The sequence below is a fragment of the Nicotiana tomentosiformis genome, chromosome 7, assembly GCF_000390325.3.
Source record: "Nicotiana tomentosiformis chromosome 7, ASM39032v3, whole genome shotgun sequence".
Lineage (NCBI taxonomy): Eukaryota > Viridiplantae > Streptophyta > Magnoliopsida > Solanales > Solanaceae > Nicotiana > Nicotiana tomentosiformis.
In genome coordinates this window covers 118,224,349-118,296,437 of record NC_090818.1, presented here as the reverse complement: position 1 = coordinate 118,296,437, position 72,089 = coordinate 118,224,349, and the positions used below count along the sequence as shown (strand labels likewise).

Genomic DNA, 72,089 nt, shown 5'->3' with positions numbered 1-72,089 from the left:
TCATGAATGATGTGTTGAGGTTCGGGAAGAAAGGCAAGTTGATCCCTCGGTATATTAGGCCTTTTGAAATACGTAAGAAGATTGGAGATGTGGCTTATGAACTTGCATTGCCGCTTAGTCTATCGGGTGTCCATCCGGTGTTTCATGTATCTATGCTCCGGAAGTATGTTGGGGATCCGTCTCATGTTTTGGATTTCAGCACAATGTAGTTGAATGGTAGTTTGATATATGACGTGGAGCCGGTGGCCATTTTAGACCGGCAGGTTCAAAAGTTGAGATTAAAGAACATAGCTTCAGTGAATGTACAGTGGAGAGACCAACCAGTCAGAGAAGCTACTTGGGAGACTGAGTGGGAGATGCAGAGTAAATATCCACACCTATTTGAGACTCCAAGTATAATTCTAAACTCGTTCGAGGACGAACGTTTGTTTAAGAGGGGGAGAATGTAATGACCCGGCCAATCATTTTGAGTATTACAACCTCGTTCCCCCATTTACTGCTCAACTTATACTTTATAATTATTATTTGACTCGCCGGGGTGATTAGTTCGGGTCCGGTGAGGTTTTGGAATGAATTGGAACACTTAGTTTCAAAATTTAAAGCTTAAGTTAAAATAGTGACCGGATGTCAACTTATGTGTAAACAACCCCGGAATAGAGTTTTGATGATTCCAATAGCTCCGTATGGTGATTTTGGACTTAGGAGTGTGTCCGAAAAATTATTTGAAAGCACGTAACTAAATTAGGATTGAAATGGCGAAAATAAAAATTTAAGTTTGGGAGTTTGACCGGGGAGTTGTCCGTGCAGCACGTGAGTTGTCCGCGCGGATTATAGCGCTTGGGCTGAAGGAGCCCCTCCGGAGTCTGTACACACCCCAGTGAGCGCATGTACCTACTGAGTGCGAGTGCTGAGTGAATGGAATGGCTGAGTGACTGTGGTCCTGAGAGGATGCATTTGATTTCATTATTGTTGCACTTCAACTGCCATATATCATTGTTTTGAAAATTTCTCAGAGATATTATGTTATGTTTCAGTTGAACTTGACATGAAATTACTGTTTTGGCCTTAAATGTTGAACTTGAAAGCATGCCTACCTTATTATGTTGGAAATTACTGTAATTGGACTCAGCTGTGAAGCTCGTCACTAAATTCAGTTATTTATTTAGTATTGTTACTTGCTGAGTTGGTTGTACTCATACTACACTATGCACTTCGTGTACAGATTCAGGTATTTCCGGACACAATGGGTGTTGATTTTTTCGCACAATTGATTATCCGAAGATTCTGAGATAGCTTCCGGTATTTCACAGACCTTGCTTCTCTTTCCTTATCTTCTTGATTACTGTATTTGGCTTTAGACTATTATAGACCGTGTTTTCCAGACTTATGAGGTATAGATACTCATGTACTCTGTGACACCCCGATATTTGAGAAATCCGCATTATGTTTTGAATTTTTATCTCGGTTATGAGAACTTTTACTATTAAAACTGCTTTAAATTCATTCTTGTTAAAAGTGTTAGAAATATTTGTGAGAAATCGGCTTGCCTAGTTCCACGTTAGGCACCATCACAACATGTTAGGATTTTGGGTTTTGACATTTATCCCTTGAGCTACACCGTCACCGAGCCCAAAAGCGTGCGTACAATGTGAACTTGTGATATGTCTTATAAAGTTTTTCACTTTCCTCTCCATTTTAATGTGGGATTCGCCAAAAGTGATGTGTACATCCTTTTTTAAAAGCTTGCCAGCCTAGAAACCTGCCAATCTTGCTTGATTCGCCATCGGCCCTCCCTCCCTCCATCACGGGCATCATATGGATTATCCATATTTTTTGTAATGACATGTTTGAATTTCTATAAGTTGAATAATATGTGTCAAGTTTTAGCTTAGGATTATAAGTAATCAGGATAATATAATAGCTCCCTAAAGCAAAGAAATATCCTTATTTCTATTTAATTTAGACATCACTTGTCTGTATTACTAATAGTCAATTTAATTCACATCAAAAGTATTCACCCCTAAAAGGGATAATGCATAAAATCCTCTCTGAACTATACCCGAAGTTACTACGACACACCTTATTTTTGCGGGGGTCCTATTACCTCCATAAATTTATTTTTTTTGTAATTCTTTGCAACTTTATTGCTGACGTGGAGCACTATGTAAGAACAACTCTTTCAAGCGCGTGAGAACTTAAACAAGGGCTCTAATCTATACGAAATGGCCACGTGTCAATTCCAAAGCTGCTTTTCAAGAGCTCTTCATCCCCATTTTATCACCTATTTTCAAGAGCTCCAAATCTAATTTTTGGTGTCAAAATTCAACAAAAACTCGGCTAAATTTGGACCAATCAAGCTCAAATTTCAACTACAACTTCACAACATCATCATCACACCTTAGTGATCAATTTGGTCAACAAACAAGAATTCTGACAAACTCATTTTTTTTTGTTCTTTAAGCTTTTTCAAGGTTCAACAATGGTGAATTCGAAATTCTTTTTTCATTTTCGAATTTCATCTACAACTATGGATTTAGAATGATATTAGCACTTGAATCTCAATTTTAAAACTTCAATGACGTCTGAATATGCTCAACACCTCTAATAATTTTTCAAGTTCATACAAAAATAATTGTCCTTTCCATTTTTCTAAATACAAAATAATATTTCCAGTACATTTCGAATTTTTTTTAAAAAAAAAAAAAAGGGGGAAGAAAATGAGATAGATTTAAAAAATAAAAATAAAATACGAAATTACATGTGGCAGCCAGCACTTAGGATGACATTTATTCCACTTTAAAAAAGTTTAGCCGGAGTGGGGGGGAGGGGGGGGGTAATAGGACCGCCCGCAAATATAAGGTATGTCGTAACAATTTCAGGTATAGTTCAGAGAGGATTTTATGCATTATCCCCTACTAAAAAGATATTCCTTTCCTAGTGAAAAATAACAGCCGAAAAATCGGTCGAAAATATCGACCTAATTGATCGGTGTTTGAAAATAACTTGCCAATTTTTTTGGTCTTAATTGTTCGAATCGGTTGGTTTTTTTGCGCCACAATACGAAAAATTATTTTTCCAACCAAATAGGCCGGTAATAAGTACCAATACTTTTTCAAAGCACTAATCGATTCAGTTAGTTTTCTTATTTATTTTTATTAAGAAAATTGATTGAATCGATTATTTTTTTGGTCAAAATTATATTCAGAAAACTAACTAATGCTATCGATAATTTGTTTTTAAAAAAAACGACTGAGTCGGTTGGTTACATTCGCTCATTGAAGAGTACAAATAAAAAAAAATCCTAAATCAACAAGTATCAGTGGTCTAGTTATAGAATAATACCTTGTCACACTACATACCTTAGTTCGATTCCCAAATGAAGCATTTTATATTTCCGTAATTTAAGAAAAAACGGCCATTTCTTTTATTTTTTCGCCAATTAACCATCGAAATCAGTCAATTTTACCAATTGAGGAGGCCGGTTTTTGATACCTATCAAAAAATTTCAACCGACCAAATTCGATCAATTTTTTGTCGGAATTTATACAAAATCGACCGAACGAAATCGACCACGTTCGGTCGATTTTGTATAGTGAAGAAAGCCCGATTTTTAGTAATGTTAATTTGTTTTTGTAAAAGAGAGTATATGCTCTCACTTTCCACAACTTCTATTATGAGTTATTGAAGATTTTGACATATTTCTTGAAAAGTCTCTTATCTTTATGACGAGACTTCAACATAGACCAATTAAGGTCAAGTCTCTTATCTTTGTGATGAGACTTCAACATAGACCAAGGTATAATATTTTATTTTATTTTGAAATGGTTAAAAGTACCTACATAAATTTGGACCAAAGTAATTAGCGTCTTACTCACCAAATAAAGAGATCTCTTCTCCATTATTATAGCAGTCAAATCATGTCTCACAAAATATTGTCATAATTATATTAAACAATGATACGCCTTTGACATCTTTTGCGTTTGATTTTGTACATTGCCAATTTCATTTGCACAAAAGAAGTTGAGTTTCTTAGTTTCAGTTTTAATTAACGTCAGCACAAAAACCCCAAGATGAATTATCAAATTCTTAAATAAAAAAAAATCTGCTATGACTTACCAGATATAAGTAAAAAGAAATCATGAATTTTGAATACATATTGAAGAGGTTGGATGAAGAAGACAAAGAACAACAAAATTCATCCAACCTCTTCAATATGTAATTCAAAATTCATGATTTCTTTGTCTTCAACACAAGTTTGGATACAAAGGGGCAAGACGCTAGCTTCTACTGTATTTTATTTTATTATTTTATTAGTATAGTCATATGTAATATCATTATAGAGTGTTATAAACTATATGATGATCATAGAATATTTTGTTCGTGCTAGTTCGTATTTTTTACATGCTTTCTAGTAGATGAGGTTTTTTTTATGCCTCAATAGGATTTGTAAGGTAAGGTCTATCCCAGTATGTGTGTGCTATATTCCTATGCCTTTGGGAATGTATCCAAACGGCTATGAAATTATATGCACTCGTTAGACTTTGTCGACAGCTACACCATGATCCTATGCACGAGGCTGCCATCGTAAGGCATTGGAGGCGCATATGAGCGATTATATAGCTAAGGCATAGAAGCAACACTACTGTAACTTTTGCTCCCCTTACTTGTACTCTTCCTTTGTGTTTTTTCTTTTATTATTAATAAAATAGCTAGTAGGCAATAATTTGCTAAAAAAAAGAAGAAGATATAAGTAGCTTTAATCTTAAAGAGGTTCTCTCATGACCTCTTAAATATAGACGTGTTTTCAACTCAAGAAGTTTTTCGAAAAGTTTTAAGTATTATTAATGAGATTTTATTACTAATCGTATTATTGAGAAAATATATTCTTTTTTAATATTCAATTGTGTAATCCAATTAGGTTTAAAATACAATAAAAAGTTTGAACAAAAATACACCGTACTGTCCCATGCATGCATGGGACAGTGGCGGAGCCACCTTATCCGAAAGGTCCGTCCGAAAAATCACACTGTATAACTAGGTAATATATCTGATGGGTTATTTTCATCGCTAATTAAACCGACGTTCGCAAGGATTTTGCACTTTAAATTTGTATCTTTATAGTTAAATGCGTACTTAATTTCTCAACATGTTCAAACTTCAAAGTTAAAACGAAAAATGCTCTCAATTGGGTAGATTTTTATCTTTTATATTTTCCAAGAAATCTTTTTTCTTTCGAATTTTAAAACTTTCTCAAACCAGTTTCTTATTCTTTACTATAAGACTATCAACGTTGACAATTACGTTTGATGTCTTTCTATTTTTTCTTTGTTCCGCGGGCAGATTTAAAATTTGAATATTATGAATTAGAGCTCGAAATTTATTATTTTTAAGATTACTCCAAATATTTCCTTTCAGTTCATCATGAATGCTATAAAAAAGAAATATTGGTAAAAACGCACCCTTTGCTATACACTCAAAAAGTGAAAAATAAAGGACAAACAATAGAAAAGAAGAAATAATCAAACTTAGAAAAAGTCTACAGTTTATATATACAAAAATGAAAAGGAAAAAAAAAAACAAAGCTTACAATGAGTCAAACCTAAAATATATAGACGGTGGTTAGAACAGTCGACGAGGCTTCAATATTAAACTACAATCTTGTTGAATATTTTGTTTGCTCAAGTCGAATTTGATCATTTATTTTTGTTAAATTTCATACCACAATTATTGTTTTTTCTACTGACAGGTGTATTCAATTCAACAAGTATTACAATAATACAAGTACAAATGGGAGAGACCAGAGAGAGAGAGATTTTAACTCCCAACTACCATCGCCCACACTTTCCTTCCACTTCGACCAAAAATGCAAAATGAAAAAAAAAATAACTTAAATAGTCATCACTCAATCGCTTAAATTAAAAATTATATGTAGATGTATAATATATGTATAATCAGTTGCATAACCTATGTATATCGACGAGAAAAAAACAAATAGTAAATCCCGCCACCTATTTGTGTAAAGATTTTAAAAAAAAGAACTCTCCAACTAATTAGGGTTTGTTGTGTTAGGGTTGGTAGATCGTTATGGTGTTTAGCACAAGTTCTATTGTTTACAAATGAAACGATCTCTTCCCGGGCATAAAAAGAAGATAGAATTTTTTTAAAAAAACGAAATGAAACGATAAATAGAAAAAAAAGAAAAGTAAATTTCTTTGGTCTACGGTAAGTCCTTAGACATATACTTCCACAATACTAGAACAAAAATAATCAATATGATTTGCAACTTTGCATGAAACTCTTATCACGTTTGCATTGATCGTTTAGTGGTGTATATATATCGATGATACACAAGCAGCAGTGACGAACCTAGGAATTTTCACAAGGGTATTTAAATTTGAAAGAAGTGAAAAAAAATTCCCGACAAAGGGTGTTCAATATGTGTTATATACCTCTAAAACGTAATATTTTACCTATATACACAGTGTAATTTTTCGACGAATGGTGGTCAGTTAACCACCCTTGTGACCATGTGGCTTCGCCACTGTACACGAGTTAAATGTAAAGTTATATAATTAAGATATTGCAATTACGAGTGATGTATAGGTTTAATCGTGGTGTAACCATAAATTTATACAAGGAAGATTCAAAGTAGCTAGTCATTTCAATGTCACCAACTAGAATTTGAAGCACCAAAATCAATTTTTGAAATCCCTTCGCCACTATATTAGAATCAATTTCTTGTATCAAAGGATTCAACAAGTTATAACCGAAAAACTCTTTTTTTCCCCCCTCTATTTGCTCTCTATAGTTTTTCGACGATGAAGATTCATTAAAAACCCCTTATTCCTATCTAGCTCCGCGCTTGAGGTACAATATTAGCAAGAGATAGAGTTGGTCTTATGTTAGTCTATCATGTCGTTTGGTTGGGAAATAAGTTATCTCATGATTAATTATCCCGAGATTAGTTATCCCATCCTCTCATAGGGATAAAAACAAACTACAATTCCGGGATAACTAATCACATAATTAGTTATACCACGATTTTATCTCAACCAAATATGGGATAAACTCGTCTCAAATTTAATCTCGGGATTAATTATCTCTTATCTCTTATACCAAACTAGCCATATGTGCATTCTGAACGTCTTTTTCAAAAGTAAATTTCAAACTTTAAATTAAAATAAATTTTACTACAACTTTTCCACTGAGTTCTAAAGCTTCTAAAATTCTCTTATAAAATAGTTTTTCATCTTGACGAGACTTCAATATGTAAGATATTTTTTAATCAAACTTTTACACTGAGTTCTATAACGATTACTTATAAGAATATTGTTGCAGAAGTAGTTTAGTTTTAAAGCCTTACTCACTTAATAAAGAAAATATCGTTTATTTCTTTATTTATATATCTCAACATTTGTAATTACTAGTAGTTATCTACGCGTTCAGAAATTCTTTAAAAATGAGTATTTTAGGAAAAAAATATAATGCCTTTAGTGTCTTTTTGTGCTTGATATATATTAAAAACTGAAAGAGTAAAATAGGAAAAACAAAGAGAGAAGGATCCAATTTAGGTTTGTTGTTTTAGATTTGATAGTATATACTTTATGGCTGAGCACACTCTCTTACAAATGAAAATTAAAAAAAACCCAGAAGTCAAACTAATTCTTTCCCGAAACATAGTCGTCTGACTCTATATAAAAAAGATAATGAAAAAAAATACATAAAGCATAGTCAAATTGTTTATTTTGTTATTTATTCAAACAACCGGAAATAAAAATGAGAGGTCAATATACATGTAAAATAAACAACAAAAAAACTCTTCATGTTTAAACAAACATTGACCTACCAAGGATGGAGTGGGAAGCACATTTCCAAATGCATTGGGGGGTTAACTAAACCCAAAAGAAAATAAATACAGAGAAAAAAGGAAAAAAGAAAAGACTCAATTAAGCAATTGGTTTTAATTTCAAAAGGTTTATTATTGAATCTCTAGTTCGAATACTTAAAAGGACAGCGCAGTGCACAAAGTATCTCTTGTTCATGCAGGATTCGAAAAAAGTGGTTGTATCTTAAGAAGTGTGATGTAGACAGTCTACCCTAATGGCTAATACAATCATTAATAGTTGCTTTCACGGCTCGAAACTGTCTAGTTCGAATATTTATTTTTTAAGGGTTTATTTGTTAGGCACATGCTAGTATCAACATATTGGCTTTTCATTACATCCAAACAACAATATAATTTGATATATACATAATATAATGTTTGATTAACATTATTAGCCCACAAATAGTATAAAATATTACGTCCAATCGACTAGTTAAGTGCACCAGCCAAATGAACAAGTATAAGCCATGTTCATTGAACCTTTTAGGGAACAAAAAATCCTACAAAATTCAGAAAACTCTCATATTTTAATAACTTAAATTAAATAAATGTGTCTTTTAAAAATATACATATAACTAAGTAGTAAAGTACTGTTAAATGTTAATCCATCCCTTTTGGGCAGTTAATAATACCGTTAACGAGACAAGTCGTATCTGACCAAACATGATAGCTCCAAGAATCTAGTTTTGTGTTTATATTTTTCTTACATTTTACTGGATTGTGATTTTTGGGGTTTCGAGCAGATTTTTCTTGTGAATATTGAATTGTTTGTTAAATTTTAAGATGGTTGATTCATTGCATCTCACCTATATATTCTCTTGTGTTTTCTGCCGGTTATTTAGTTAATTGTAAACATGTTTTAGTTTTGTAATTTAGAGGTGCACTCATAATCTACCCGAAATTGTAAAACATGCAGTGAAGGGGGTGGGGGAATGAGTAAATAATGAGAGAAAAATAGAGAGAGAGGGAGTTTGTGTGTCTAACACGTCTTATTTGTATTTCTTTTAACGAAATTGAACTAAGATGTTAACTGGGTACTAAACTTTTAACTAGTGTCACTACCTGTGAAAAACAAAATTAGGTTTTTCTTAATCTATATCTATATCTATATCTATATATATTATTAAAAGGAGAGGAAACAACCTCTCCTTAAGCCAAGTAGCAACCTTTAAACTAGCCACACGTAACATATTAAGTAATTAACTACATTAACTAATAACTAATTCAGCCATATGGCATAACTTGAAAAAGTCACATATAAATTATTTATTAATTAATTAATAATAAATAACTAAACAAAAATATTGAAAAATTTACTATATAATACGTAAAAATATTATTAATAAATTTAAATAATTTAATAATTTCGAGTATTAATTTAAAATAATATAAATATTTATATCAAGATTAAAAAAATCACACATTGATCTATATTATGTTAAAGGATATAAATGGATAATGTCGCCTTCGTCTCCCATTGTAGTCGCCTTCTTCATATGGCAAGGGCTACCCGTCGCTTGCACTACATTGTCTGACGTTAACCTTGCCTGACCGCTTCCGCTCTGACTGAGCTGACCATCGCACCTGACTTCTATATCCCATTATCCATAGATCTCATTCCTTATCGTTGACGGTCTAAGCAGAAGGTTGCTTAGTCAGATGTCTGGTGAACACAGTCGTAATGAGTATGGGTCTAGTAGGTGTACTAGTAAGGAAGCGAGGTACTGAGTTTAGCGTCGACAAGGCAAGTAGTGGATCTTTATTATCGAATGATATGGGAGACAGTCAAAGCATCAGTCTCAGCATCAACAGAAGAAAAGGACTGATCGACCGCCGTTCAAGAGAGATCCTGAAAGCTCGAACTTTTTGCTAGCTTTGAATAATGGGCCGAAGGAAAGAGGAAGACCAAACAAAGTCGCGGTCAAAGCAAAGAAAAAGATGCCAAAAAAGATTCACTTTAGCTTCTAACTCGCTTAGCTTAGTGTATGTTGCTTGCAAGACTTTTGATAGCTGGCTCGGCCGAACGGAATCACCGATCTAGATAGAAGGGTCATTCACTCCCTATTCTTTGAGAGGTTGCTTGCGACGGTAGCATTAGCTAGGCAATCAAGCTAGGTCGCAGAGTCAGTCCTAAGGTGAAGATCATCGAATGAAAAAATGGATTGAGCTAGCTAATCACTTGATGATACGGTGGAGAATGGGAACAGAGAGTCGCTCCATAAACGAATGAATTGGACTCCTGGTCCTGATCAAACCAGAGATTCCGACAACCCGAAAAATCGGCAAAAAGAGATGGGTCGGATACTGGAAGCTGCCCAAAAGTCCTGACTTTTTCTCTTTTCTATTCAATAAAGAGAAAATTTAATGAAGGCCACATGAAAACATGAAATCTTATATATTAGATAACGTAATAGCAATAATTTAAAAATCAAAAATATTTAATATTAGAAATAGAAGGGAAAGATGATTTGAACTTGAGATTAGATTAAAATTATGATAAAAACGCTCACATTATGGATAGGACCACAAAATTAAAGTTTACTAGATAAATAAAAATAATAATTGGATAACAAATTAAAATGTTAAGAATACAAAATAAATATCTGATGTATTTAATTTAGTAACGAAAATAAAAGTTAAATTTGTATCCTCAAACTAAAAGAGAAAGAAAATTTAATTGCACGTGATATAAAAATAATTATAAGAAAATAGAATAGATTTAAATTATAATAATTAAAAAAACTTATGTATTAATATTTTAGACTAATTCAAAGCTATAACTTAAAATAAAATGTGATACTATGTATTTGTATTGTATAATAAAATATTAATATAAACAACTAATTAAAATTTCATAATAGGGATAAAAATATATAAAGAGAAAAACAGAGATAGTGTGAATATTTATACTTTGAATTAATTTAAGGATAAGTATATTAAATAATTAAATAATATTCAAAAAATATTATTGATAGATTTGAATGACGAAAGATCTCCGAGTAAGAGGATAAAAGCATAAAAATACATTAAATTTTAGGAATAAAAAGTTTATATTTATATATGGTTATCAAAAGAGTAATAAGCAAGATATTAAATCAATTGGTAAGCTAATAAAAGATCACATGAAAATATAACAATATTAAGTAATGAATATGCAGCAACAATAAGCAAAGATTAAATAGAGATTTTGTTTTGGTAAAAATATAGAAGGATACGACTTATTCGACTTTGAGGCAAAACATAAAGTGGTAATAAGAATTTTGTTAAAACAATATGTTCAAACAAGACACATTACAATGTGATATGTTTAGTATTCTTTAATATTGACCACGGAATAAAATGCAAGTACTAAAATTAAGGGGTTGGGATGCTACAAATATAAATATAAAAAAAATATATTATCTAGTACGAAATATGAGAAACAGTTTCATGTCCTTCTTCTTAAGTGTTAACCGGACGCAATTTATCCGTGATAATGTGCAGCACACGGATCTTTCAAGGGGAAGTTGGGGGTTTGTATTTCTGTTTCTCATCTAATGGTCAAATTGATCATGTTTTGTAATATTGTCATAGCATTCTTTTTTTGGTTCCTAGTTCTTTATTCATTTTAAGATTTCGATTCATTTAAATTCACGTCACGTAAGGTCCATTAAAGGAAGGAAACACTATCTATCAGAATTTTTTTTCCTTAGAACTCGAATCCTGGACCTCTGATTAAGGATAAAAAAATATTATTCATCACACTACAACCATTGATGGTAGCTCCTCCCAACACATGAGGGGGAACTATAACTAATTAGGTGATGAACATTATGAGTTAACATCATAATTAAGGCCTAAACTCCTATCAGATCTTATCCTTTTAGAACTCCATGTAAATGGGAAAACACGAGAGCGAGACTCTGATTCTTGAATTAGGTCCTTGAGATTGAGCAAAATATCCGACTTCAATCTCAACTTCATTGAAGGAAGCAGATTGTATATTCGTTTTTCTTTTTTATGAATACGCTTTAAATGAAACTATGAAAGAATTTTTTATTTGACTGTGCATAAATAGTAACCAAAAAGAGACTTGCCGAGTAGAGAGATGTTCTCCCCTCTCCTTTATGTGTTGGGATTAGGGTGGATTTGGGCTTTGTGAGTTCAAGATCTCAATTTATTTTACGGAAAAGAGCTAAAAATACCTATAAAGTATTTAATTTGGCCTAAATTTATCCTCCTTCCACCTATTGGATAAAAGTTGTCCTCAACGTTATTATTTGGCTCAAATGTACCCCCCAAAAATTTAAAATGTCCAAATATGGTCCTCGCACTAACATGGAAGCCATGTTATGATATATTTGAACACATTTATTGTTTAAGGATATATTCAAAAAATATTCAATAGTTCATGTAAGGTCCATTAAAGAAAGGAAGCGTTATCTACCAGAATTCTTTTTCCCTTAGAACTCGAATCTTGCACCTCTAGTTAAGGATGAAGAAATCTTATTCATTACACCACAATAGTTGATGGTAGTTTCATAAGATTCTCAATATGGTGGAACTATAACCAATTAGGTTATGCACGTTGTGAGTTAACATCATAATTAAGGCCTAAATTCCTAGCGGATCTTCTCCTTTTAGAACTCCATGTAAGTGGAAAAATACGAGAGCGAGGCTCTGATTCTTGAATTAGGTCCTTGAGATTGAGCAAAATATCACAGACTTCAACCTCAACTTCATTGAAGGAAGCAGATTGTATATTCATTTTTTTTTGTGAATACGCTTTGGCTAAAACTAGATTTAATCATTATTTGTTTCTGTGAAGATAAATTAACAAAGAATATGAAGAGAAAAAAAAATCAAGTTTACTTGACATTGAGTTCTTTGGTGTTTTCACTATGTCAATTTTGAAATCTGAGCTTCATAGAATATTTTTAGGTTCTCTGTGTGATTTGAAGTTGATCTGATAGGAAACGAATCTGAGCAAGAAATTGAAACCACCATTATTGAGCATCTTTGAAGTTTCGAAGTGGGTTTGAAGAGGACTCAAATTTTTATGTTTGAAATCAGTCGTGTGTTGCTAAGTATACTTGGTATTGAGTAGCAAAACTTGTTTATGAATTTTGAGAGCATATGGACTGATTTAGTTAAGATTAAATCGAGTTCTGGAGCTGAAAATTGAGGAGAAGAAAAATATGGTGTGGCTGACTGAACTAGGTCAAAGAATATTTAGGTTAATAATTTGCCTAGTTGGTAGTTCAAGTGATGGGTCCCATTATCACGGTGGAGATTTGTTAGGGATAAGGACGATTATGTCTACTTTATTAACGGTAAGGATATTATTGGACAGAAAGTAAAACGAAGGATAAACATGGACAATTTATCAAAGTACAGGGATAAATATTTTTTTTTTATTTTTGATTTGATTGTACGTAAATAGTACAAAAAAAACAAAGAGACTTGCTGAGTAGAGAGATGTTCCTTCTCCTTTACGTGTTGGGATTGGGGTGAATTTGGGCTTTGTGAGTTCAAGATCTTAATTTATTTTACGGAAAAGAGCTAAAAATACCCATAAATTATTGAATTTGGCCTAAGTTTATCATCCTTCCACCTATCGGACAAAAGTTGTCCTCAACGTTATAGTTTGGCTCAATGTACCCTAGAAAAATTATAAAGGTCCAAATATGGTCCTCGCACTAATGTTGGAAGTCATGTTATGATATATTTGAACACATTTATTATTTAGGGATACATTCAAAACTTTTCAATTGTTCACGTAAGGTCTATTAAAGGAAGGAAGCGCTATCTACCAAAAAATTTTCTCCTTAGAACTCGAATCTTGGACCTCTGGTTAAGGATGAAAAAATCTTATTCATCACACCACAACCATTGATAGTAGTTTCATAACATTCTCAATATGGTTGAACTATAACTAATTCTATATTTTCGATAAAATGAATATATCAAGGTATACAAAGCTAAGGGAGAGTTTTGTTTAATTGAGGGGTGGGGGGAGATAGGGGTAGCAAATATACTGTATTCTCTATTGGATCTTTGGTGAAAAACATAATATTTCGAATTTTCTTGGAGAAATAATGTTTTCCTTTCCATTTTCGCGGGTAGACAACCCTCGGATCCTTTGTAGCCCAGGGGTTAAAAATAGAAAAACTATCAGCTATGTCCATTTAGCTTATTATAAAAATTGGTCAATTCATTAAATATTACTAATATTAGCCAAATGTTACCAATATTATCCAATTAATTATTTGTAGCAACAACAAAAAAAAGTCAAATCTTTGTTTTATTTTGAGTGTGTGTTATTAGAATAGATTGGGTACATCTTAAGGAGTTTGAATCTCAATTTTGGGATAATTTGGCAAAGTCTTGAGATGGTTTGAATTGAAAATTTGAAGTAGAAGATGAAACATGAAAAAAAATAATATGTGTATCACACCGTGTATAATTTGTATATCACATGTATATCCATGTATACATCTGTGTGTGATACATGCGTGATACATGCGTCGTAGAAGTATTTTTTGAACTCAATTTTAACTACGAATTTTGATACTAAATCAGTCCAAATCACCTCCAATCTTTCTCAAAATTTGTATGTTGACTCATCTATATATTTTTAATGAATTTCAACTATACCCGTTGAAAAAGGTCTCTGTTTGCTTATATTCTTGAAATCTTGTATATATATAATCTTGTTTGCTCCTCATCCATGAAATTTTCTTTTCGTTATCTGGTTTGCTCCTCATCCATGAATTTTTTTTTTGTCTTGTTGCATCTAATGTTGCTGATCGCGCTTAAAAATATGGAAGGAGATCTTTGCGTGTGATTTTTGGAGAGAAAGAATCTTATTTATTTGGGTTTTCAATTTTATATTTGCTCGGCTAGTTTTGGCAAATGTATATATAATGGCTAGATGTTAATAAGTTGAAACTTATTTGGGACATTTATGTAAGATTCCCTTAAAAATATCAAAATTATATTTGAATTTCAAATGATATTATTTTAAGTATTGTTTATAGTAAAATTCAATTTTCATGAGAAAGTCGTAGAGTAGAACTTAATAGATGGGACATTTTCCTTAAGGAAGTGTTAACATGAAACGTTAGACATATTTGATAACAGAAAAATTTAGACATATTTGACATGAAAAATGCCATAAACAGGTCATGGCGAATATACAACACAACGTAGAATTTTGTGTTTGATACAATCTTTTAGTAGCAAAGGTTTTATTTGGGGAAAATGATATAGCCGCTCTCAAAATAATAGTTTGATACAAGGTTTTTGTTTTGTTTTATATATTTTTTGTATGTATACACATTTTTATGTTATATACAAAGAATATATAAATTTTATACACTTTTGTGGCTATTAGATATAAATAGTTTCGACCGGGGGCTAAAAATGATCTTTGCCCTTTTATTCAATGGGAAATTTTCAGAAATGACTATTGTTTGGAGGCTTATTGCTACGCATAGCTATAGTTTAGCTAATTACATTCCGTAGCTACTAATTATTTGCCATGGGATGTATGGTATTGTATTCAATTCGGTTGTATACACTGTATTCAATTCGAATGCATTCGTTTTATATATTTTACATTGTATTCAATTTCACTGTATTGAATTATGTTGTATTAAAATAACAAAAAATCAAGAAATAAGGTGTATACCGATGTTTTCAATTAGGATGTATACACTATATTCAATTCGACTATATTCATTCTTAACTATTTTATATTGTATTCAATTTCACTGTATTCAATTCGACCATATTCAAACAACAAAAAATCACAAATACAATGATATTCGACGGTCTTCACTTCATTGTATTCATTCGTTGTTGCTTTTACACTATATTCAATTCGATGTATTTAATTCGGTTGTATTCAGACAACAAATATTCAAAAATTATAGGAATCTGCCATAAAAATAACCTTCAGAATACATAAATACAAGAAAAAATATAAAAAAAGGAACTGTATTTACATTAAAAAGTATGAAATACCCTCATATTTGAGTGTATTTGTACAAAATTCAATGTGTTTGTATCATTGTATGTGACTCAATCGCAAAAAAGAGAAGAAAGTTCGCGGGAGATGGCGTTTTCCGGCCAAACAAAACGTTGTATACATTGTATTAAAACTAAAAATAGAGACGAACAAAGAAGGAGAAAAAGCCATGGATTCTGGAGAGAAGCCATGGATTCTTAGAGTCTGAAAGTTCCCCTTCTAGAAGAAACCATAGCATCATAAATTTTGAAAGTTCCCCTTTTAGAAGAAGCCGTAGATTCTAACGAAGGAGAACCCAAATACTAAAAATCGATTTTGAGCGGTAAAATCAGATAAAAAAAGGCTCCATTTTGTGTAAATCAGAATCTAGGTCAACTGTATTAGTGGGCCTCCGCCAGCGAACCAAATCCTGGATTTCAGAAAGAGCGAGGAGAGAGAGAGAGAGAGAGAGAGAGAGAGAGAGAGAGAGAGAGAGTTGAGGAAAAAGAGAGAGAAGGGGTTGAGGGAGTACGTATATATTTGTACTTTGCTATAAAATATAAAAAGTAACTATAAAATTTAATATTTTTAAAGTGTTTTGGTTTATAATAAATAGGGTGCATTAATTAGCTATATCATGTAAAATTTCCTTTATATTCATCTTTGCACTTCTTAACCTTCTTAATACGTTTTCAAGGTGGAGGATGAAATGGGCCATCATTAGCTTAGATTGTAGGAGGCAGCCCAATAGCAAAATAAGCCTTGATTAATTCACAGCCCATATAAAATCTGTTTTGCTTCCCCGGTATGTGCCTAATATCATCTAAGGTTGTCCTACCCGTAAATACTTATCAACATTTGATGTTTATATTAAAATAAAATAATTTAACCTTAGCGTTTAATAATTAAAGTGAGAATACATAGCTAAGTGGATAAATATTTGTATACAAGTTAAACATCAATTCGATATAAATATCAAATGCGGATAAATTTATCCAAAAACCTAATGAACAAAAAGCCTCCTCCACCCTCGTTTCGAAAATCTAATCTGATGATGTGTATAACAAAAATGTGTCGTGCTTTAAGACTAGGGCTGGCAAGTGGGCCGGTCCCGGGCCTAAACGGGCCGGTCCAAACGATTCCGGTCCCGGTCTCGGGCCGATCCCAAATTAAACGGGCCAAACGGGCTTTTTGTAGAGATCGGCCCGGGACAGGGACCGTTTGGTCCCGGGCTAAGTGGGCCCAACATATATATTTTTTTTAAAAAAATTAAATATATATCAGAGACAAAAGGATGTTAAAAAAAATATCTAAGACAATGCTTTGTAAATTTTATTATAGAATTATGACCTAAATTTTAATATTCAATATTTAATATCGAATATATATAGTATATAAGATGTATATATAGTATATCGATATAAGATGTATATATATATATATATATATATATATATATATATAAAAGCTATATTCGATAAGTTATATATACATCTTATATATAGTATATAAGATGTATATATAGTATATAAGATGTATATATAGTATAGTATATATATTAAATATATATATATATATATATATATATATATATATATATATATATATATATATAAGCTATATTTGATAAGCTATATATACATCTTATATACTATATATATATAGTATAGTATATATATTAAATGTATAATATATATATATATATATATATATATATATATATATATATAAATCGATATAAGTAATAAGCTATATTCGATAAGCTATATATACTATATTCGATAAGCTATATATACATCTTATATATAGTATATAAGATGTATATATAGTATAGTATAGTATAGTATAGTATAGTATATATATATATATATATATATATATATATATATATATATATATATATATATATATATATATATAGAATAAAATTAGAGAGAGATTGTGATAGATTGATGATTTTGTAAGAAAAAATAAAAGAATGATGGGGTATTTATAGTTGAAAATAGGAAAAAACTGTAATTATAAAAAGTTTGGTATTAAAACAAAGTTGGGAGGTGGGGGGGAGTTAAATGGCTATTTTATAAATAGCCAACGGCTATTTTTGACAGCCCAACGGCTATATTGTTTTTTTTTAAAAAAAAAAAAATAGCCGTTGGGACCGTTTGGCCCGTTAAGGGACCGGGCCGGTCCCGGGCTCTGACAGGCTAAACGGTCTCGAGCTCTGGCGGGTTAAACGGTCCCGAGCCTGACGGGCCCAAATCATAGGACCGGCCCACGAAACCGGTCCAGGCCCACTAAAACCGGGACCGGACCTGGACCGGCCCACTTGTCACCCATATTTAAGACATTCCAATTTTGGAGAGAAAAGGAGTGTCCAATTATAATGACATTACGAATTTATAGTCAACAAAAATAAGCTTATGAAGTGTTCCAATAGTATGGCTAAGTGATTAACTTTGGAGATTTAAAATTCGAATCTCAACTACTATACTTAATATAAACCTATGATTTAGTTTATCTGACATATGTGCTTGTGGACTATAACAAGTTGTTCATCGAATTAGGCGAGCCTATTATAATTTTTTTTTTCAGAAAAACTAAGTATGAAATTCACAAGAAAATCTTTATAGTTATTGCAAAAAGAAAATAAAAAAATAAAAAATTTGAACCAAATGCTAAGATAGGCCAAGCACTTAGGCTTAAAAGTCAATTCAACAAACCGTCCTAATTCTCTTTGGTCATTTATGCAAGTAAACTAATAACCAGACTTTTCTTTTTGCAGGCATGAATCATTTTCCTAGACATGTTCTTTACTTTTAAATTTCAACTCTTTTAGCTACTCTGTTATTTAATTGCGATGTTAGTTTGCGTAAGAAATAGACACGTGGCACCGAGACTGACTTCAAGAAAAGAAATGATTGAATAATTTCACTAATTCTAGAGCTTACCTTATTATTTAAAGGTTGAATTTACTAGATATCGCCTTGAGATAAGAAAATCATTTATCTGGAGTTTTCTATTCTTGATTCAACAAAAGAACCGATTAATAATTTCGAAACAAGAATCACTTATTTAAAAACTACAAAAAGAAGTACACAAAAATCAAAGTCTTATTATTTAATTAATTATATTGTAAAACCCGTTTAACTATCTAAAAACAATACCGTAATATATTGGTATTTTTGACATAAGGATATAGTTTATGACAAATCGACCACTAATTTTCCTAGCAGTTGACAGTTATTATGAGGACAACTACATTTCGAATGATACCCAAATCTTTGGTCCCGTAGCCAAAATTCCTTTTTTGTGGTGGTTCTCATGTACAACAAGAAACTTAGTACTCAAGGGTGAAACTAGATGCACTAGTACGGATTTTGGCCGAATCCATTAATTTTGTTTAAACAATATATTTGTGTTAAAAGATTTATTAAATTTATACAAATATTATATTTAGAATCGAGTTATTAGTACTTGAAATTGTCATTCTAAAATCCAGAACCTATAAAGTTGAAATCCTAATTTCGCCTCGATTAGTTAGAATTTTTTTTAGAAATAGTTAGATTTACAACTGGTAATTAAAAAATAGCCACAATTTCAAAAGTAATTGGAATTCAGCCATTTTTTCATCTAAAGATAAACTCTAAATAAAAACTCCCTTAAAAATCCGGAAATATTCCAGCATAACATGCTGGAGTTCGAATTTTTTACATATGAGATTCCAGCATAATATGCTTGAATTTCATAATGTGCTGGAGTTCCAATATAATATGTTGGAAGTGTAACCGCAGAATCTTCATAATCCAACATATTATGTCGAAACTTTTCGTGTGCTAGTTTATACGGAGGAGCTCCATAATCCAACATATTATGCTCGAACTTTCCGTGTTTCAGCAAAACATATGTTATTTTTCAATAATTTTACAAACGCTGACTATTTTTTGATTACCAAAACTGACTAGCCCATGCTATTCTCGCACTAGTATTTAATAAAAGAGCCACGTCTGAATTTGTTAATTTTAATAAGTTGATAATTCCTACACGTTCTAGTGTTCAACGAATCAACGCTTTCAAATCTCAACATCAATATTAACTAAGCACCAGCTCTGCCAAAAAATCCCTTTCTGTGACATTATTATCTTTCTTTATTTTCAAGTTTGACACATAATACATTAAAGGAAAAAAAAATGGAATATACAAATAATCAAATATATATGTTATCACGCGTTTCTTGATTTGCGTTTGAATGTTCCTTTAACATGGGGTTCATTGAACTTTGAGAATGATCAAAGAAAATGGGTTTTCTTGGAAGTTTGTTAGGTATTTTTGGCTTTGGGATTGGAATTTCAATAGGTCTGGTTATTGGTTATTTCTTGTTCATATACTTTGAGCCCAGAGATGTTAAGGTAAATGCACCTGCTTTTATTTCAATGGAATGATAAAGTTGTTTACTGTATTCCTTTGATTATCTTATATAGGACAGTAATCATTTGATGGGATTTCAGCTATAATTACTTATGTTAATTATCCATTTCCTATGTTGGTTCTTGTTTCCATGTTTCACTAGAAATTGTTAGCATAATTCAGTTACAATAGATGAACCTTATGTTGAGCTCAAATGGTTCAAAGATACTCTTAATATTGTGTGATATTGTCAGCCAAGCCTGCATCGTTTTCCCAAAATGCCTCGTACCATTAAGATTATCCAAGACCTTATAAGTAGAATCTTTTCCTTTTCAATTTTCCATGTGAGACTTTGTTCACACACACCCAATTATCTCCCCCGAACTAAGTTCACATGATCCATTATCATTTATGAGCTAATTTGTAGATTAACTGTGTGCTGCCCACATGATTCCAGTATTTATGGTCACTGAAGCCCAATGAGAGTTTATGTATGCGTCTTTGAAGCTACGGGTAAAGGTAGTAAACCATCCCATAGACGGGCAAACACACTAAGCCAGACCCTACGCCATCACTGTGCCATCTCCATACCCGTCCCGCCAAACTATTGGTATGGGACTTTGTTCACACACACCCAACGCCTTCGACAAACAATTCGCTATGTCTTACACACGCCAAAGTTGTTGGTGCAAAATCATTCATCCTTCTGCATAGGCAGAGGCAAATTAATTCAGGGTTTAGAGTCAGTATTCAGAACGAGTGTTATCTTATTACTACATATGTTTTCTTTTTTATTTCGTTTCATATGTATACATAAGTTCGAACCCACACTCAATCCGCTTCAGTCATTCATTATCATGTAAAGATGAAGATAGACATGTTGATATGTTACATATGTTAGTATAAAATTGAAGAGATACATTTTGAACCAATTTCTGCTCCCTTAAAAGGTTTAACAAATTCAAACCAACTTATTGGAAAGTGAACTGAACTTCTTGAACACAAATCTCCAGGATTTACCAGAGAGTACACCGTTCGATGAAATTGAGCCAAGCTCATTAGTTGATCTTCTACCTGAACTCCCATTATGGGTGATGAATCCGGACTACGAGCGGGTAAGCACTTGCCTTCTTTTGAAATTAACATCTTTATCCTATTATCCCAAGTGAAGGGAACCTTGGCGTAACCAGTAAAGTTGCTGTCATGTGATCAGGAGGTCACGAGTTCGAGCCGTGAAAACAGCCTCTTGTAGATATACAGATTAAGACTGCGTACAAAAGACCCTTGTGGTCCGGCCCATCCCCGGACCTTGCGCATAGCGGGAGCTTAGTGCACCGGGCTGCCATTTATCCCATTATCCCAAGTCAAATCTTATCTAGGTTATGATCTTATTCCTATTGTTGTGTAGGTTGACTGGTTTAATGAGTTTATAGCGAACATGTGGCCCTATCTTGACAAGGTAATCAAAATTCGCCGCTTGTTATTTCCAACATATCATTCATATCATGTTTGGGATTCTTATTCTTGTTTATGCCATGGAAATGGTCAGAAATATAGCAGCATGCCTGAATAGTGCAGTCTGATTTTATTTCCTCTACAGGCAATTTGTGGAATTATTAAAAGCACATCAAAACCTATTTTTGCAGAGTATATTGGACAGTATCAAATAAAATCTATTGAGTTTGAGCAACTTACTCTTGGAACAATTCCTCCTCGATTCCATGGTGAGCACAAACTTTATCAAGCACATGAAATGTTGCGATAAACGGCCATCTATAAGATTAGAAGTTACCCATGTTTCATTTGATCTCGATCAATTTGGCAGGTATTAAAGTATATGATTCCAATGAAAAGGAGCTAGTACTTGAGTTTGCGGTCAGATGGGCTGGAAATCCAAATATAGTTGTGGCATTGAAGTTATTATCTCTACAAATCTCGGTACAGGTAAGACTTAGTTTCCCTTTCTGTTCTTCTTATGAAGGATAGATTGACATAATCTTCAAATGAAAGTGCTATGCAATTTGCTTTTTTGTGTTAGTTATCTGATTTACATCATTTCTTTTGATTGCTTTAGTAGAGCTTAGAAGGGAGCCTTGGCGTAACTGGTTGCTGCCATGTGACCAGAAGTTCACGGGTTCGAGCCGTGGAAACAACTCTTGCAGAAATGCAGGGTAAGACGGTGTACAATATACCCTTGTGGTCCGGCCCTTCCCGGACCCCGTGCATGGCGGGAGCTTAATGCACCGGGCTGCCCTTTTGCTTTAGTAGAGCTTAATGTTTATGGATGATACTCAGATATATATGTTGTATAAAGATTGTGACAGATTGTTGTTTTCAGTAATGTTTTTCAGGAACAACAAAATAGAAACGGAGAGAATGAATTTTTATTGAACTTTATTAGGTGATATTAATAATGTAACTCTCAATGAGAAATTTTACTGAGGTTCGCTATATTTATCTTCAGTTGATAGATTTTCAAATGGCTGCTACAGCAAGGGCAACACTAAAACCTTTGGTCCCAACCTTCCCATGCTTTTCGAGCATAATAGTATCACTGACGAAGAAGGTACGTAAGCATGCAAAATATCTGTGCCTTTCAAAGACTTTAACACTGCTGATGATCTAGAAATAGACTCGGCATAATCTGTCTAACTAAATACTATCGATCATATATGTAGCCAGAGGTAGACTTTGGGCTAAAAGTAATTGGAGGAGATTTAATGACAATCCCTGGTTTACACCATTTTGTTCAGGTAAGCTTCCTCTTTTTACCTAGTGTGCTTCTTAAGTACTAAACTCCATAGGCTAAGCTCGCATTGGATATATAGATAAAAGGTCATATCATAATTTAAGTCAAATGTTCTTTCACTTGTTGCATTTTGGGGTAAAGTGAACTTTCACCAATTTGATCTGCAAATTCAAGGATGGAATCACAAGATTATTTCTTTTACCTATGAAGAAAACTATGTGTGGTATGCAGAATTGTGCTCATTATAATATCACAAGGAATATGCAGAATAAATCTTCAACTTGGCGCCGACACAAAAGCAATCTATGTTTCGAGTTGATTACGTTTACCCCAACAGCCTAAACCAATACAGTTCCTAAAGAAATTAAATAAGCTGGAAGATATTTGTTCACAAAGAGATGTAAAATGTACTTTATGTCTCTAATAAGCAGGCAGGAATACTCAGTACCGCACGCACATTATAGAAAGGCCTTGAGTGCTTTCCTAGCTGCAGACTAATAGTTGTAGAAAATGCACCTTGAAATCTTACTCATTGGTTTGGCTATGACTTAAACAGTAGATAGAACTACTGAAGTAGGAAACTTACAAAATGTAGTAGCATAACATGATTCATCTGCGTAAGAGATATTGCTCTCAAATGAGTCTGTTAAACCTATATTTCCGTTCTGAAAATTTAAATATCCTGATACCATTGTATCTGAGTTTGGCTATTGTGGTTACATACACTCAAAAGTACATAGATTTGAATAAAGTTTTCGCTCTCCCTCCCGTTCCATGTGTTTCTAGATTCAAACTCACTATATAGTAGAGAGGAGTATTTTATACATTACCCTCCTCAGCTAGTTCTAATGGAAGTATTCGTTGGCTGACAGGAAACTATAAGCAAGCAAGTTGCCAGGCTTTACCTCTGGCCACAAACACTTGATATACCAATTCTTGACAGTTCAATGTAAGTTTTAAACAAACAATAATTTACTTGAAATCTCGACAATGGACTAATTCCTGACAGTCACTTGCACTTGTTGTGTCGTGATACTTGAGCGTTACCGTTGTAGTTTCAGCGAATATAAGGGTAGCCAAACACAATTTCTTAAGCTTTGGTTTTCTCAAAATGAAATCATCTTCCTTCTTCTCTTCCTCTTTATTTCTTTTGTCCATGTGTTTTGAACAAAGACTAGAAACTTTTCATGTATTTTACCATTCCTTTTGTACTATAAAATTTAAAATTTCTACTGTTAAAATATGCAACATAAATGCAAGTGCATCCAAAGGGATTTATAAAGGTTTTAGTCTACTCTAATCATTACAAAATTTTGATGGTGTTTAGATTCTTTTAAATGGTATTAGAATCTATTTTGGGTAATACTGATTTCAACAATTGATTTCTCACTATTCCAGCCAAATTTTCTATTGTCTCTACCTATTCTAAAGCTCTAGATTTCATGTATGAACTCTCCCTATCGAGCCATAGACGTTTCTCTCATAGTCCTCATCGAGTCACTAGCACTATTATCGACACACTCTTTAGTCTCCTGAACTTACTTTCTTTACTTCACATACACTTTTCAACTTGTTGAACCTACTCTTATTCCGGTCCACTCTTCGTCTTTTACGCAAGTTGAACCACATAGATTATGCCCGTCAAAAAGCAAATAAGCTTCTAGATTTGAAGTAAATATGATGTCTCCAATATCAGATATCTAAATGCATCCAAAGTGGTTTAACCTTGAGTTATCGGGTTGGATGCTCAAATTCTTTTCATATTTACTAACATTAGCTTTTGTGATTTTAATAGAGGAGCTGTGAAGAAGCCAGTTGGAATTCTACATGTGAAGGTTCTGAGAGCACAGAAACTTCTGAACACGGATTTTTTGAGTAAGTCAGATCCTTATGTTAAACTCAGCTTAGGTGGGGACAGGCTTCCAGCCAAGAAGACTACTGTAAAAATGAACACTCTGAATCCAGTATGGAATGAGGATTTCAAATTGACCGTAAAAGATCCCGAGTCTCAAGTTCTGCAGCTGCATCTATATGACTGGGAAAAGGTCAGAATCTTGATATCTCATGGTATTGTGGCATCATCTCAAAGTTTAATGCTATTTATTTTATTTTTCTGTAAAAAATTTCTGATGGCTAGAATTCTGGTTTCTGATTTTCTGTGAGAAGGAATTTTATTATGTACACCATCCATCTCAAATTTCCAGACCGTCTTTTACTTGCTTGGAGTTTAAGGGTAAAATGTTTGAATATATGGAAATTGGTAGAGAAGCCTTACGATTTTGAAAACAAGAAAAGTTAGTTAAAAAGATGTAATATCAAATTTTGTGTACTACGAAGAAGTATAAGTTAACATCAGTTTGAATTGTTAGAGGGAGTAAAATTTGATATTTATGGAAAGAGGTTAAGTTTTATGTTCAGAGTATTTCGGTGTCTCTTTTCATCGTCTTGAACCGAGGGTCTATCGGAAATAATCTTCTACCCCGGGTAGGGGTAAGGTTTGCGTACACACTACCCTCCCCAGACCCCACTTGTGAGATTATACTGGGTGGTGGTTGTTGTTGTTGTAGAGTATTTCGGTGGTCGTCTCCAAGTCTGCAGATGAATGTCTCATGATCCACAGCAAATGCAAAAGACTAAGAATTTTCACTTTGTTTCACAGATTGGGGCACATGACAAGTTGGGAATGCAAGTCGTGCCACTGAAATTGCTCAATCCATATGAGAAGAAAGAACTAACACTCGATTTGGTCCACAGCACAAACCCAAATGACCCTCAGAACAAGAAGGCGCGAGGCCAGATTATGTTGGAGATGTCCTTCATTCCTTTCCAAGAAGATAGTAAAAAGTTCAGCGGACCTCTTAATATTCATGAACGGAAGGAGAGTATTTCAAGCCTTTCAGATGATAATTATTCCTTGCGTGGAGCAGGTTTGCTGTTGGTTACAGTTATTGGCGCTGAAGATGTAGAGGGGAAACACCATACCAATCCTTACGCAGTGGTAGTTCTTAGAGGAGAAAAAAAGAAAACAAAGGTGACTTTTACACTCTCATATATTGTTAACCACATAGGCGGATTTATAATTTAAACTTGATGTTTCAACCTTTAAGGTTCTAATAGCAGAACCTATTGCACTTTTTGAATAATAAATTCAGAACTAATAAAGGGGCACTAAGGTCCTGCTATGCGCGGGGTCCGGGGAAGGGCTAGACCATAGGGGTCTATTGTACGCAGTCTTACCCTGCATTTCTGCCAGAGGCTGTTTCCACGGCTCGAACCCGTGACCTCCTCGTCATATGACAGTAACTTTACCAGTTACGCCAAGGCTCCCCTACAAATTCAGAACTAATATTTGTTGAAATTTTAGTTATTTTTCACATATAAATCTATGTTCCACAAAAAATAGTAGGTTCAGAACCCATGCTCGATTCACTTCTAGTTAACCATCTTATTGCTACTGTTGCCTTACCTTTAAACAACAACAACAACATATCCAGTGTAATCCACCAGTGGGGACCGGGGAGGATACCGTGTACGCAGACCTTACTCCTACCTTGAGAAGGTAAAGAGGTTGTTTTCAATAGACCCTCGACTCAAGGACAAATGAAGAAAAAAAGTAGTAGCAACAAGTATGTTGCCTTACCTTTGTTTACCAAATATTTGTAGGCAAGGAACAAAACCTGGAATCCAAAATGGGAAGAAGAATTCCAGTTTGTGTTGGAAGAAGCTCCATTGAAGGACCTAATCCATATTGAAGTCAAGAGCAAGAAAAGAAGATTTGGTTTTCGGTCTAAGGTAAAAGAACCATCATCACAAAACTCCTTAACTTTTCATTACTACACTCTTTGAATACAAAAACTGATTTTTGTTGCATGTAATTTCTGTAGGAGTTACTTGGGTATGTAGATATCCAACTGATGGATGTGATATACAACGGACGTATCAACGAGAAGTACCATCTCATCAATTCCAAAGATGGAATTCTACATGTTGACATCAGATGGAAGGTGATCTAGCAACTGCAACGCGATGCCTCTGCACTGTAAATTATCCGTTTAGATATTAAGTTCATCGATCCTATCTCTGAACAATTTGCAAGAGTTCTCATAGCAGTTGTTGTATGTCTTGCCTTTAATTATATAGTATAAAGCCTTAATCATCAAAATCATAGCACAATGTCCGTTCTTTTTTAAAGCCATGAAAGAAATGCATACAAACATCTGCGCGCGCACGCATGTTCGTTCGTGCCTTTTGTCTTATTCTATCAGGGGTAAGTATACTTATCTGTGTATTATATTATATCAATCAATCAACTACACCTCAAGTTCAATGAGTTAATCTGCTCTTGTTAGGTTTATTTAATTCTAATACTAAATAGTTTGTTCTTTTAAGATAGATCGGAGATTCTTTATGACTTTATCCCTACACTGGCATATAAGGTTCTAACCAAAATAAAGAAATTTTGACAAGCTGTCAAAAACTAATGCCATTTTCACTTGATTTGTTTCATACTTTTTTTCGAAATTTTACAATTCTTATGTCCAAATGCCCGCTTAGTATCAATTAGTTAACATCGTATATATGGATTCTTTACTTTCTTTGTGCTATGTTCTTAACTAAATCCATATTGATTCTATTGTGTCTGCATATATTTTATACTTGTGATCTAGGACCTTTTTGTCTTCTCCGGTAGTGGCAGAGCATAATATAGTGAGGGGTGGTCAGTTGAATACCCTTTGTCAAAAACTTATATAGATCAAAAAATATCTTTTGTACATACATATTAAATTTTGAATACCGCGATATTTTTGGCTTCGCCACTACCTGTCAGTGTAAGAACCTTAGATGTATATATCATATCGATCAGTAACAACAACATACTCAGTGTGATCTCAGAAGTGGGTTCTGGGGAGGGCGAGGTGTATGCGGACCTTACCCCTATATTGTGTGAGGTAGAGAGAGTATTTCCGATAGATCCTCGGCTCGCAATTTGGCTTATGAAATTAGTGTGAAATTAGTATGTAGCTGAAATCAGAAGGAGGCGTACGTGTGACTGTGTATATGTGGAGCAGCATTAACCATAGGTTATGTTTGCCTTGGCATTATAGGAGACACTAAAATGCAGGATATCCTATATATATATATATATATATATTTGAATCAAATAAGACGTGGCCCCTTCGGGGATATATATCCGATAAATAAAAAATCAAGAAAACGTTGGTGGTCCAATTGATGCACAAACTGTTGTTTGTTAGGTTGTGTAAAGGCAAATGGGTGTAGGAGATGACAGATTACAGCAGCAGTGGTTTTGCAAGTTGCTTTTGCTATCCCTATCAATTAATGTGAAAAACTATAAGATGTATAATCAACAACTAGAACTGTTTTCTTATCAAAATATATCTACAACTAACAACTTGAGCCGTTTTATTAAAAAAATTAAATAAAAGAGGCAAGTGTATTATCACAAATTTAATACAAACAACTCTAAAGGGAGGTGTCTTAGGCCTCATTTTTTAGACTTAAATATTATCTGAAGTTTTATCATTAAGTTCTTAATTATAAGTGCTTTATTTTTTTAGCTTTAATTTTAATTATTCAAATCTAAACATTAATTGCATCTTTTTTACAATCACTTAATGTGTCTAAATATATCTAAATGATTAAGGCTATAACAAAATTTTAATATCATTAAGATGCTACATATTAAAAGATTTCTGCAAAGATGACTGTTTCACAACTATTCCGTCCGCTTTCACTGCAAATTGTCGTCGCCACTGCCCCGATTACTAACTACCACCGTCGCTAATCACCACAGTAAACCGTCACCATCACTAGACACCATTTATAATCACCACCACCAACCACCATTGTCACAACAATCACTAATCAGGACCATTATGTTTAAGTGAGTTTAACCAAAAATATATCTTTCGATCAAAATCTAAGTTTAGAAGAAAACGAGTTTCTGATAACCAAGTTTTGCTTCACTTTCTCAATGATATCAAAGGAAAATAACAAGAACAACTAAGAAAATAATTGATTGCCAAGTCAAGTTAGAGAATTTCGAGAAAACCGAAAAGTAAAGTATATATTTCAATATTGCATCATATGTCCTTACAAATAGAATTCTATGCCCTTATATAGGAATACACAATAGTAACGATTTTCTCCCATAATTTGGGCTAATTATGGGCATTAATAATATTGATTGCCCATTATTTTGGATTCTCATAACCGATGCATTTATTGCTATAAATGCCTTACATCTGTTACGATTCCCCTTCCTTATTTCTTTCCGGTCCATGTATCTTTCCCTATTTCTACTATTTATTTATTCTCTGCCAGCCGTTAGGCCCGGTGCCATCTCGTGGGTATTTCTCCTCGTGCCTTCTCTTTTCCTATCAAATAAGATTTCCACGTGTCGCTATATTATTGTTCCACGCGTTATGCCATGTCAGCGGTCTAATATTCCACGTGTAGTTCTTTTTTACCACAAATACAGATAGTCCCCCCACTTTCTTGAATATTCTCTACTGAATATTCGAGGAAGTGGAAAGGTTTTTATGGCGGGAATTCTCTGCCGCCGATTTTTCGAATATAATCATATCCTTTTCTGAACCGATGTGACGTTCATCACTTTCATTTAATGATCATGCCACGTGGCTTTTATCAACTGGTCCTTCAGTTCTTCAGCGTCTTTTAGGGTTTTCCTGCAACCGCATCAGTCACGAAGTGACGGTTCCATTATGACGCTTTATAATGACCTTAATAATCGTGTCTTCTTATAAATACTTCACCCATTTTTTCCGATTTTCTAAAACCTTTCCTTCTTCGTCTTCTTGTCTTACTTTTTTCTACATCTTTTCCTTGCGTTTCTTTGATTAATCATGTCTTCCCCTGATCCTTACAAAGTTATCATTGTTGATGAGTTTGCTTCTTCCAATGTACCTATTAGAAGTAGAAGAGGTAGTAGATTGCGTAGCCTCGGTTCTATTTCTAACCGTGGTTCCTCATCTCAAAATAGTGCTGCCAATACATCTTCTTCCAGACCCAGAGCTTCTGCAACCCCAAGATCTTCTTCTAAAGATAAATATACAACTGAGGCTCTACGTGAACCCAATGTTGATGAAATTATTCCTTAAGAACTATCCTTTGTGACTGATAATGAATCCATGAAGAGTCAGGTTTCTTCCATAGCTGCTTCCCTTGATCGTGTTGATCGTTACCCAACTTTGATTACTGCTGGTCTTCTCGCTCTAGTTCGAAGAGAATGTAATTGGAAACATGATTTCCCAATTTTAGTTCCTGGCACCAACCAAAGAATAACTTCATACCAAACTGGCTATTCCTTCGTTTATACATATCCTTTTACCCTAGGCTTTAAACCTCCTATTGACCCGGTAATCATTGAGTTCTATCGTTACTTCAATGTGTGTTTAGGATAAATTGGTCCCATTGTTTGGAGAGATGTTGCATGCCTCCGTTATTTGTCAAACTTGGCTTCTATGCCCTTTACTTTTCGTCATCTACTCCATTTTTACTCCCCTAAACTATTTCGTGAAGGAGTTTTTTCCCTTGTGGCCAAAAGCAAGAGAGTATTAGTTATCCCTGAGGATGATAGAGATCGAGGCTGGTATGCTCTCTTCGTTGCTGCTCCCACTAGTGCTTTGGCGGGTGAAGAAAATATGCCTTTTCCAGAAAAGTAAAATTTTGCACGTAAGTATTTGCATCTTACCTTATTCCTTTCTCAAAATTGATTCTCAGGTATTTTCATCCCTACTTTTTCAACAACTATGGAAGTTTTTGAGCAAATCCCCAACTTTCGTGCTTGGGTAGGAAAAAGTTGCTATATGTTGCCCCTATGGAGAGAAGATCTTGGAAGTATCTCTCTTAGAGATTTGGGTGGAAAGTTAAAACACACGGTACTCTTTCCCGCTTAGTCTTCTTCTTTTTCCCTTTTGCTAACTTAAGAGTTTTTCACCGTGACTCTTTTCTTTGGTTAGGATTTCCCATTCATGGTGTTAGTCCCGCTTCTGTTTCATCTGCAAAACTTACGATGAGTCTTGCTCAAGAAAGGATTCTGAGCTCTTCTTTAAAGAGAAAAGTAGACGGAGCCCGTAGCTCTGAAGGTGAAGAGGAACAAGAAGAGGGTTCCTTAGTGCGCAGGTCTCGGGCTAGGAGGCGCGTTATTTCAGATGATGAAGCCACCCCTCCTCCAAGTTCAGTTCTTTTGAATGAGTCTGAAAGTGCTACTTTAGTGAGTTCTGATGAAGAGATAGATGCTCCCCCTCGTGACTCCACTGATCAACTATTTTCCCGTGGTTTTGATAGTGAAGATTTTGGTCCCGTTTCTGAAAAAGTATCCCTTGCTTCTTTTCCAGCGTCAGTCCCCATTCGTTCTCAATCTAACGTTCATGTTGTTGTTGCTACTGCTCCCCCCGTGGTTGCTTTCACTTCCTTAACTGTCCCTGTTACTACTACTTCTCATGTTAAAGTTGGTACTTCTGGTAGCAATAAGGTGATGAAAAAGTTTACCATAGAAATCCCTGAAGGTGGTAATCTGTTGAAAAAATCTAGTCAAGCCGACATATGGTTGAAACCTCTACTTGGCCCAGTTGAGAAGTCAAAGTTGGAAAGCAACAGTTCCTTGACATGGATGAATGACATTGTTCATTCATCTTTGAAGGTTCAAGTCTTAACTTTTTTCCTTTCTTTCCCTCGTGGTTATTTACTTTTGTTTGACAAACGCTTCTTTTTTTCTTTTGTTGATCAACTTGATAAGCATGGAGCTTATGAAGGGAATTGTTCATACTGAGCAGCTAGTCAATGATTTTTGTATTGAAGCGGATAACTGGAAGGAACAATACGAGGGTCTTCAATTAGAGAAAGAAGTTTTAGCTGAAGAGAAGTGTGCTTTGGAACATCAAGCAAGGATGATGGCGGCGGAATTGGCAGTTGAAAAAGCTTCTTAAAGTCAAGTTGGCAAAGACAAAGACATCCTCGAGTCTTCATTTGCAGAGCAACTTTCTAAAGCTACCAAGGAGATAAGGGGTTTGAAAGAACTCCTTAATCAGAAGGAGACTTATGCCGGGGAGCTAGTTCAAACACTCACTCAGGTTCAAGAGGAGCTTCGTGCCTCCTCTGATAAGATCCAGTTCTTGGAGAGTTCCTTCGCCCCTTTGAAGGCTTTTTATGATTCTTCTTTGATTGATAAAGAAGAGTTGAAGGCTGAAATTGACCAGTGGGAGAGATTACGAAGCCCTTGAAGATAAATTGACACTTGATGTAAGTTGGGCTTTTCTGAATACCCGCCTCGAGACTTTGATGGAGGCTAGCCAGGAAGGCTTTGACTTGAATGCTGAGATCGCTAAGGCTAAGGAAACAATTGAAAAAACTCAACAAAGTCAGAGCTTTTCCTCACCTGAGGTCGGCGTTCATGAAGGTGATGAGCTTACTCCTGGTGAAGTTGGTGTTCAAGCTTCTTCTGCTTAAGTAGAATCTCCTCCCGCTGCTGATGATGCCATATTGGATTCTGCCTTTCTCGCTGCTGATAATGCCACATTGGATTCTGCCCCTTAGTGTTCTTTCAGAACTTAGTTTGTTTTTTAACTTTTGATGGGAAGTTTTTGTTTACTTTTTTGGAATGGATGATTAGTTTTTACCCCTGGTTCGTTTTGGGGTTTGTTGGTCAAAAAATATTTTGGTTTTAAATAAGTATATACTTAGCTTTAGCCAAGTTTAATATATGATCTTTCGTTTAATTTGAGTTTTTGTTTAAACTCTTTGACTTGCATTTAAAAATACTTTAATATTTCGTAATTTTGGCATAGACACGAATTTTATAAAAGAGGGCCCTTTTATAATCGACACTAATGAAGAAGACGTCTCAACTTCATATTGGTGTAAGTATATGAGAGAAGTAGGAAAATACATATTTTGAAGAAATTTCATAAATAATTTGAGGAAGTTTCATGTTTTGAACTTTAAAATTACATAACACTTTACAAATATTCAATTAACTTTTTGTGCGACATCTACAACTCTTTCATAACTGTTTTTCTTATAACAGATTTCAAAACATTCTAGGGTATATCTTGCAACCCATGACTAATCATTGCTCTTAACCTAAGTACTCGCAGGATCTTGTAATTTGTGTCCGCGAGTTTATACTTTATCAAAACTTATTACAAAGGTTTTTAAATCGGGCTTGTTTTTTGGCTCTTGATTGGCTCTTGACTTTTAATTTTTGGATTGATCGAGGCTTGAATTCTGACTTTTAGTATTCTTTGCCTTCATATCTGTAGTCCCCCAAGTGTTAGAGCTTTGAAGTATGAAATCTCAAGCACTTGATTATTTCTTCCATTTGGTCCATTTCCTAAAAAGGAAAATACATACGGGACTCGGAGGTATATTTTTAGATGATGACTGCTTAACCCTTTTTATTTCCATCAGAAAGGTTGTAACCCATACCAGGAATAATTTTGTATCCCGCGTGTCTTTCAGGTCTAATATCATCATTTGGTGTGGGCTAGCTTTGTGCCTATCATCTAAAATGGTTAGTATAATTTTAAAAAAAAAAAAACTAAACCATACACGAATGATACTTGATCGGGGGATCTTCCTTTGCTTAGAAGTAATACTTCTTTAAATGAACAACATTCCAATTTGATGGGAATACTTTGCCTTCCATTTTTTCTAACTCATACGCACCCTTTCCGGCAATGCCTCGAATCATGTAGGGTCCTTCCCAATTTGGACTCAACTTTCCTGCATTGGCCATTTTTGTCGATTGAAAAACCTTTTTGAGGACGAAGCCCCCAATCTTGAAGTATCTAAGATGAGCTTTCCGATTGTAGTATCGCCCAATAATTTGTTTCTGCGCTGCCATCCTTATTAGAGTCACTTCTCTCATTTCTGCAAGCAAATCTAGATTTATTCGCATCTCTTCCTCATTTGATTCTTCAGTTGCTTGGGTATATCTTGTACTCGATTCACCTATTTCAACTGGGATTAAAGCTTCAGCACCATACATAAGTGAGAATGGAGTCTCCCCCGCACCTGTTTTTGCTGTCATTCGATAAGCCCATAAGACTTCTAGAAACACTTCTGACCACTTACCTTTTGACTCCTCTAATCTTTTCTTTAAGCTATTAATAATAATTTGTTTGTCGATTCGGCTTGTCCATTAGCCACATGATGGTAAGGTGTTGAATTTATCCTTTTAATCTGCCAACTCTGAAAGAATTCTGTGATTTTACCTATGAATTGCGGGCCATTATCATATACGATTTCTTTTGGAACTCCGAACCGGCATATGATATTTTGCCAAATAAAGTCTCTGACTTCTTTTTCTCGCACTTGTTTGAAGGCACATGCTTCTACCCATTTGGTAAAATAATCTGTTAATACTAATAAAAATCGTACCTTTCCTTTGGCTTGTGGTAGTGTACCCACGATATCCATCCCCCATTTCATAAAAGGCCATGGTGAAATAACCGAATGTAATAGCTCCCCTGGGCGATGCATGTTGTTGCCATATCATTGGCATTTGTCACATTTGGCCACAAAACTTTTCGCATCTTCTTCAATTTTTGGCCAATAATATCCTTCTCTAATTAAAGTTCTTACCAAAGATCTTCCTCCTGCATGATTTCCATAGTGTCCCTCATGTACCTCTCTCATCACATATTCTGTTTAAGAAGGCCCGAGACATCTTGCTAGAGGCCCTCCGAACATCTTTCGATACAAGTTGCCACGAACCAAAAAATAACGAGCAGCTTTTTATCGAAGTGATTGAGCCTTTATCTTTTCTTTAGGTAAAATCCTATGCTGCAGGAAATTAATGAATCCGTTCCTCCAATCCCAAGTTAAATTATTGAAATTTACCTCTTGTTTATCTTGATCAAGTGCCGAATGAAACAAATGTATTACGGTAGAATTTTCTTCGTTCGTTACTTCTGCAACATATGCGAGATTAGCCAACGCGTCTGCTTCCGCATTTTCCTCCCTGAGTATTTGCACAATTTTTCACGATTGGAATTGTCTGATTAATTCTCGTGCCTTTTCCAAATATTGCTGCATCCGCGCCTCTCTAGCTATATAAGTCCCCTGCACTTGATTAACTACAAGTTGCGAGTCACTTTTGATTATGATCTTCTTTATTCCGAGCTCTTGTGCTAATTCCAGACCTGCAATTACAGGTTCGTATTCTGCTTCATTGTTAGTAATGGGATGACACTTTATTGCTTGCATTATGGTTTCTCCTGAAGGTGGGTTTAGAAAAATGCCTAAACCCGCTCCTTTAACATTCGAGGAGTCATCAGTAAATAGGATCCAAGTACCCGGATTAGATCCGGAGAATACCTGTAGTTCCTTTTCTGCTCCAAGAACTATCCCTGGGCTGAAGTCTGCCACAAAATCCGCTAAAAGCTGTGATTTTATCGCAGTTCTAGGTTGGTACATGATATCATATTCACTGAGTTCTATAGCCCATTTGTCTAACCTACCTGATAGTTCTTGCTTATGCATTATATTCCTTAAGGGATAAGCGATCATTACAGAGATAGGGTGACATTGAAAATAAGGCCTCAACTTTCTAGATGCCATAATTAGTGCTAAAACAAGTTTTTCTAAGTGAGGATATCGAGTTTCAACATCCAATAAAGATTTACTAATATAATAGATTGGAGATTGTTTACCTTTGTCTTCACATACTAATACTGTACATACCGCCATTTCTGATACAACGAGATAGATAAGTAGCCTTTCTCCATCCTTTGGTTTAGCCAGTAACGGTGGATTTGACAAGTATGTTTTTAGATTTTTGAGCGCTTGTTGACATTCATCAGTCCACTCGAATTGTTTTTGCTTTTTCAACACTGAAAAGAACTTAAAACTTTTCTCCAAAGACTTAGAAATATACCTTCCCAAAGCTGCTATGCTACCTGTCAGCCTCTGTACTTCCTTTTTGCTCGTAAATATGTCTGGTATTTCTTCAATGGCTTTGATCTGTGCAGGGTTTGCTTCAATACCTCGGTTAGAAACAAGGAAACCTAAAAACTTACCTGAAACTACACCAAAGTCACATTTTTCAGGATTTAACTTCATATTGAACTTGCGGAGAATCTGAAAAGTATCTGACAAATGTTGGATATGATCCCCCGCCTGTGCTGACTTGACCAGCATGTCATCGATGTAGACTTCCATAATTTTTCCCAGGTGTTCTTGGAACATTTTTGTTACCAATCTTTGGTATGTGGCTCCATCATTCTTTAATCCGAAAGGCATAATTTTATAACAGTAAGTCACCCTGTCTATGATAAAGGAAGTTTTTTCATCGTCTAAAAGATCCATCTTTATCTGGTTATATCCTGAATAAGCATCTAAAAAACTCAACAACTCATGTCCTGCAGTAGAATCAATTAGTTGATCTATATGCGGTAAAGGAAACGAGTCTTTAGGACAAGCTTTATTTAAATCAGTATAATCTACACAAACTCGTCATTTCCCATTCTTTTTTGGTACTACTACAGTATTAGCTAGCCAGTTAGGATATTTTACCTCTCGTATGGACCCAATTTTTAAAAGTTTTGTACCTCATCCTGGATCACCTGATTTTTGAAGGATCCTTGCTTCCTTTTCTTCTGTTTGATAGGTGGATAAGATGGATCTTCATTTAGCTTGTGAGTCATCACCTCTGGTGGTATTCCTGTCATATCTGAATGCGACTAAGCAAAGAAATATGCGTTAGCTTGTAAAAATTTGGCAAGTTTACCTTTCATTTCTGGGCTTAGCTTCATTCCAACATAAACTTTTCTATCTGGCCACTGCTTGTAAAGTGTGATAGCCTCGAGTTCTTCTATTGTTGTTTTGATGTTTTCATTTTCTTCTGGCTCTTGAATGATATCAGGCCTTGAGTCTACGTCCGTTTGTCCACCTTCAGTTGAGGTTTGTGCTATTGTGTCCTCAACTGAGTTCTGTAATTGTTATCTTTTATCTGCACCATCGTTTGTTGTGCCTGAATCTGCCACTGAATTGATACTTCTAGAAGCCTGCTAATCTCTACGAATTTGTCTAATCCCCAACTGAGAGGGGAACTTAATAACTTGATGTAAAGTAGATGAAACAACATCCATATCATGAATCCAAGGCCTGCCAAGAATCATATTATACGCCATGTCCGTATCTATCACTTGGAATTTCGTATCTTTGACAACTCCTTCTGCAAATGTGGTAAGCATTATTTCTCTTTTTGTAACAACACTTGAATTGTCGAATCCAGATAAGGTGCGTGCTTTGAGCACCATTTTGTCATCATCTTGCATCTCGTTTACCACCTTCAGAAGGATGATATTTACGGAGCTACCTGGGTCAATCAAAACTCGTTTCACATTAGTATCATGTACAAGTAAAGATATTACCAATGCATCGTTGTGAGGGGTCATCACGCCATCTGCATCTACATCATCAAATGTTATACTGTCTTCTTCCAAAACTTGGCGAACTCGTTTTCCATGGGTAACCATGACTTTTGATGTCTTTTTTGCAGCCGTATATGTCACACCATTGACCTCCTCACCTCCGCTTATCACATTAACCGTCCTTTTTGGTGATGGAGGTTTTGGTGGCTCTTGTCTATTCTTCATATACGTTTTCTTACCCTTCTCACTAAACAAATTAGTTAAATAACCTTGTTTTAACAAATGCTCTATTTCACCTAGTAGCAATCTGCAATTTATTGTTTTATGACCGTGGTCGTTATGAAACTCGCACTATAAATCTGGATTTCTTCTGCTAGGGTTCGATCTCATTTCTTTTGGCCACTGTACCTTATCTCCTATATTTCTTAAAACAACTACAAATTCAGAAGTGCTAACATTGAAACTGTAATCACCAAACTTTGCCTTTGTATTAACATTTTTATCCCGGGCATCTCGCTCTTTCCCGAACTTGGATGATGAACCCGCGTCTCTGTCTCTTGATCTAGAACCATCCCTTGGATTTTCTTGTTTTGAGCGTGAATCCCGTCCTGCTGGTCCCATGTAAGGTTCATACCTATTCTTACCGGACCTTTTTTCGGTTTCTGGTTGCCTCGAACTTGTTCTTTCATCACCCCTTGAGCGAGTGATAGTGTCTTCTTCTACCCACAGCTTCATACTGTACCTATTGTACACATCATTCCAAGTTGTAGCATGGAATTCTCGTAAGCTTTCCTTAAGTCTCCTCGTGGCTTCCGAGCTTTTTTCATTTAAGTTGCTCGCAAACACCATGGCCGCCCAATTGTCAGGTACGCGTGGTAACATCATTCTTTCACGTTGAAATCTATCCACAAATTCCCTGAGTAGCTCCGTATTTTTTTTTTTAAAGATGTCTTCCATTCTCTTCTCAACTTTTTGAGCTCCCGAATGTGCTTTTATAAATGAATCTGCAAGCTCAGCAAAAGAATCAATAGAATTTTCTGGTAAAAGAGAATACCATGTTAATGCTTCTTTCGTAAGTGTTTCACCAAATTTTTTGACCAGCACTTACTCAATTTTTTGCTTGGTTAAATTATTGCCTTTCACGCCAGTTGTAAACGCAGTTACATGATCCCGTGGGTCGGTCGTTCCATCATACTTTGGAATATCGGACATTTTAAACTTCTTCGGTATCGGCAAGGGAGCTGCACTTGGCTTCCAGGGATGTTGTGAATATTTGTCAATATCCACTCCTTTAATCACGGGTGACACACCAGGTATTTGTTCTATGCGATCGTTCTGCTCCTTGAGTTGCTTCTGCAAAGTTAGTACTAACCTTTGTAAATCAGAATTATTTGGTGTACTTGACCTTCCATCGCGAGATTCACTGGGTGTTCCTCCGCTTCCCGAATTAGCAAGTCCCGAACGTGGGTTTTCTATAGTTGCAGTGTTGTTTGGAAGTGGAGTTGGTGGCGCAGTTTGGCAATCCATTGACAAAAGCTTGAAGAGCATTGTTGACGTGTTCCGCAATTAGTTGTTTTAATGCTTCCTCGGCAGTTTGCTTGTCCCCTTGTTGATCATTCGTGTGCGATGTTGATCTTTGAGGTGTCCCCTCCCGAGACTATCGAGGTGAATTTTGAGGTGAAGGGATTGGAGTTCCTCCCTCCTGTTGGTTTTGTTGGTTCAGTTGGTTGTTGTCGTTGGCAGTTGACATGATTGTTTGACAGAAAAATGAATTTGGAAAGTAAAAAGATTATTAGATTTCCGGTAACGGAACCAATTTGTTTAACCAAAAATAAAAATAAAATCAAAATCTAAGTTTAGAAGAAAACGAGTTTCTGATAACCAAGTTTTGCTTCACTTTCTCAATGATATCAAAGGAAAATAACAAGAACAACTAAGGAAATAATTGATTGCCTAGCCAAGGTAGAGAATTTCGAGAAAGTAGAAAAGTAAAATATATATTTCAATATTGCATCAGATGTCCTTACAAATAGAATTCTATGCCCTTATATAGGAATACACAATAGTAACGGTTTCCCCCCATAATTTGGACTAATTATGGGCATTAACGATATTGATTGCCCATTATTTTGGATTCTCACAACCGATGCATTTATTGCTATAAATGCCTTACATCTGTTATGATTCCCCTTCCTTATTTCTTTCCGGTCCATGTATCTTTCCCTATTTCTACTATTTATTCATTCTCTGCCAGCCGTTAGGCCCGATGCCGTCTCGTGGGTATTTCTCCTCGTGCTTTCCCTTTTCCTATCAAATAAGATTGTCACTTATCGCTATATTATTGTTCCACGCATTATGCCATGACTGCTACTATCATAACCACCAACTACCATCATAACCACCAATAGTAACCATGACTGCTACTATCACCAATAGTTACTACTCATAACTGCCACCATTAGCCAACGCTAACACTAACAACCGCCTCCCAGCCAGCACTTACAACCACACTATTAGCCGTAACCATCACCATCTACTATATAATTTAAAAAAAAAAAAATATTTTGGTGATATAGCATTAGATTAGTTAGTACTTTCTCTCTAACCCAATTTACGTGTCATACTTTCTTTTTGATTTGTTCCACCAAGAATGTCATGCATTCATACTTCATTATTTAGAAATAATTTAACTCTAGAATTTCTACTTTTCCCTTAATGAGATGACTTATATACACACAAATGTCTATGACTTATTTTAGACCATAAGATTTAAACTTAATTTTTTTAAAACTCCATGTCAAGTCAAACACTGCCATATAAGTTGAGACAGAAAAGAGTATTTTATTTTAATTCTATGTTTATAAACTATATTTTGCATAAAGAAAATATTGAGAAAATAAAAAAAACTTGATTATTTAATGCTCACGTCTTAATAATATTAATATCATATGTGTATTCAATTTTAAATATTTTAATTTTAATACACATATTAATATTCAATTGTATGTTCAGTTTCAGATATCTTAATTGTACTGAAAACAAATGGAGCCTTAATTAACACACACCACTCGTGATTTTTTTTTTAATGGAAAATAAAGAAGATAACACCCAAACCTTGATCCTCCCTCCCCCTAAAAAAAAATGTAGAATTAACCCAAATAGCTGTCCACCCAATCGTTTAAACTATAAGTACTCGACAAATGTATACTATATATATAATTAATATATAAGCTATGCATATCGATTAGAACAGTAGATAATGAATTCGACCGGCTATTTTAGTTAAAAGTCCCCAAAAAGAAGAGAAGAAAGAAAAAGCTCAAACCTAGATTGCAACAGGCCTTAAGCAAACATGGGCCTTATCTCCTAAAAAACCCAAAAGTTAAAAAAATCCATCAATGGACCCAAAATATCTTCAAACATCACATCTCCTCTGCCCATAAATATCCCCCATAGACATCCACAACAGGAGAGAAAGAAAAAGCCTATCTTCAAATTCTTTTGCTTCAAAACCTTATCTTCAATGGCTTCCTCAACTTCTTCCCTCCATTTCCTTTCCCTTACACCTCAAACACTTCCTCTACCAAAACCCACTTCCCAAACTACTTCCCTTTCCTTCTTTTCCCTTCCTCCTTCTTCTCTCAACCTTTCTTTAACTTCTTCTTCATCTTGTTTTTCTTCTCGTTTTGTTCGTAAGGTGACCCTTTCTGATTTTGACCAAATTGAGGATGTTGAAGATGGTGATGATGGTGTAGAAGAAGAACGTAATTTCTCTCCTGACCTTAAAATCTTTGTTGGTAACTTGCCTTTCAGTGCTGATAGTGCTGCTCTTGCTGAGCTTTTTGAGCGTGCTGGTAATGTTGAGATGGTTGAGGTAATATCTTACTACACTTTCTTGCTTGTATTTTGTGGGGTTTCTTCACTTTATTTAATTTGAAGTTTTGTTTGGCTATGTTTGAGTAACTAGACTTGTACAAACCTAAAACTGGTAAATTTAAGTGGCTATCTTTGGCAGTTTAATCTTTAGATGAGACGGTTCTCACAATTCAGCATGTTATAAGAGCAGACATGTACATGAGGGGAGGTGTTTTATATCTAAGAATACAACAACAACATACCCATTATATTTCCACATATGGGGTCTGCCACATATGGGGTATGGGGATGGTAGTGTGTACGCAGACGTTAACCCTACTCAGTGAAGGTAGATTGATGTTTCCAGTAGACCCTCGGCTCAGAATAAGAAGAAGCAGGGGGAGAAAAAGAAAGGAGAGGGGAGATAGGGGGGGGGGGAATTAGTAGTACCAAAATCTAAGAATAATTAATTAAAGTGGTTATCTTTGACAGTTTAATCTTTTAGATAAGGCGGTCAGTCAATTCAACATGTTATAGAGCATACCTGCACATAAGGGGACGTGTTGTATATGTAAGAGTAACAAGTAAAAGTATCCTCTCCTAACAGGTTAAACTTTTAGATGGGGCGGTTTTCACAATTCGATAAGTTCTAACTATGTAATCTTTATTTATGACTAGAGAAGATGTCGTTAATGTGTTATTGAAGGAAGTCGTTTTGGATTTCTTGATGTTTGAATGTACGGTGATTATGTGAGGCTAATGAACTTGTTATGTTGACATTTTGTTTGTCAATGTTTGAATAACCGAACATGTTGATTGTTGAAGGTTCTTATTGGATAGTCTTTTAGTATGACTAGGAAAAATAGCCTTAAGACGTTGTCGTAGGAAGTTGTTTTTTCGATGTTGATTGGGGTTTGGGGTAGAGTGAGGATGTGACGGTTTGAATGGGAGGTTTAAGTGTACTTACTGGAGCTGTTTACTTTTGCAGGTTATCTATGACAAGCTTACAGGAAGAAGCAGAGGTTTTGGTTTTGTGACAATGTCCTCAAAAGAGGAAGTTGAAGCTGCCTGTCAACAATTTAATGGATATGTAAAGTCTTTTGCTTTATTGAATTTCTCAGTTAATTATGCTCTAATGTGCATGTCCAAATATTTATTCTTGAATTCCAGTGGCCTTGGATATCTTATGTATTTTTTGAAATCGAACTGTTTGTGTTCAGTTTACAGTTTTTTAAATGATTTAACTGAAAATCAGTACTTCTTTTTGATAGTAAAATTTTGGCAAGGTTTCGCACTGCAGAGTTCCTCTTATAATTTGGTGATGAAATGATTTCTAAGTCTTACTCTTAACCATCATTTATGGAACCTAAAAGGCTAAAACTTCTTGTTGTTAGTGATCCTTTCCTTATCCAAAAGTTCTTTGGTTTAGACACTAAGCTAATGTTTTAAATCTTTTGGCAGGAACTTGACGGGAGGGCACTGAGGGTGAATGCTGGGCCACCACCAGAGAGAAGGGAGAATTCTTCTTTCAGGGAGAATTCTTCTTTCCGTGAGAATTCTTCTTTCCGTGGAGGCAGGGGTGGGGGAAGTTTTGATAGCTCCAATAGAGTCTATGTAGGAAACCTCGCATGGGGTGTTGACCAAGACGCACTTGAGACCTTATTCAGTGAGCAAGGTAAGGTTGTGGATGCCAAAGTAGTCTATGATAGGGATAGCGGTAGATCAAGGGGCTTTGGATTTGTAACGTATAGTACTGCTGAGGAGGTCAACAATGCAATTGAAAGCTTGGACGGAGTTGTAAGTATTTTCTTACTCAGCTAAATTATGCATCTATCTCTTTCGTTCTGTATGTCGGTCACATTTTCCGTTCAGGTCGATTTTGTGTCCTGGTTTAGGTTTCACATGTACTTGTATCTCATAACTAAAGCTTCCCACATGATGGTATCTGTCATTCAACTATATGATATATAGAACGATTAGGTATTTGCCTACTTGTTGCGTTCTGGATCAGTTTTACCTGCCATAAATGTCTTCTTAATAGTGATGTAGATATCTACACCCCAAGGTTGTGGCCTAGTGGTCAATGAAGTGAGTTGAGAACTTAAGGTCTCAGGTTCGAATCCCAGCGGAGGCAAAAAACTAGGTGATTTCTTCCCATATGTCCAAACTTTGGTGGATAGAGTTACCTAGTACCCATTGCATGAGAGGTAGCAGGTATCCCGTGGATTTAGTCGAGGTTCGCGCAAGCTATCCTGGACACCACGGTTGGCAAAAAAGAAATAGTGATTTAGATATGCATGATTGTGTAGTTATCGAACTTGTAGGGGGGGGGGGTCAGTCTTCTTAGATACTTCGCTTTCACTTGTCTTCAACTAATAGATATGTGATTTACCATCAAAACTGACTCTCGTATACTGCATTGTTATATTATTGAACGAGTTTCACATTCTTTTTTTGTAATTTTCTTTTTGATTCCTTCTAGTAAAATGAGCTTCGAGTAAATACTGTATTACTTCTTATTGATCTTTGTTTGCCTTAACATATTGAACTTTGTGGTGTAGGACCTCAATGGAAGGGCCATCCGTGTAAGCCCTGCTGAAGCTCGGCCACCCAGGCGTCAATTCTGAAGATTATAACCAACATCTTTTTGATCGAGAAAACGATTGGGGTAAACAACATCTATGTTCAACTTTTTTTGCTGTTTCTCCTTGAGAATTCACATCTTGGAGATGCATCAATATCTATTTATACATTATCATGTGATTAGTAATCCAAGTGCAGTTGACTGTACATTTAATTTTCAATAATTAAACCAAAAAGGTATGTTTCGGCTCATAAGAATGTATAATTACATGGCAGGGTCCAGGAGATGACGACTGTTGCAACAATGATGAGTTAGTAAATCTGCAACTTCTACCCCAAACTTGCGCGGACAAATTACTCTCTGCTTCTGGACTAACTAGAGTTCTCAAGTAAATTAGCTTTTGTAATGTATGTTCTGAAATTGCCTCGGAAAAAATTCTTGATCTTGTAATATGCTTATCCATCACTTGTTGAAGGACACGACAGTTAAAAAGTTTGATACTCTTTGAAATGTATGTTAGCGAGAAGCATTCTTGTTGTACAATGAATTTGCAGAAATTGTGTTAATTGTGCCAGTGCCTCTACAACAATTAATGGTCATTAAAATTTTACTAATATTTTTGCACTAAATGTTGAAGGGCAGGGATTTTCTTGACCAGCTGGGACAGGAATCCATAGCGCAATTCAGGTTTTGCTTGTCTAGGTAAGGTCCCAGACTGTCTGCATTTTAGGTCTCTGGTAATCCATGTTGCTCGAATCTTTCAAAAATGTCATCGGGTGTGTATTAAGTTGTTCATTTTTGGATCCGATATGGGTGCAACAACATTTTTGGAGGAGTAGTAGTAGGCTGTGGGCTACATTATAATGGCTCTGAGATTCATGTATCGCGTGAGTTGCCCCTCCTCTCTGTATTATCTAATCTATTTGAGGGAGCATGCTTGTCGCTGCTCGCGTAGTTGCAGCAATGCAACAGAAACTCAGTTAGCTTAAAGAGTGCCTTTTTTCTAACAAAAAAGTTAATAAAGTTTTGAGCTAAAAATTTTGAGTTGTGTGTTAAAAGTAGTAATATGTATAATTAAAGTGGTAAGTTATGAATTTCAATTCTTTATTATTCTGGAATCTAAATTATTCTCTGAGTCTACGTTGTCCTATAAAAGTGCAGTCGTGTGCGTAAAGTATTCCGTATTAACGTCGGGTCCGAGGAAGGACCATGGGCGTATGCACTTTATACCATGCGGTATCACATGACATCGCTTGGTCGAAATTTCTCAATAGATGTTTATAAGAAAAATAAAAATATTGGGAATACGTATAAAAAATGCACTGCTTGTTATTATAGTAATTTATTCATTTGTTCTTTCTGCTTATATAAATTCTACCCCTCGGAATATGACGTAGATAGGGTATACGATGTTCGGCAATCTAAAGTCATACAAGTGTTCGGCAATCTAAAGTCATGTCATCTACATTTGAAGCTATTTATTGTATTATTCTTTACGACATTTATGACTATATATTAAAATTTGAAATTTCAATCGAACTAATATTTTAACCATTGCTTTAATGTTGTGCAATCTAAAGGCAAACGATTATCTTAAACTCCATATCCGGTCAAATATTATCATACGAATAAAATGTGGAGTATAAATTAAGCCAACGAGAGGAATCCAAACTGAAGGAAATTCACTAATTACTGAACTATGTTGAAATCTTGGAAGTATTTTCGTTTTAACCTAATTTAAAAGTGTAAGTAGGAAGAGTATATTGGATCATATAACCTATTCGCTTTTCTAAGCAAAATAAGATAAATTTAGTAAAGGAAGAGTAAGAAATACTACCATTACCTTATTTCTTCTCTAGCACGTGAAAGCATTTTCATCTCTCGGAAATGAGTCAAACACGACTTTTCATCGACTCCAATAGAGTATTCTACAGTCACAATTAAGTAATCTATTGATACTGCCAACTTATGCTATGTCCAGATAATAGTTTGAAAATGGAGGTTGGATCCATTACTTTGTCTTTTTCTGCAAATATTGATAAATGAGAGATCAAACAGAATTAAAGTGAATTCAATTTCTTGTCAAAATTCCTTCAACTGGACATGCAAATAGTCCTTTCACATGATTCTTAGCAATGAAAACTAGTTCAAAATCCATAACTGTGGTCACAAGGTGACAAAAAAAAGAAGATGTTTTCTACAAAAAAGAAAACTTGCAAACATACAAGGTTGCTGCAATATTCTACCATAAATACCTTTGCTGTTCTTTAGTATTATTCAAAAATATATGACTGCTAAGACCCCCACTCATGATCGTCTCGCAACTCCTTAACAACATTCCCCCCCTGTCCCACCATATGTTAGCACTCTTACTCTCTGTTTTTTACTGCATTGTGTTGTACCGTATTTCTTGAGCCGAGGGTCTATCGGAAACAACCTTTCTACCTCTCCAGGTAGGGGTAAGGTCTGCGTACACACTACCCTCTCCAAACCCCACTTGTGGGATTATACTTGGTATGTTGTTGTTGTTGTGTTGTGCCGTATTGTTTTGTAAATACTATGTTTGGATAGAGTGGAATGTTTGTTTTTGTTTAATAACATTTTACCTGTTTTGTTTGGTCTAACTGTATTATATCTGCTAAGTATTACTGAAATGCCCGTAACTTTTACTCAAGTTAAGCAGTATTCAAGAAAGATGTTATCAGTGATAAGTTAAACAATGTCAATGTTATAGGTAAATCAGTTCATTATTGACATTTCTGTTGTTTCACTCTTAACACAGATTAAGTTCCAACTTTAAGGTCAGGAAATGTTTAGCCAGAGCACCATGTCTTCTACTAAACAAAAATCTGTCAGGTATATCTGAGCAGTCCTTAAATTTGTGGCTAAAGTACTTTTATAATATAGTAAGTGCAGCCCGGTGCACTAAGCTCCCGCTATGCGCGGGATCCGGGGAAGGGCCGGACCACAAGGGTCTACTGTAAGTAGCCTTATTCTGCATTTCTGCAAGAGTCTGTTTCCACGGCTCGAAACCGTGACCTCCTGGTCACATGGCATCAAGTTTACCAATTACGCCAAGGCTTCCATCACTTTTATAATATAGTATTCTGTTAAATAAAACTGCAGCTCATTTTTGTAGTAGTTCTTCTATAAAGGCATGCTGTATTTTATGCATTGGAGTCTGAGTTATGCACCACAAATAAATGTATTAGATTCCTATTCTAATTATTAATGAAAGCTTGAATCTGTAATCAGATTTCCAAATGACATTGACATTGCAATATCTGGATCATACAAGCCGGAAAAATTCCTTAAATCTATATCTATGAAGAATGACGAACAAACGTCTAGCTCAAAGTTGGAGAAGGCAGAAATAGAGCCAAAAATGAAGATGTTCCGAAAGAAAAAGCTTTCAAGAGTATTTTCAGAAGACTATGAGGGGGTTCAAATGAAGATATTAGATCCTCGCGGACGTCCCATAAACACATGGAACAAGTGTTTCTTAATTGCTTGTCTTACATCTCTATTTGTTGATCCACTCTTCTTCTATTTACCAAGTGTTAACGACGAAATCTGCATGGATGCAAGTTATCCTATGGAGATAGTCCTTACAATCGTCCGATCAGTGATAGATGCATTTTATTTGGTTCAGATTTTAGTTCAGTTTCGAACAGCTTATGTTGCACCTTCCTCTCGCGTTTTTGGACGAGGAGAGCTAGTCATTGATTCTTCAAAGATTGCATCGAGATATCTCCGTAAGGATTTTTGGCTTGATCTCTTGGCTACTCTTCCTCTTCCTCAGGTATAAACAAGTCCTCTAAGTCTATTGTAGTCTTTTCTCATATTCGATATGATGTTTGGTTGTTAAAAGTTCGAGCAGGAAAAGTTATAATCTGCTGGTATTTCCTCTGTTCTGATATTGCTTGCCAAAAATGAACTGATAAATTGCTAGATATCATGTTTTTAGGCTTATACAAGTTACATCAAATGCTACTTTCTGCTACCTATTCTTGCTTATCTCATACCAAACTAGTCCTAAAACTGTTTTCAGGTTTTGATTTGGGCTGCAATCCCATCTTTGAGAGGTTCGAATAGGATTGGTGCAAAACACGCCTTGCGCTTTACTATCATTTCTCAGTTTCTGTTGAGGCTATGCCTTATTTTTCCACTTTCATCTCACATTATCAAGACTACTGGTGTAATGGTGGAAGCTGCATGGGCGGGGGCGGTTTATAACCTTGTGCTCTTCATGCTCGCAAGTCATGTAAGTATACGACTAGTTTTTTTTTAGGGTAGACCAAATTTGTTGTTTCAAATTAACTAAATACCAAGTTCCATTATTCCGTGACAAGCCTCAACAAGAGTAGGTGTAAGGTCTGCGTACACACTAGCCTCCCCAAACCCCACCTATGGGATTCCACTGGGTGGTTGTTGTTGATGAAGCCTCAACCATTGACTTGTCCACCATTTTGACTATGCATCTTTTATAGGTTATGGGTTCTTGCTGGTACCTTTTTGCTGTGGAACGACAAGAACAGTGTTGGAAAAAGGTTTGTGATCAACAACAACCGCATTGCCAGGATTGGTATTTTGACTGTCATAGGAGGGATTTTACTAGTAGAATCGCCTGGTATGAACGGAGCAATATATCTACATTATGCGGTCCTAGCAGCGACTTCTTCCAATTCGGAATCTTTAATGATGCACTGACTTTTAGAGTTACACAGTCATCATTCTTGAACAAGTATGCTTACTGTTTTTGGTGGGGTTTGAGGAACCTAAGGTAACAAACTGCAGCTAAAGCTTTATTAATTTTTCTTTGATTAAATGCTAACTTTCTTTAATTAACTTTTGCAGCTCTCTTGGGCAGAATCTTGTGACTACTACTGACATTAATGAAATTAATTTTGCTGTTGTTCTTGCAATTCTGGGATTATTGCTCTTTGCTTTACTTATTGGGAATATGCAGGTAAGTCAGACAAATACATTGGAGGATAAAGGGACTTAGTTTTTCAATCTTAGCCAAACTTGTACTTATGTTTCATTTCTATGGCCTAAATTTTCAATACCAGACTTTCCTTCAATCAACTACTATGAGACTTGAAGAATGGAGGATAAAGAGGACAGATACAGAAGAATGGATGCATCATCGCCAACTCCCCCACGATCTTAAGGAAAGGGTGCGAAAATATGATCTATATAGGTGGGTGACAACTCGAGGTGTTGATGAAGAAGCCATTGTCAAAAGCCTTCCGGTGGATCTCCGAAGGGACATCAAGCGTCATCTTTGTCTTGATCTAGTTCGTCGAGTGAGTATCTGTAGTATTTAACAATAAATATTAGTTTTAGGAGACTTTTGAGTTCTCCTTTGCGGAAGTGGATGTGCAACAATCATCGTATCACTGGTCGTGGGGAATCCTCACGAAGCGGATGAACTCCCTTTTTCCACAGCCTAGATATCCTATTGTGATGCAAGGAATTACTAACCTTAGCCGTCATTTGTTTCCCAAAAGAAACATTAGGAAGACTTGTTTTCTCTACACCCAATGGACTTGTGGGACATCTAGCACCACTTATGGGTGAACCCGACCCAATAATATTGTCCAACAGTATCATTTGCTTCCATTCCTTGACCTCCTATGTTATAAACAAGCTATTGCTTTTCCACTAATGTGTTTTCATAATCTTGATCCGGCAGGTACCTCTATTTGATCAAATGGATGAGTGTATCTTGAATGCAATATGTGAAAGGTTGAAACCACTTCTATATACTGCAGGAACATGCCTTGTTCGCGAAGCTGATCCTGTGAACGAAATGGACTTCATTATAAGAGGCCATTTGGATTCTTACACTACTGATGGAGGGAGAACAGGTTTTTTCAATTCATGTCAACTAGGTCCGTGTGATTTCTGTGGTGAAGAACTACTGACATGGGCGTTAGACCCTCGTCCGAGCATCATCCTCCCGTCCTCTACACGTACAGTGACAACGATCACTGAAGTAGAAGTATTTGCACTCACTGCAGAGGATGTAAAATATGTGGCATCACAGTTCAGGAAGCTGCATAGCAAGCAACTCAGGCACACGTTCAGGTTTTACTCGAACCAATGGAGGACTTGGGCTGCATGTTTCATACAAGCAGCGTGGTTTCGCTACAAGAGGAGGAAAGAGGCTTCTCTACTTAAAGCTAAGCAGAACCCCGCAGCTGCTCCTACTGAGCTACACGATGAACGAAGAAGTGTATCCTTGGGACAAAAGGCTTCAGAATTTGCTGTATATGCTGCAACATTGGCAGCAAGCAAAAGAAAGGGGGGAAGCATGAGGGGAGAATTAGAAATCATTAGTTCATTACAAAAGCCAGTTGAACCTGATTTTTCAGTTGAGGATAGATGAAGTAAAATGCTAGAGCATTTCATAGAGGTATCACTTGTAATATGGTAGCTTCTCATCAGCAGCGGAGCCAAAATTTTTACCAAGAGGTATCAAAATATAAAAAGTAAACGCAAGAAAAAAAATCTAGGGATTTAACATATAGTATATATACATAAAAGTATGTTGGATTTTGCATCTGTTACTGCTACTGTTTTCTAGAATAATTAGTTGTTTAGTTTTAGGAGGAGTCTGCTAGAATATTCAGAATTTTAATTATAGTAAGAGTTTAGTAATTTAGTTGTAGGAGGAGTCTACTACTTTATTTATTTGGCTATTTAAAGCCCTATGATTAATAAAATTTTAGAGACAGTTTTTCAATCCTATTTTCAACCTTCTTGCTGATTGCATATTTTTTCTAAAATCCATAACAGTGATATCAGAGCCTCCATTGATCTTGACGGATATCTGAATTCGCTGAAAAACAACCAATTTCAACCACTTTTAAACCATACGCATTTTTACCCATACAAATTTTTAACCAAATTTTTAACAATGGCAAGCAGCGGTCTCTCTTTGAATACCCCACAAATTTTCACTGGTGAAAACTATCAGATTTGGTCAGTGAAGATGAAATCTTATCTTGAAACTTATGATCTATGAGAAGTTGTAATGGAAGACAAACTTATACGTTGTCATGTCCTTAGTAATTAACTAAGTACACGTGCGGCACTTGACAATTTGCTCACGTTCTTGTTATGCCAAGTTAGCCTTACTACACTCAAGATCGCTAAGAGAATGGTAGAAAGAACACAAGAGAATTGTTAATGGAAGCTTTATATTAGAGAAAACTTGAATTGTTTGCTTGATGAATTACAAATGAATGGCCTCCTTTATATACTAGTCTCCTAGAGGCTAGTGTGCAAATATTAATTGTTACACAAGTCCTTAATATTTACAAGATAAGAGCTTTCTCTAGAATTCTCTACAAGCCTAGAAGATTCCAAGGACTTTCCTAGCAAATCCATAAACATCTAGGATCTTCCAAAGGAAATGTCCATACTTCTCTAGAATCTTCTCACAAATGCAAGCATTCCTCCTATGTAAGCTTCCACATGGCATTAATATATGCCAAATGGCACTTATGTGGCATGATGACATGGCGAGTCATCACACTCTCCCCCACCTAATGTTGCGACGACCGCGGCGTAATGTTGCTGCATAAACTCTCGGATCTTATCTTTGAATTGCCATAAATCTTCATAACGTTCCCTTGTCACGTCCTTAGTAATTAACTAAGTACACGTACGTCACTTGACAATTTGCTCACGTTCTTGTTATGCCATGTTAGCCTTACTACGCTCAAGATCGCTAAGAGAATGGTAGAAAGAACACAAGAGAATTGTTAATGGAAGCTTTATATTAGAGAGAACTTGAATTGTTTGCTTGATGAATTACAAATGAATGGCCTCCTTTATATACTAGTCTCCTAGGGGCTAGTGTGCAAATATTAATTGTTACACAAGTCCTTAATATTTACAAGATAAGGGCTTTCTCTAGAATTCTCTACAAGCCTAGAAGATTCCAAGGACTTTCCTAGCAAATCCATAAACATCTAGGATCTTCCAAAGGAAATGTCCATACTTCTCTAGAATCTTCTCACAAATGCAAGCATTCCTCCTATGTAAGCTTCCACATGGCATTAATATATGCCAAATGGCACTTATGTGGCATGATGACATGGCGAGTCATCATACTCTCCCCCACCTAATGTTGCGACGACCGCGACGCAATGTTGCTGCATAAACTCTCGGATCTTATCTTTGAATTGCCATAAATCTTCATAATGTTCCCATGTGGCCTCCTCCGGTGATTGCCCCTTCCAATGGACGAGGAACATTGAGGTGGCTTTTTGCCCTTGTTTTCGCCTGGCCTGGTAATCAATAATAGCCTCAATCTCCCGGTCGTGCGAGGCGGTGATAGTAATAGGCGCTCGACTTGATTGGCCCCTACTTGGATCATCATTGTCTTCATGATAGGGCTTAAACATGCTGGCATGGAAGACAGGGTAGATCTTAAGATATGATGGCATGTCAAGCTTGTATGAGATCTTGCCTACCTTGGCGACTATCTTAAATGGCCCCTCATACTTACGAATCAGATTCTGATGCATGCCTCGTAGTGCCTTAAACTGTCTTGGATTAAACTTCACCATGACCATGTCCCCAACTCTATAGTCTGTGGGACGCCGCTTACGATCTGTAAACTTCTTCATCTTCTTAGCTGCCTTATCCAAGTAGGACTTAGCAGTGTCAAGCTGCTCCTCCCATCCTTTAGCCATATGATAAGCCCCCAAACTCTTTCCCTCGAACGCGGCTGGTAATGAATGTGGAGTTTGTGGTTCTTGGCCTGTGGCTAGCTCAAATGGTGTCCGTCCCGTGGACTCACTCCGCTGCAAGTTATAAGAGAATTGGGCGATGTCTAGGAGCCTTGACCAATCTTTCTGATGCGCGCTTACATAATGCCTCAAGTAGAATTCTAGTAAGGCATTGACCCGTTCCGTTTGTCCATCTGTCTGTGGGTGGAAACTAGTGGAAAAGTGCAGTTCCGTGCCAAGTATATCGAATAATTCTCTCCAAAAGTTCCCAGTAAAACGGGGGTCTCGATCACTGATAATATGCCTTGGTAAGCCCCAATACTTCACCACATTCTTAAAGAATAGCTTGGCGGCTTCCTTGGCGGTGCAACCTGGTGTGGCGGGCATGAAGGTGGCATATTTGGAAAATCTATCCACGACCACCATAATAGTACCATAACCGTCAGACTTCGGTAGGCAAGTGATAAAGTCCATAGTCACGCTCTCCCATGGACGCTCTGCAACTGGTAGTGGCTCCAAAAGTCCTCCGGGTTTTTGTTGCTCAACCTTGTCCTGTTGACAGACAAGACAAGTCTGCACATAACACTCTATGTCATCTCGCATGCGTGGCCAATAGTAGACTGACTCAACCAAGGCCCTAGTGCGACGTTGGCCTGGATGACCAGCCCACATTGTGTCATGACTCTCCCTTATAATCCGCCGTCTAATGTCTCCAAACTTAGGCACGTAGACCCGCCGACCTGTGGTAAGTAGTAGGCCGTCTTCGACCCAAAAACGTCTTGTATTGCCCTGGTTGGCTAACTCGATAAGTTGTTTGGCTGCTGGATCGTGTTGCATGCCTTCTTTTATAGCCTCACGAATGTCCCATCTTGTTGAAGTGATTGCAGCAAGCTCGGCTTTCCGGCTTAAGGCATCGGCTACAACGTTACCTTTGCTCGGCTTATACTCTAGTACATAATCAAATTCGGCCAAGAAATACTGCCACCGAGCCTGTTTTGGGGTGAGCTTCTTCTGCATCTAAAAGTAGCTAGTAGCTACATTGTCGGTCTTGACCACGAACCTCGACCCAAGCAAATAATGTCGCCATGTACGAAGGCAATGCACAATAGTATTCATCTCCTTCTCTTGCACTGTGTAACGCCGCTCCGTCTCATTTAACTTGCGACTCTCAAATGCTATGGGATGCTTATCCTGCATCAAGACACCCCCAATGGCAAAATCTGAGGCATCTGTATGCACCTCAAATGTCTTGGCAAAGTCACGTAATGCCAAGACTGGCTCCTTTGTTACAGCTGCCTTGAGGTCTTCAAACGCCCTTTGACAATGCTCCGTCCAAACCCATGGCTTGTTCTTCTTTAGCAACTCAGTCAATGGTGCGGCCTTTGCTGAGTAGCCACAGATGAACCGACGATAGTAGTTAACAAGGCCAAGGAAGGATCTCAACTCAGTTACCTTTATAGGTGCCTCCCACTCCTGGATAGCACGTACCTTAGCCTCGTCCATGCGTAGCTCGCCATTGCTAATAACATGGCCTAAGAAGTGCACCTTTGATTGTGCAAACTCGCATTTCTCCCTCTTGATGTATAGCCCGTTCTCCCGCAAGACTTGAAAAACCTTCCTTAAGTGCTTCATGTGCTCTTCCATGGTGTTGCTGTCGATGACTATGTCGTCTAGGTAGACTACCACGAATTGATCAAGGTAGGGATGGAAAATCATATTCATAAGGGTGCAAAATGTGGCAGGTGCATTGGTTAAGCCGAAAGGCATCACCAACCACTCAAAGGCTCCATATCTCGTCACACATGTTGTCTTTGGCTCATCCCCCTCTGCAATGCGAACCTGGTAGTAGCCCTTGCGAAGATCCACCTTGGTAAAATACTTGGCTTGCCCAAGTCTATCGAATAAGTCAGCAATGAGCGGGATTGGGTACTTATTCTTCACCGTGACCTTATTAAGTGCTCGGTAGTCTATGCACAAGCGTAGTGATCCATCCTTCTTCTTCTGGAACAATACTGGTGCGCCGAAAGGTGCCTTTGATGGGCGAATGTGACCAGCATCTAGCAACTCTTTCAATTGTTTCCTAAGCTCCTCTAGCTCGGGCGGTGCCATACGATATGGGGCAAATGCGGGTGGCTTAGCCCCTGGCTCCAACTCAATCTTGTGATCCACCTCTCGCCTAGGCGGCAAGTGTTTAGGCAACTCCTCGGGCATGACATCTTTGTTTTCCTCAAGCAACTTCTCTATGCAAGGTGGTAGTGTCTCTTGAAAACTCTTGTCTTCCTCCAGACTTGCGATGGTTGCCACAAACGTCGGCTCCCCCTTCTTGATCCCCTTTATAACCTGCATAGCTGAGAGTTGTGCTTGGCTCTGTCCGTGTGGCATAGACACTGTAGGTACCATGCAAGCTCCTTCTCGCTCCATAACCAAGAGATGTTGGAGGTAGGGATCGATCAAAGTATGACAATGTCTAAAGAACTCTTGTCCCAATATGATGTCAAAGATATCCATAGCGGTTACGGTAAAGTTTGTCATACCTTTCCAAGTTCCCAATTTGACACCAACTCCATTAGCTACCCCACGAGCATTTTGTACCTCGGCATTCACGGTCTTGACGCGGGAGTTGGTTGGAGCAAGCTTCAATTCTAGTCTTTTTGCGGCAGCCTCAGTCACGAAATTATGAGTTGCTCCAGTATCCACCATTGCACGAGCAGGCTTGTTGTTGATGGTGAGATCCACGTACTGGTTTCCATTCTCGGTAGGTTGGATAGATTGCTTTGTGATAGCACCGCATAATCCGATCATACCTAACTGTGCGGTTCCCGAACTCTCTCCTTGCGGCTGCTCCTTCCGTTCACGGACCATGGCGCTAAGGCTCTTTAGGTCGGGACAATTCCTGAAGCTGTGAGGCCCTCCGCATATGTAACATCCCTTCTTCTCGGCCTGCGCTTTCTTCTCGGCGTACCCCTGACGACCACTCAGCTTTTTGGAATCTTGAGTCTTGTAGTATTGTTGTTGTATCTCCTTGCCTTTGCCACGGTCTCCCCCACCTTTGACATTATTAAACTTTGATTCTTTGACTTTCCCTTTGTCGTGTTTGTCATGCCTGAAATCCATCAATGATTCGGCCTCCACTATGGCTTGGTCTATATTTACGACTTGCCGGCGTTGTAACTCCTGCTTAGCCCAATTTTGCAACCCGTCCATGAAGTGGAACAACAAGTCATCATTGGTCAGGTTGGGGATTTGAAGCATAAGGGTAGTGAATTCCTTGACATAGACACGTATGCTCCCTGTTTGCTTCAACTCCCTAAGTTTGCGCCTTGCCTCGTACAAGACATTGTTTGGAAAGAACTGTCACTTGAACTCGGCTTTGAACTGATCCCACGTGCTAATAGTACATATACCTTTATCCACGTCGGCCATCTTCCTTCTCCACCATAGCATGGCAGTCTCTGAGAGGTACAACACCGTAGTGTTGATCATGGACTCGTCGTCCTTCACTTTGCCGTGCTTGAAGTAGTTCTCCAAGTGCCAAAGGAAGTTTTCCACTTCTTGCGCATCACGGACACCTTTGAACACCGGGGGTTTGGGAGCCTCAATCTTGGCCTCCCTCGTCACCACAACATTGCTAGCTGCCTTGGTCACGCCAGCACTAACATGCTTCTCGAGTGACTCTATCTTTGCCTTCATAGCATCGATAGTACTCAAAGCCTCCATGAGTCTGCACTCTAAGGCAGTGATAGTTTGCCTTAGTTCCATCTCGGTCTGTGTACGTCCCTCCAAGTCATTTCGGATGCTCTCAATCTCTTCAAGAGTGTGCCCCTCAAGAACACTAAGGGTGCCTTCCACCTTTCCCAAGCGTTGGCCAAAGATCTCCACGACGTCCATCCCCGCGTTCATCTTCATCACCCACTCTTTACCGAGCGAGACGTCCTCAGGCAGGACCTCCACTTCATCCTCGCTCGCCTCAGTGGCAGATGGTTCTTAGGATGTAAGCCCTTCGTTTGACGCAACCTCAGGTGGCACCTCCTGGCCCTTGTTGGTGGCATTTCTCTTTTTGTTACGGCCGCTCTTGCCAGCAGCATCCTGGATGACGTTGGCTTGAGTGTTGGCAGCGTTAATTTCTCCGTCGTTCGCCATTCCCTTAGTCGCAACCTTTGCTCTGATACCACGTTGTCACGTCCTTAGTAATTAACTAAGTACACGTGCGGCACTTGACAATTTGCTCGCGTTCTTGTTATGCCAAGTTAGCCTTACTACACTCAAGATCGCTAAGAGAATGGTAGAAAGAACACAAGAGAATTGTTAATGGAAGCTTTATATTAGAGAGAACTTGAATTGTTTGCTTGATGAATTACAAATAAATGGCCTCCTTTATATACTAGTCTCCTAGGGGCTAGTGTGCAAATATTAATTGTTACACAAGTCCTTAATATTTACAAGATAAGGGCTTTCTCTAGAATTCTCTACAAGCCTAGAAGATTCCAAGGACTTTCCTAGCAAATCCATAAACATCTAGGATCTTCCAAAGGAAATGTCCATACTTTTCTAGAATCTTCTCACAAATACAAGCATTCCTCCTATGTAAGCTTCCACATGGCATTAATATATGCCAAATGACACTTATGTGGCATGATGACATGGCGAGTCATCACAACTTCCTGCAAATCCTACCCTTGCCCAAATCAAAACTCATTCAGATGAGAAAACCAAAAAATATAAAGCCAAAACTATAATTCAAAATTCAATTGCAGATTCAATTTCTCTAAAATCATTGCATGTGAGACAGCAAAAGAAGCTTGGGAAATACTCAAACAGGAGTATCAGGGAAGTGAACGAGACAGACAAAATCAGATTTTAAATTTGAAAAGAGATTTTGAATCTCTTAGAATGCAAGATGATGAGACCATCGCTAAGTATTCTGACTGAATTTCTTTAATTGTCAATAAAATCAAGTTACTTGGCGAGGATTTCAAAGATGACAGGATAGTTGAAAAAATTCTTGTGACAATTTCCGAGAGATTTGAATCCAAAATTTCCTCTCTGGAAGAATCTAAAGATCTCTCTACCATCTCTGTTGCAGAATTAATAAGTGCTCTTCAAGCTCAAGAGCAAAGAATGGCCTTCAGACAAGACAAAGTTACTGAGGGTATTTTTTATGCGAAACACCAAAAAGAAAAAGTCGATTATCCTTATTGCAAATATTGTAAAAAGAAAACACACTTAGAAAAATTTTGTTGGTGGAGACCTAATGCATTTACAAAAGTGTGCAAGTTCGAAGATGCTTATCCACAAGCACTAATAGCAGAAGAAGGAATTGAGGATGACCTTCTTTAGACTACAGCAACAGAAGCAAGGAGGAGTGTTGGATTTTGCATCTGTTACTGCTACTGTTTTCTAGAATAATTAGTTGTTTAGTTTTAGGAGGAGTCTGCTAGATGATTCAGAATTTTAATTATAGTAAGAGTTTAGTAATTTAGTTGTAGGAGGAGTCTACTACTTTATTTATTTGACTATTTAAAGCCCTATGATTAATAAAATTTTAGAGACAGTTTTTCAATCCTATTTTCAACCTTCTTGCTGCTTGCATATTTTTTCTAAAATCCATAACAAAATATACCTTGCTATTATGGGTCCTCTGCAACAACAATCTTAAGAAATGATTAACTTATTTACTACTATTAGAGATGATTCTCATCTACGAGTTACTATAGTTTCTTAATTTTTTTGGGGTCGACCAATCAACAAATTAAGCTCAATCCCGAACCAGTTGGTGTTGGTCTTAAATATTCTCTAACATTTAATTTGCTTTATTTTCAATAGATAGACGATTTATCATAATTTGACCGTCAACCTACTGCAATACAGGTTTGAGATCGGCTATACTAGTGAATACACAAACAACCGTTCTTAGGGTTGATATTTAGAGATTAGTAAATACTTATTCTGTCCAGAAAATTTGAACTAATAATCATAAATTCAGGATATTAATGTCCAGAAAAATTGAACCAAAAAACAGAAATTCAGGTCACATTGGCTAATTCCTAAATAATAGCCCTTTAGAGTGACTATCTGGTGTCATTTCTACGAACTCACCTATAAAGAGTTAGCTTTTCTATGTCATCTAAGCCCTTTTGCATTATATTATCAGTGGGCTTTACAATCAACTGGAGCTGGATAAGGATCTAAAATAGGGGTGTACAAACCGAATCGAAAAACCGTACTAAATCAAAAAGTCGAACCAAACCGATTAAAAATCCGACTAGGTTTGGTTTGATTTGGTATTGAGTAAAAAAACTCGAACCAAACAGACATATAAATATATAATTTTTATGTATACTTTTAAGATTTTATGTAGAATTTTCTTTAAAAAATATCTAGAAATATTTGGGATTCTCTTATGGAATATAATATTTAATAGAATATTGTCACACCCCTTTTTTTTTACCCCAAAAGATATGTATTATGGATTGTTGGGTTAAAAGAGTTTTTTTCATTTGAAGTGACAAATTTGAGTAGAGATTATTTTATTTACAGAGTCGCCACTTGGAATTGATTTTTCGGTGTTCCAAGTCACATTTTATTTGAATCCTTAGTCAAAGGAAGGTTTGGCTCTATTATTATTGGTCTGCGAAAACAAAGTTCTGGTAAGGAATTGCATTGACCGGGAAGAAGGTGTAAGGCATTCTGCGAGTCTCGTGGTTCTAGCACGGTCGCTTTATTGACTACATTTGGCTTATATTATTTTTGGATAAACTGTGTTTTATTGGTTCTCATGTTTTATCTATGTCCGCTTTTATTGCTTGATTATTTAAAGATGTTATGAATAAAATAAGATGCCGTGACCACACTACGCAAGCGAATGCGTGATCGAGACAAAAATTATTAATTTTGTCGTAATAGCGCTACGCACGCGAATCCGCAGTCATGACAAGGATTATTAGTACATTATTACTTTTGGAAAAAATACTACGTTTGAGAAAATTAATTTTGAAATTTATGAAAAGTTAACTATCGCGCTACGCAAGCGATTCCGCGATTATAGCAAGGTGTAAATTAAATTAAAAATTAATTAATGCTATATTGGATATAGTATGAGATTGTTGTATTAATTTATTGAATGTTAAACATCACGCTACGCAAGCGAATCCGTGAAAAAGTTAAAGCGCGCCTACTAATTGCCTAGCATTTAAATAATTAATAAAGGTGATTAAGTTATTAAACTATTTATTGAGAAGAAAAGGATATGATATTAAAAATGTTTAACTAAAATGAAATTAAACTTAGACTAACACAATCTCTCTCCCTTTTTTTTTTTTTTTTGGTTTTCATGTCATCAGACCACTTTATTAGTGCTTATGGGTTGTTGTACTTGATTTATTTGGCCCATAAGTATTTTAATTATTTGCCCCGTTATCTATTATAGGCCCAAGACCCCCCACGTTATGAACCAATTTCTGCCGTGACCCATTCTTCTCTTTTTTTTAAACCCACTTTCATTCTCAAGTTAATATCCAATTCTAAACTGCTATTCCGTATAAAAACTTGTTGCTCATCATTATCTTTGCCCTTTTATATGCTTAAACAACTATTTTTTTTTAAGGGTAACTAATAATTCTTCTCATCCATACTAACACATGGCAGTAGTTAAACTACAAGCTCATTAGCAACATAAGCACCTTAAATATTTAGTCGAATCTCAAAATAAAATTACCGCCGCAACTAAACGTAAAATCTGCAAAGCAATAATACTTTTAACGCTAAAGAGAAGAAAACTCAAATATCATGGAGATATTCTGTTGACTATGACATTTGAAGCTACGAGTCATTCCCAGATATTTAATACAGGAACCTTGAAAGTAAATCACAAAAGAAAAATCCCAAACGAAACAAACATGGTTAAAAATGAGGCCTTTATCTTTTTCTTAACTAAGTAAACTTAACAGAATGCAATTTCAAAAGAATTGATAATTTAACTAATTTCTAACAAATTTATATGATGATAACACTAATACAACATTCATTTTGAAACAAAATCAGATCTAACATGTTTCATCAACCAAACCGGGATCAAATCCTTCTTATTATCATCAAGAATCTGCAATATAAGAATTTGAAAGTTATCTGGCTTGTAGAATAATAAGATACAGCAGTGCAAACAACAGAAATTTAGCAGCAAATACAGTAGAAACAGCAACAACTCGAGTGTTAAGACAACCCAGAAAATTCAACAAAGATACTTGAAACTAGTAGCTATCAACTTCACAAATTGCCTAAGGATCTTTCTATTTTTCTCAAAATTTTTGCACTGTGAAAGACACTCACAAAGCTCAGAATTTTCAGCTCACTCTTTTATGTTCAGCTGCCCTCTTTTTACTCTCAAAGTTGTGTTTGTCTTAGTGTGTAAAAATGTCCAGCATATGTATGATAGAGTGTGTGTTAAAATGTGGATAGAGGAGCGTAGGAAATAAAAGCACCTTTTGGACAGATTATTGTTCACTAAAAATCTGTCCAAAAGGACTAATTTTTGTGTGCCAAAACAGTTCTCTTTTTACCAAAAATATGACACAAAGCAAAGTAGTTGTACTCCAAGCATACTTCAAATAGTAAAAGCAAACTAACATGTACCTATTTCATAATTAACATATCTAACTTTCAGCTTTACACCAAATCAGTACCACTCTATTTGATTCAAACCAAAAACAAGAAGCAAGTAACTAGAACTCAACTAAATACCACAAACATATAACTAAACCTTAAACTAAGCTATTAATCAATCAAGAGAAATCAGATCCTAACAAAATTAAGGCCAAGCTAAATGCTTATTAAACAGTGAAGCAATTAGAAAACTAACTAATCAAAGACGAAATTAGAAATACTAAACATGAATTAGTCAGAACTTAAACCAAACAAACTACAATCAAACACAAAGGGAAAAATAGAAATAAAATTGCTAGAAGCCTTCAATCTGATTTAGACAACTAATTATACTATCCGAAAATGACTTAAACAAACAAACAACTAAACCGACAAATAGTTATGCTGAAATGCTGAAATTTTAGTTAATTAGCACGACGAGCTAAACATGAAATAATAGAAACTACATTTGAAGTTTACAAACTTGAATCTATAACTAATTTCAACACCACTAGCAGAAATTATGAGATAAGAATCTGATTGAAACAATGAACTAAATGAACGAACAACATAATAATTCAAAATCAACAAACGACGACTAATATCACTAATTAAGAAAAAAAAACAGAGCTTAATCTAAACAAACAAAAAATAATCTAAAAATCAGTCAACAAAGAAAAACATAAAATCGATGAACAAGGGATTAGGATTTTACCCAACAAAGGAATTTGATAGCGATTCGAGCAGCGAGACGATGCCGAGAACCTCGAGTAGCGGCTAGCCGACCATGGAACACTTGTTTCATTTCGGTAGATACCAAATTCAATGAGTTCGATGTTATGTGATGACCTCCACAACACACCTCTATAGGAGATATAATACAGTCGTATGCAATAGTAATTACCCAACTATGAGTCGGGTTCGAATCCACTGGGAGTTATGAGGGGTGTTAGGAGTATATATTTGAAGCAAGCAAATGAGTTATCTAAGATTGCACTTCCACAACAAGATTTTATTTTCTATTTCTACCGTTACTCTAATGAATGCAAGCTAAAGAAAATAGATTATAGATAAATATTTTTGAGGTTTTTCCAATTGGATTAAAGGCCTAGGGCTATGACTATAACCTAGGTGTTTGCCTAATGGGATAAAGATGTTTATATTTTTTTTTTGATTGGGATGTATTATAGCTCTCAACTCCACGTTACCCATTCAATACCTCTCGGTCAGAGAGTGATTTTACCCAATTTGACTTTCTCAAGTCCAAATGGATATCAACCAAACAGTTGATAAGAGCTCAAGTCGGGTTATTACTATCCCTAGTTTGAACTCTTTAATTAGGTTATTCAATCTCTCAATTAATCCAATTCCTTATTAGCTAAGTTATCCTAGACTAGGTCCCTCTTTCTCAAGTAGAGACTAAATCCAATATGCATGAATCAATGTTTGAAACCATTAATTCTAAAATTGAAGCATGAACTAAGCTAAATAATCAACACCCAATCATAAATAATCATAAAATTAATCACCCATAAGGGCCACACTAGGGTTGGGTCACAACCCTAGTAAAAATCTAGCTACTCATAATGGGATTTGAAGAAAATAAAGATAAAAAGCTACTTAAACTCATAATGGAAGATTAAAATGATGAAATCTAATGTTAAAATACTCAAATAAGCTAAAACTTCCTAAAATAGCAAATAGAAAGGCTACAACAGCTTTGTATGTTCAAACTTAACCTAATTTTATGAAACTCGTCTATTTATACAGTGCCAAAAATCGTGGACAAAAATGCCCCTCGGGAGGTTCTGCGGCCGCACTATTCCATGTGCGGTCCGCAAATTTCTTCAGTTGGCAGGAAGAAGGTATCCGCGGATGCATATTTCTGGACTGCGACCGTGAGGCAAATTTCTACGGCCGCACAATTCTTGTGCGGTCCGCACTTCACAAAGGCTTCAGGACTTGGGCTTCTTGTATATTCTATGAACTTTGCATCTTTGTCAGTATAAGCCTGGTTTTGTGGCTGCACAATACATGTGCGGACATCGCTGAAAGATTTGATGAATTTTTCTTCTTGGTTTGCGGCCACAGATGGAATTCTGCCGTCCGCAATCTCTTCTGCAGCCGCAAAATTCCTTCCGCGGACCCCACATTTGTGCTTCTATGACCTTTATTGCCTTGTATTTCGGAACACTCCTTTTTGAGTCGGATTTCATCTTGATAGACCAAACTTCCAGCATTCCCGCAATTTGCACAATTTCATTAGTTTCGGGAACACAATTCAATGCTTTCGGACTAAAGCAGAAGTTAAAAGGTACTAACAAGCAGTCAAAATTCTCACTTTTCAACTCCCCCAAACTTAGGTCTTTGCTTGTACTCAAGCAAATAAATTAGTTCCCACCTCAGCGAGTCAAAGGTGAGCCATCCACACATCAGTTGGGACCAACAATTATCCACACTACTCATATATTATCAACAAGACGACAAGTTAAATATTCATGCACATATAGTTCTAATGTGACATTTAAGCTTTAAGCATTGACTTTACTCATCAAGGACTCTTGCTCTATCATGTAGGTCATGGTGGAGTCCAAACTCTTCCTTATCTACTTTCCATTTGCCTAACTCACTTAAGAAATTTAGCACTCAATCTAAAGATTTATGAAAGGTTCATTCATCTCTCTCAAGAGAATGTCACAAGTACGACTTCAAGTACCATAGGCTTGCCCCTCATGTAGATCGCCACTAATGTAAGCTCACCCGATTTGAAATCAAGTAGGACTTCTTTCGGAATGTAATGAAGACTTTTGGGTTAGGGTAGGATACCGTATGGGTAAGTGGTTACACCTTTCCTTAAGCACTCCATCTTTCATTTCTCGGCTCACACTTTGCCAATTCTTAGAGGCATTTTCTTTTCATTGGGGACTAGAGAGACTTAGCATCACTCTTTCTTGATCATTTCATTATTTTTCTCCCTTTTTGATTTCTCCATGTTTGGAATCATTACCTCTTTTTGAATCCCTTCAACCCTTTCACTTATTCACTTTTTTGCATCTTTCTTTTTGTTCTTTTCTTTTCTTGCATTTTCTTCTCATAGAGATCATTTCTTTTCTCGTTTTGTGCCTTGATACTTTTTTCAAGTTCCTCATCTCTCCCCTAAACTTACATTTTAAGCCATTTGTTTCACAAGAGTGTTAAGAAAATCTCAAGTGCCAAGAGAGGGTCACGACCAAATAGGTAAAAGCTTGTAACATGGTTATCAAATGAGAAAGGCTAGAGGCTCAAAGGGGTTGACTAGTGATAATGACATTGGTTGGCAATAGAAAACTCAAATGGGCCAAGGAGCGCCTATAATCACTTCTCAAACCAAGCAAAACTTAGGATTTTGCCTTGAAACACATTCGGAGCAAGTTCTAGACCCTTCGCATGGATACTTGGAGTAGCAACAATTCATCTCACCCCTCACACAATAGAATTGTAAAAGAGGGCATAGTCGAGGGCCCACAATGACCACATTTAAGTTTAAAGATCACTATGGTCCAATTAAACCATTCGATGATTGCCAAAGTCAACACAAGAGTCACAAAGTCACTAACTAGAGCTATTTCTTTCAAAAACCTTGTTTCAAACCCTAAGCACGCAGTTAAGTGTGTTGGTGCCAATTGGATCATGGTTGACTTTTTGAGCATGGCTTAGTTAGGTCTTTTTATTCAATACTACTACTATTGTTACCTAAACACAAATAAACTGACTCATTTCTTTAAGAAGGTTGTCACGCCATCTATCGTTTGGACGAGTCATCCGGTTCACACAACTACCTTTAGAAAGAACCGTGGCATTAAGAAAACCAAAGACTTATTATCTACTAAAGCATAAAAAAACTACTAAATCAAACAAAGAAGCTACTTAATCAAAAAAAGAACTAATAAAGAAACAAAAACAAAGAAGCTAATAAGCAAAAACTACTGAAGATAGAATGAATATACATAATGAGAGAAAGAGAGAGAATATATATACATAATAAGAAAACAAAGACTAATATCAAGTTATTACAGGACAAATGTCTCAGAATGTATCAAATATAATAAATAAACTCCACCCCCCGAATAAAGATAAGCATTATCCCCAACGCTTAACAAAATAAGAGTAAAATAGGGGAAAGAGTGAAGAAAACTCCCTATGGCTCCTTGGACATCTCTGTGTCCCCAACAATGTCATCGCCCTCAGGCTCAACCAACTGAATCTCATCATCCTCAACTCTGGGTGTGGCTGGGTTGGCGAACATCTAACACACTACCTCAGTAGTGTTGGTAGCAAGGTCTGGCTCTTCAGACTGTCCAACTGGTGCCACCGGTGCAGATGGTGTTGTAGGGTCTAGGACAAAATGCTCTGGGTCAAGCAGCATGTTAAATGGGAGATCTACGGCTGTAGCAAGCCTGGTCATCTGTCTCCGGAGCTTGTCCACTGACTTCTTGCTGGCCTGGGACATTTTTATCTTCTTTACTTCTTTTCCCAGCTCTTCGATCACTGACCCGTGCTGTACCAAGGTAGCCATGATAATGTTCTGGTTCTCTAGGAGCTTCTTCAATGTCTCTTTAATTTGTCGGGGGAAACTGAGGTGCCTGAACAGAAGATTGCGCTATAATAGTACTGGATAAGTCAGATAGCTTTGCAGTGGCTGTCTGCATCCAGTTGTTGAGGCTCGCCAATGTCTGGGAGATTCGTAGCACAAAAAGTGTGACAATAGGCATAAACACTAGCTTCAAAGCCGAGGTGGGAGCTGTGGCAGGAGCTATAGTAGGGGATGTGGAGGAGGGCGGAGGCATAGCTACGGCACTGGAGGAAGGCTCGGCTGAAGTGGATGGAACATCAATTGCCTCAGCTACCATAGCTGGCTCATCAGACTGACCCGCGGTGGTAGGAGGCTGAACTTTCTTGTTTGGATTGTTCGTATCCATCGGTGAATACCAAGTAAAAAGCTTCTTCGGCCTAACCTTTGTGTCATAATCCCTCGGCTCTACCCTTGCATCTGTGAGATATTCTGTAATAGTGTTGGGATACCGGTAGGACGAGTCATCTTGCCGAGCAATCACTGAGATATTGACCAACATCACGTCACCCACATTGATAGGGTACCCGGCCATAATAGAAGCAACCAGAACTGCCAGAGGAATCGAAAGGTAAGTCTCATTCTGGCTCGGGTCCAGTCTGCTGCAGATAAAGGTTTGCCACCCCTTCACCTCGAAACTCAGAGTGCTCCGGTGGATTGGGACCCCAATGACAATCCATGATGGTGGTGGCCCTGGTGCTGCTAGAATCTCTGCTAACCAAGGTCGGGTTGCGTCTCCCAATGCATACTTCTCCAAATATTTCTTTGGCTCAGCATCTTCGAAGCCCAAGTACGTGTTGAGTGTATGCTGATCAAATCTCACTTTTATGTTACTCACTTTAGTCATTTTTGTCCCTTTTTTGATGTGATCCACATTTGCATAGAATTCACGGACCATGTACTCTTTGGTATCCACTACACTTTGAGTGAACCACATCCACCCCTTGCGTTCCCTGAACTGTCTCAACACTGTTGGGTTGTACCTCTCCAAGTATTTCATTAGAAACTGTCGCTCAAGGTTTAGCGACCTCACTGGCCACCATGTAAGAAAGTTGGTGAAGGAAGTCAAGCTAACAAATCGGTCCTCCTAAACTTCTTTCTTCTTCGACCTTTCAAGGCCGACAGCTGTAGCATCTCCCCCTATGCCATCATCGGGGATATCTTGAACTGATGTATCCAGTGCCTCAGGGACTGGTGTAGCCGATGGATTAGAAGCCTGACTAGCACTTTCCGAATCCTCGGAAGTGCTATAAGATGAGGACATCTCATTCCTAAGTTGGTATCTCCCTTGCAGCCTTGACTGTACGGCCGACTGCTCATGAATAAAGGGTGAGTTTCCCTCCGATGCTTCCCTAGACGGGATATATGAGCTCATATCGAAGAGATCTGCACCTCTCCCTCTGCCAGCTGTAGTTTCCTTTGTAATTGTCTTTTGTTGGCTAAGGGGTAAGGCACTCTTGCCTTGACCCCGAGCAGGTTCACCTCTCTCTTTAGATATGTCGCCACGTCCTCTAGATCGAACCATTGTCTGCGTCAAACAAAAGTAATTGTTAGTTGCAATTCAATGTTCAGTCAAACACAGGAGATATGCAAGTAAGCTATAAACCAGAAGACACAGTAAGGATGCACAGTCAAAGCAAGCTTGCAGGAAACCAGATTTGCGGGCTGCACAATTTTCTTGCGGCCGCAGATGATGACTTGCGGACCGCACAGTTTTGTTTTACGGTCGCAAAAGTCGAGTGCGGTCCGCACAATTCCACTTGCGGCCGCACTTATGAGACCTAACAAATGCCAACTCTCTGATGACAAAGAATTGGCTGATGTGCGGCCGCAACATGTTTTCTGCGGTTCGTACAATTAAACTTAGGACCGCACATTGGACTCACAAAGTAGGGACTCTCTGATGACAGTGAAAGTGCATTTCTGCGGCCGCAATGGGAATTCTACGGTCTACACATTTTACTTTGCGGCCGCAGATCCCCTTTTCACTAATGGTGCCCTAAAATCAATTTTTGCGGACGCACAATTTCAGGTGCGGCCGCAGAATTCAAAAATTATGAACAATTTAGTTGTTTTATTCTAGGTTTTTCAATTTCGTGCACAATTTGACATGGCAACATCATAGAAGCATGAAAATGTGTTAACCCAGTCCCCATAGAGCATGTGTTATTTAACCCATTACATATTTACCCTCACATGGATACACAATTAAATTCTAATGACAAACGGCCTAAAAATAACTAAAACTCTACAAATTAAAAGAAAAAGATTAACAAGAAATTGAAGCATACTAGATGAATGAGTGTAATGAGTGACTGATCAAGGATGTTGTGTGTGTGGATAGATGAAATCACCAAGAAATTTCAAGAGGGCACTATTTCTATGCTCAGAAAGGGAAAAAACGTAACAAATGCCGTTGTTCATCTATTTATACGAGTTGGTTGGCTAAGGGAAAGAGGAGCGAGTGCGACCGTACAATTTCATGTGCGGTCCGCACTCTGTTACCTAGTGACCTTTACTCAGCATCTCATCTGCGTCGCACATCGATCTTTTCTCTGGCAGACTAAACTTAAGAGAGTCGACATTTTCAACCTTTCATTTGTGTGGTCTGCAAGATAATTGTGCACCCGTATTGCACTTTTGCTGCAACAACCATAAATGTGCGGTCCGCATAAATTAACTGCAGTCTGCAATTCTTGCAACACTTAGCCAGATTTCTGTCCACAATTCCTGTAAGTCACACTCAACCCTGTAGCATACTTCAATTCAAGTTAGCACAAAAATAACACCTAACTACAAAAGAAAAAAGGAAAAGAAACATGGGTTGCCTCCCAAAAAGCGCCCGAGTTGTAGGGGAGTTGCTGCCCGCTTTTCCTTAAGCCATACGACTAGCCAAATACGATGGTACGATATTATATGTTAACGATAATATCATTTCACTTGTTGTAGATGCAAGGAGTTGTGTTGAGCTTAGTTGAGTAATAAGGAAGAGATCATACATGTATGTTAAGGTTATCCCTTCTTTCATGTTGGTATGATCCATATGATACAATGAAATGAGAAAGCACGCCACTTTCACGAATGATTCTATTCCTAGATGTACTAAGGTTATCTATGTTTTTGATTCCCCATATGTCCTACTATCATATCATCTATTCATGGGTCTCATGACATTCCGAGAGATCTTATTGACTTATTTCATTATGCACTGTATTCATTTATACATGTATATTGACTCATGACCAGATGGCATTATATACGCGTATAGTATATGTATATGGGGTATGGGGGAAAGGTTATGGCGTTATATATACACCACCACCTGATTAGCTGGTATACATTTATGATTTCGCCCACAGAGGCTGAGATGATATGATGGGATGCCTTCAGGGGCTTGATGATGTTATGTACGCATATACCTATGCATGATATGACATTTATACGCATGACATTATAAATATTTTCATGATTCACAGAGCTATTTAGACTTACAGGTTGAGTTCTTTACTCCATGTTTCTTTCATGCCTTTTAGATATTGATTTTTATGCCTTACATACTCGGTACATTATTCATACTAACGCCCCTATTGCCTGGGGGCCTGCATTTCATGCCCGCAAGTGCAGGTAGACAGGCTGATGGTTCCCCTCCTTAGGATCCTAGCTCAACGAGAATTGGTGTGCTCCATTTGATCCGGAGCTACTATTAGGTTTTGGTACGATACTTTTGTATACATATGACGGGGCCCAGTCCCGTTCTTTATACAGTTTTACACTCTATTAGGGGTTTGTAGATAGTCATCTATAGATGGATAGTATGTGGCCTTGTCGGCTCGCCCTACTGTATTCCGCATGTATATGTATATATGTCTTTTGAGTATGTCTCCCCACGTATGTTATTCACATGATTTAGCAGTTTAGGGGCTGTTATGCATGACCTACACTTATTTCATGTTTATATCTTAGACGTATGCTTAGGGGTGTTCGGTAGGTAGAACTCGGGCACTCGTCAAAGTCTATAGATTTGGGTCGTGACAAGATCACATGGAATTTGTCATCTACAAGTCATCTTGTCATTCGTTTCTGATTTTGATGGGGCTTCGAGGTTATTAGCCATATGCTCCCATGAGAGTTTTACGTCAATTGGGCCACAAATAGATAGTGTCCTCGGTGGAGACTATGGAAACGTTTGTCTGGGAAGCAACATCAGAGGATCCCATTCATGAAGGTTATGCTCAACGTGTTTGGAATGGCACTACGATACTCGAGTGTGGCACCATGGTGAAGGATCGAGAGCAGGGTGAGCTGAATCCTTCTTATCTTGAATGGTTCTATAATCAAGATGCTCTCGCAGATAGACCAGGGACAGTCATGAAGAGCACCACAGAATGGGAGGCTGAGATTCGAAACAGAGTTGGGATGGTTGTGGAAGAGACAAAAGGAGATTATGAATCTGCCTTCGGAGCACTACAAGAAGAGCTCAGAATCGTTAAAGTAGATAGGGGTCTTCTGTATGACGCTTTTGACAAAGAAAAATCTCAGTGGGCACGAGAAAAGCAAGCACTCAAAGTTTCGGAAGAAGAACATAGTCACAACCGCTCAGCAACAAGAAGAGAGAGAAGCCCAGTTCAAGGTGGTCCGTGATCATGAGCGCAGAGGTTTTGCTCCATCAGTCCAAGGTCTGAGGGATCATATATGGGGAGTTGAGTCAATCAAGGAATGCTAGATCACGAAGTTTGAAATAGAAAGACATCACTACCAAAGTATGATCAATTAGTTAGAGGGGGAGTCACTAGAATTTCGGCACTAGAGCGATATGGCCTTGGAGAGCGAGCATGATGTGCTGGATCTAGTTGAGACCCGTGGTCAGCAAAATCAAGATTTTCATTTGGCTCGGGAACACATTAAGGGAAAGATCCTTGAGGTAGCCACATACACCTCCCGAGCATGCAGGAATTGCCAGGGAATGACGTATGAGCGGTTTGCAGAAGCATCATTGAACTTCGCTCGCCACATATCTGCAGACTTAGAGAGGATATATTGCGATGTTGGGGGTCAGCCGCAGGAATAAATGCCTTGACTACAGTGATGCCATTGGATTCTCCAGCAAAGATAAGAGTCTTATTTTACTTGGCAGTCCATTTTGATTGTTCATTTGTTGTCATTGAGTCTGTTAGAGTATTTTGGTGTGTTGAGTCTTGTTGTTTTGCTTTTTATCTTAAAAAGTCTATTCGAGTCGAGTCTGGTCTTGTTTAGATGTTTGTCTTTATGTAATTTTTATTTTCGGGTCTTGTATTAAAAAAAAAGTTGAAAATCAATGAAAAAGATTTTGTTTTAGAAAAATTCGAAAATGAACCAAAAAGATTTTTGTTTTTTGTAAATATAAGTAATAAAGAAAATAATTGGTCATGTCCCTGAACTAAGTAATGATCTGACTCATGCGGCGACATGCAATCCCCAAAAGGTTCGATCAAATATTTTTCAATGACTCTAGAATGAGGGATCGAAATGAGGCAAGTGAAAAAAGAAGAAGAAGAAGAAGAAGAAGAAGAAGAAGAAGAAGAAAATAAGAGCATCAATAAGAAGCAACCTCATAAGCCGGAATGAAACATGAAGCCTTCCAAAAGCATGTTAGAAATTGTGATAATGTTAGGAGTATGGCATATTACGTGTGATTCATTTCTATAAAATGCTTAACCCTAACACGTTTGTTGTTACTTATATAGTAAGCTTAAGGTGGTTGGTTTGTGGTGAAACTGGCAACACATCATTACTTCACCAGATCTAAGGGAACGATAGTAATGACTAACAATGATGAAATCGAGTTGGTCAGTGACAACCCCTAGGGTCAGTCGGTCGAGCAAGAGTCGGAGGAAATAAGAAGATTGAGACAACAATTGTCTGATGTATATCAAGCTTGGGTTTTCGGTCAGCCTCCACCCCAGGGTCCCTCAGAGGGAACTTCCACCGTACCCATGGCTATTCAACTACCGTTTCATGCAACGAGCGATCACATTCTACCACCAGGGTATGTGCCAAACTACAGCCTCCATAAAATATTTTTATTTAAATCTATCTTTGAGACATCAAATCCAGAAATTAAAAAAAAAACAAAAATTGAATTCCAAAATATTTTTGTTCTTCTTCAGAAGTTTTTCTTTCAAAACTTAAAAAGAAAACTCAGAATCCAAAAATATTTTCGGAACAAAGAC

At 36.7% G+C, this 72,089-nt stretch overlaps 5 protein-coding genes across 7 annotated transcripts; 3 read left to right on the top strand and 2 right to left on the bottom strand.

Moving 5' to 3' along the window:
• Positions 1 to 20,030: 20,030 nt before the first annotated feature.
• On the top strand, positions 20,031 to 27,363 carry LOC104092658 (synaptotagmin-3-like). Its single transcript, XM_009598314.4, has 12 exons — positions 20,031 to 20,281; positions 21,293 to 21,394; positions 21,688 to 21,738; positions 21,880 to 22,003; positions 22,105 to 22,223; positions 22,744 to 22,845; positions 22,958 to 23,032; positions 23,901 to 23,977; positions 24,824 to 25,073; positions 25,688 to 26,059; positions 26,692 to 26,820; positions 26,913 to 27,363. Exons 1-12 carry the CDS (start codon positions 20,171 to 20,173, stop codon positions 27,039 to 27,041), a joined length of 1,641 nt encoding a protein of 546 aa, XP_009596609.1. The 5' UTR covers positions 20,031 to 20,170; the 3' UTR covers positions 27,042 to 27,363.
• Positions 27,364 to 33,655: 6,292 nt separating this feature from the next.
• LOC138896276 (uncharacterized) lies at positions 33,656 to 34,102 on the bottom strand. Its single transcript, XM_070181073.1, has one exon. The coding sequence runs from the start codon at positions 34,100 to 34,102 to the stop codon at positions 33,656 to 33,658; it is 447 nt and encodes a 148-aa protein (XP_070037174.1).
• A 2,980-nt stretch (positions 34,103 to 37,082) lies between these two features.
• Positions 37,083 to 37,673, bottom strand: LOC138896275 (uncharacterized). The gene has a single exon (XM_070181072.1). It carries the CDS (start codon positions 37,671 to 37,673, stop codon positions 37,083 to 37,085), a length of 591 nt encoding a protein of 196 aa, XP_070037173.1.
• A 3,219-nt stretch (positions 37,674 to 40,892) lies between these two features.
• LOC104092656 (29 kDa ribonucleoprotein A, chloroplastic) lies at positions 40,893 to 44,453 on the top strand. Of its 2 annotated transcripts, XM_070181882.1 has the most exons (6): positions 40,895 to 41,322; positions 42,292 to 42,393; positions 42,765 to 42,833; positions 42,870 to 43,100; positions 43,865 to 43,971; positions 44,163 to 44,453. In XM_070181882.1, the coding sequence occupies exons 1-5, from the start codon at positions 40,972 to 40,974 to the stop codon at positions 43,928 to 43,930; spliced, it is 819 nt and encodes a 272-aa protein (XP_070037983.1). In that variant the 5' UTR covers positions 40,895 to 40,971; the 3' UTR covers positions 43,931 to 43,971; positions 44,163 to 44,453. The 2 variants fall into 2 exon arrangements, with proteins under 2 accessions (XP_009596607.1, XP_070037983.1); XM_009598312.4 differs by having other exon boundaries at positions 40,893 to 41,322; positions 42,765 to 43,100.
• A 10-nt stretch (positions 44,454 to 44,463) lies between these two features.
• On the top strand, positions 44,464 to 50,563 carry LOC104092655 (protein CNGC15b-like). Of its 2 annotated transcripts, none has more exons than XM_070181881.1 (8): positions 44,464 to 44,594; positions 46,676 to 46,743; positions 47,143 to 47,689; positions 47,939 to 48,151; positions 48,378 to 48,670; positions 48,745 to 48,856; positions 48,960 to 49,196; positions 49,586 to 50,563. In XM_070181881.1, the coding sequence occupies exons 2-8, from the start codon at positions 46,697 to 46,699 to the stop codon at positions 50,279 to 50,281; spliced, it is 2,145 nt and encodes a 714-aa protein (XP_070037982.1). In that variant the 5' UTR covers positions 44,464 to 44,594; positions 46,676 to 46,696; the 3' UTR covers positions 50,282 to 50,563. The 2 variants fall into 2 exon arrangements, with proteins under 2 accessions (XP_070037982.1, XP_009596606.1); XM_009598311.4 differs by having other exon boundaries at positions 44,505 to 44,589; positions 46,670 to 46,743.
• Positions 50,564 to 72,089: the final 21,526 nt, after the last annotated feature.

Coding starts and splice junctions, on each gene's coding strand:
- LOC138896275 (XM_070181072.1), bottom strand. CDS start 37,673: ATGAAGAATAGACAAGAGCCACCAAAACCTCCATCACCAAAAAGGACG.
- LOC104092658 (XM_009598314.4), top strand. CDS start 20,171: ATGGGTTTTCTTGGAAGTTTGTTAGGTATTTTTGGCTTTGGGATTGGA. Junction 20,282..21,292: donor TTGAGCCCAGAGATGTTAAG/GTAAATGCACCT, acceptor ACAAATCTCCAG/GATTTACCAGAGAGTACACC. Junction 25,074..25,687: donor ATCTATATGACTGGGAAAAG/GTCAGAATCTTG, acceptor TTTGTTTCACAG/ATTGGGGCACATGACAAGTT.
- LOC104092656 (XM_009598312.4), top strand. CDS start 40,972: ATGGCTTCCTCAACTTCTTCCCTCCATTTCCTTTCCCTTACACCTCAA. Junction 42,394..42,764: donor GTCAACAATTTAATGGATAT/GTAAAGTCTTTT, acceptor ATCTTTTGGCAG/GAACTTGACGGGAGGGCACT. Junction 43,101..43,864: donor TTGAAAGCTTGGACGGAGTT/GTAAGTATTTTC, acceptor TTTGTGGTGTAG/GACCTCAATGGAAGGGCCAT.
- LOC138896276 (XM_070181073.1), bottom strand. CDS start 34,102: ATGACAGCAAAAACAGGTGCGGGGGAGACTCCATTCTCACTTATGTAT.
- LOC104092655 (XM_070181881.1), top strand. CDS start 46,697: ATGTTTAGCCAGAGCACCATGTCTTCTACTAAACAAAAATCTGTCAG. Junction 46,744..47,142: donor ACTAAACAAAAATCTGTCAG/GTATATCTGAGC, acceptor ATCTGTAATCAG/ATTTCCAAATGACATTGACA. Junction 48,857..48,959: donor TACTTATTGGGAATATGCAG/GTAAGTCAGACA, acceptor TTTCAATACCAG/ACTTTCCTTCAATCAACTAC.